A 72,089-nucleotide genomic window follows, 5' to 3' on the forward strand; every position below is an offset into this window, starting at 1 on the left:
CCTTTGTCCCAAGTGAGTCTGGAGTGAGTCTTACGTCTCTGTTCCCACCTACAAAGTGGGAAAAAGTGTCACAGAATATGGCACTTGGGAGTGCTCAGACACTGTGATGATTATGACAACGAGGAAGGGACATTTGGAGCATCTGGATAAATCAGAGCTAGATGCTAAAGGAGGGCAAGCGTGACATTTGAGCCAGGTGCTTTTTGCATAGCAGCTCTTTCCATTTACCACTCCTTCAGGCTGAAACTTTAGTTCAGTAATTTTTGTTCCTCCTATTGACATTCTTTCCAAGTTTAGTACCCTATTTCTGAGGAAATAAATTAGACTGTGGTATAAAAATTTTAACTCAAGGCCACTCAATGTATTGACAGATTTCTTTATGCTGGGTACAAATTAACACCTCTTTCCAAAACACCTTGTATTTCCAGTTACTGCTGGGAACTCCTGTTCAGTTTATTAATTTCTGAGATTCAAGCCAGGTTGGAAGTAGAGACAGCAAGAGGGAGCATATAGATTTTTAACTGAAGTGCCTTGTCTTTTAATCTGGGATGTCTGTTTACAACATTAGCTATTCTGTACAGAACTGGGGGATATATTATCCCAGGTCTTACCATACTTGCAGTCATATTAGGAATGTTCAAGTTTCACACCCCAGAGCACAACTCACTCAGTTGACTCTCTCTTCCAGTGCACAAGCTGAAGTGTGAGCATCATGCCTTGAGCAGAAAGATCATTACAAGCTTTGTGTATGGACCATGTGCCTGAATCCTGCAACTCACCTACAGCTCTACTGGATTTCAGCTTGACCATCTCTCCTAGACAAAACCTCTGTCCTCAGTGCTCATTGCCTGATCTCATCTAGTGTCTGCCTGAGGTTTGCAAAACAAGGGAACCAAGCTGAACGTTTCATGCTGTCTTTGCTTATGCACTGAGGCCTTTGCTGAAGTGTGCTCCTGTATAAAAACAGGAATTCAAAACGAGTGTTGCGAGCCATGTTCCAGCCTGCAAGCCTGGGCCTGCTGATACAGGCTGTTATTTGGCTAGGAGTGCTCATCAATCAGGCTTCAGGAGTGGACAGAAAGCATTTAGAGCCAGCAGCCTGAGCCACAAAATCTAAAACTCAGCAAGAGCTGCTTATAAATAGTATGAAACAAAGTAGTGAAAATTAATCTTGTGTATCTGCAGGGGTTTTTAGGTTAGATCTTTTTTCAAGATGGAAAACAAAGGTCTATTTCTGCAGCAGTCATGAGGGTTTTTTGCTTTGAATTATCAAAGTTATTTCAGAGGAAAAAAGATGAAAGGTTACAAAAAAAAAAAAAATCGCTCCTTCATTTTCTTCTTACTCCTTGCAATGGTCTAGGTTCACCCATGGTAGCAGAAAGCATTGATGTGACATTTAGCACAACCAAGGTGATGAGGAATTTTAGAGACTCATAGAATCATACGATGGCTTTTATTGGAAGGAACATTAAAGATCATTTAGCTCCAGCCCCCTGCCATGGGCAGGGACACCTTACATTAGACCAGGTTTCTCAGAGCCACCTCCAACCTGCCCTTAAACATCACCAGGGATGGGGCAGCAACAGCTTCTCTGGGCAACCTGTTCCAGTGTCTCACCACCCTCACAGTAAAGAATTTATTTCTAATAACTAATCTAAACCTACTCTCCTTCACCTTAAAACCGTTTTTCCTTGTCCTATCCACTCCATGCCTTTGAGAAAAGTCCAATTCTCTTGGAGTCCATTTAGGTACTGGAAAATGCTATAAGCCTCCTGGAGCCTTCTCTTTTCTAGACTGGACAGCCCCAGCAAGGGTAAGTGAGCACTGAGGTGGTGGTGGGTGTGTGAGCTGCATCCTAAAGAAGATCAGTCACTGATGATGCAAATTCTTCTGAGAGTAGCTGATTCAGTTTGGTGCTCCTGACCATTCCTCCTCCCTCCTCTGAAATGTTGGTACCCCCACCTCTGTGCTGGATGCCAACGAGCTCTTTGTGTAGCTGCCATCCAATCATGCCAGTGGAAACCTGGATGGAGAGCAAGACAAGGATCTCCTGATCCAGTGTGGAAAGAGGAATATCTTAAACCCAGAAAAGTGAGCCACCCCTTGATCATTAAAATGTTGATGGACAGTTTGCTTCCCATGCAGCAGCACTACTTATTACTGGGAGGGGCCAGCTAATGAAACTGCCCTTGCTTGCATGAGCAGGGAGCAATGTCAAGACCTGTGATCCATCCACAGGCAGTTTTACAGCTTTTCTGTAGCATGTTCAAAAGTATGAAGACAGGGACATCAACTGTGTAGGAATCTGGCAGACAGACTGGTGATAACAGTGCTCAGGAAACCGAGTGCAGCATGGCAGCACTTGTCTGAGAACCCTCCAGGAATCTCAGCAGGATGGGTCTTCTAGGGAGTGTCAGCAAAAGGAAGATTATGTCCCTCAAAAATAATTGGTGTTTTTGGGGTATCTTCCAAGTGAATTTCAGATGCAGCTCTATGCTATTATTAAACATGAAATAGGTGCTTATGCAAAGGGAGGAGGAAGCAGCTCTATGCACAGGTACTCTGCCAGCATTTTCTAACCTTTTGAAATCTTTTGGGCTCGATGTCTGATGCTGGTAGTGTCCAGGAGAGAAAGAGAATAGGTTAAATAAAAAGGGTAGAGAAAATAATAGCTGTAATGTTTATATTACTCTAAAAAGAAACAGCAATCAAAGAGTAAAGGGGCACATTTGAAAGAAAATAGACTTAGCTAGCTGTTCCAACCCCCTTCCTGTCCTTAGAGGATTTTGATTAGGCTTCTGCCTGACAAGCCTGAAGGAAGGACCTCAGTTGTTCATCTCAGCCTTATGGATTTGTGCCAGATTTCTGGTCACATTTATACAGACTTGTCCCCAGCAGGATAGAAAAATGTCCTATTTTTAGCAAACTCAAAGATCTAGCATATGGCCTGCAGTCTATCATCCTGAGCCCTGGATGCCACGTTGCATAAAAAGAGCAGGGTTATTTGGGATCACTGACTGGATGGGAAGACCTCCAAGGACAATCTCAGTGGTGTCGGTGCTTCAGGAGGTGATATTCTTTCTTCTGAATCCATGAGTCATCTTGCTTAATGTCACTAAATTCTTTCATGTGAAGCAAAAGTCATGAACCTAACTACTTTTGGCCAAGTTTCAAGTTTTACAGCATCTACAGTAATTTTTCAGAGGGGTGACTCTGCCTCCTGAGATAATGGTACATTATGGCTATCCCTCCTAAAAAGCTATCTATGCAGTTCACAAATTTCTTTTGAAAATCTAGACTCTTTCTTTGTATTTTGTTGTGAATTCTTTGGCAAGTCTGACTCTGAAGGATATGAGATGTTGTAGGAAAAACAGTGACATGAACCATAAAATGATCTGGTTTTATAAATGCTTTATCAAGATCTACCCTGGTATCTTTGCCATTCTCTCTTATCTTGAATTCTTTACCCAGAAAACAAGGGCATTGAAAATCCATTGGTTATTACTACCATAAAATTTGAACATTATCATGCAGATCTAAGAGAACACATCCATGACATGGCTATTAGGTAAGGCCTGTTGGTGGCATTGCTGTGGCCTATTCAAGCCCTAGGTAAAGGGTGGTGCATGGATGGACTGAAGGGTTCAGCTCTGATCTAGATGCCTTCTCCTTCAACCTGAAGGTTTTTGTCTGTGCACACCAAAAAGTCCAAGATTCATCAGCTCACAATGGCTGGATGTGAAACAAGGCCAGTAATTTCATCTAGTCCATAATCCATAGACTTTCTGGATTGCATGTGTTTGTTCAGGATAATGTCTGTAGCGTAGATGCAGCTGCAAGTTTAGATATTTGAGGCCTTCTTAGATGTAGGTGAGATGCTGACCCATCTGGGCCCTAAAATTCACCTATTCCTAAGACAGCCATTATGTGAATTTTTCTCTGGGAGTAACCACTGGTTATGAGGATAGTCTGTCATGACTTGTTTGGGTTAAAACATCTTCTAAAAAGGTCTTGATGCCTTCAGTGAAAATTACAAAATTAGATGAGGTAAATATAGTATTTTTTCCATATAAGTCTTTCAACCTCTGAGGTTGGAGGCATGTTGAGGTATTTATGAGCAAAATCTTCCCAAGCATTACCTAATTTGGAGAGAATGATTATGATAAATTGATGTTTTTAAATGTTTGCTTAGAGTTTCTTCTTTCCTAAGAGAAAGGTGAGTGAAGCAGAGTACATTTTTTTCTCTTTCTTTTCTTGTAAGAGAAAAAGCATCCCTCTTTATTCCCAAAAGGTGTCTTAACAAAATTCTTTCAGCTGCATATTATAATACTCTCTAACTACTGGGTGGAGGTGAAATCACCTTAATAAAAATAACAAAAAATTTCACTCTTTCCTCAAGCTGCATAATGGAAGTTCTTTCACCTTTTATTTGGCTTCTCCTGCATAGAAATTCTAGTTTTCTAAAAATGCTGGGTTTTTTTAGTTGGAGGCTTTTTTGCTATTTGTTTTGCTTTAGTTTGTTAGTTAGTTTGTTTGTTTTCATTAGAAGGGGTTTTTTTATTTCTTTGAGGGTTCTGGGAAATTTTGTATTTTACTTCTTCATTTGGTTCACAGACATGTGCAAACCTGTTCCATCTACAATTTTCCTGCTCACACAAACTCACACTAATAGTTTGATCAGTTCAGTTCCTACCAAGTTTATTTCCACACATTCTGAAAAGTTTCTACCTCACCTGTGTCAGTAGTCTTACAACTAAAACACCTAGCACTATGTGTCAAAATAACCCTAATCCAATTTTTACTCTCCTTAACGTACTGAGTTAGGATTTTATGGTGATGCAGGAGCTGTTATTAAAGCAGCTGTGTCACCTCTGCAATACAGATCAAGAGGAAGTCTGGAAGTGGGAAAGTTAGACTTCTTTTATCCTCACCTTTAAGCCAGAGCTCCAAGCTTATGCATTGGCTATGTTTACACTGATAGTGAGACACTGACCTAAATCTTCCACCTGTATTTACAGTACACATTGTGCACCCTGTTTGTGCTACAAATGCACAGCTCAGCTGACTCCAGAGGCTGTCCAGCCCCATCTGGGGAGTTTTGTTGAGGCCTGTCTGTGCCTACATTGTGTTCAGAACATCCTTGAAAACTGTGGGCTGTGGGCAGTTGTTAACAGCAAGCACCAACGCTGCCTCCCCTGCTCCTGATTCTCTTCACTTCTGCACCTGGCATCTTGTCCATGTTGCCCAGTCTTAGAAAGCAGCCCAGAAGATACAAGACCACTTCTGAGAAGGACCTAGCACAATGGAGATTATTGCAACCAAACGTTATGAATGAGGGAAGAATGACTTACGAGTTTGATTTGGGGAAAGGACAGTTCTCAAATTTGGTGTGACACAGGTAGACCAATAGCTCAATAAACCTCCCTGTAAGAAAATCTCCTTAGGCTTTCAAACCTTAACCTCTCTATCAGAGAGGCTTCACTCTCTGCTTAACGTCAGGGGCGCATCTTGAGAATATGTAATCAGAAAAATATGACATTTCTTAAAGATGGAGACACTCCTAAACACCTGAGTTAGCCTCAAGTGAGATGTGCCAAAGTGCAGAAAGAGCTCCAGTCAAAGCACCTCACGGTGACCATGTCTGCTCTGAGCTTTTTTGTTAAGGCCTCCCTGTAATAATCTGGAGCATTTTTTAAACTTCTGCCTTGCAAACTCTACCCTCATTCTCAGTTCGCCTCGTAGCCTGATGCTTTCTTTCAGCAGCAGCAAATGCTGTTTTCTTCCTTCTTTTGTCTGGGTCTTCAGTAAACTCATTATCCCTCTTTGCTTTCCACAAATCTTGAAAAGCAACTGGGTGGTGAGCAGTTATTGTAGATGCCCGTCATGGGGCCCATGGGTTCTGCCAGCTATTCCTGCACCCCTTTGATGTTGCTGAAGTCTAATTCCTCATGCAAGGGGGGTCCACTCCCAGAGCACATTGTGCATCCCAGAGAGAACAGGCTCTGATTGTGCTGCCAGTCAAAGCACAGCAGAGCACTGCTGGGGCTGATAATGGGAGACACAAAGGTGGCTGGGATCACACACTAAGGAGGGGAGGGAGAGAAAGACAGACAAACTTTATTGGAGTTCAGTGGTTGAGAAGAATAACCAGGCTCAATTGGAAGACGGTGGAACAGAAAAGGAATTTCCACAGAGGTGGTGCAAAAGAAAAGGGATGGTGTTTTATCAGTTCAGTAAAGGGCTGGGATTTTTCTTTGAGCACTGACAGACCTTCTGTTTTTTGAGCTGGTTCTTTGGCTTCTAGCCTAATATTTATGGCTGAAGGCAAGCTACTGCTTGCAGTGCTTTTGAGGCAGAGAGAGCATGTTAAAAATACTAGCTTTTTATAATTACCAGATTATTTCACTATGGGTAAAATCTTAAGAATTTTTCTCTTTCTTTTTTCCTTTCTTCCTTCACCTTCCTCTTCTTACGTCCCTCCATTTCTAAGGTAACCAGCTAAAAATCAAACAACTTTTTTTTCCATTTTAGAAAATGTTTCCTGCTGGGGAAAGGCCTTTGAACTGAGGCAAGGCCACCAGCCATTATAGGGACAGAGTGGAATGAGGATTATGAAAAGGCTACTGGTGAGCGGAGAGACTTATATTTAGAAACAAAATGGGAAGAGAAATTTCTTTAAAACTAGATTTTTAAAAATAAATTTAATAGACTTTTCCTAATTTTTTAATTTATTCCATCCTGTATATCCATTACATTATGTATTTTTGTGTAATTTTATGCCACTAGTCAGGTGTGCTCTGAAAAGCTATGCTGACTTTCAGGTCTGTTGAATCCATCCAACAATAAGAATGTGGCAGCACACATCATATTGTGCAATTAATAGAAATCGGAGCTTAAAACAACATTTCAAATTTAAAGCTCTGCTTTTTGGAGGTGACAGGATTTGAGATTCTCTTCTTATTAGCATTCAATAGGACTGCAAATGAGACAGTTACAATCAAGCACATATAAAGAAGATGAGAAAAATTGAGTATAGGCCCTCTTCAATATAAAAAACTTATTTCACTAACATGCTAAAATGAAGCAGAGTTTAAAAGGAAGATGATAAAGAGTTGGAGACAACAACATTCAAAAAAAGGGGAAAAAAAAAAGATAAGTTTCTTATTGTCTAAGTTCTTTCCTTTTCCTATTTTCTTTCCTGTTTTCAGGATGCTCTAATGATCTCCCCACAAATCAGAGCTCTCTAGGTCTTTGGGATAGCATCCTAAGTCTGCCTGCCTGCCCCCTAGGTCTGAACACAAACAGGGGAGATATCAATGTCAATAGGCATCTCTAACAGTGATGTAGAGTATAGAGTTTAAAAGGATGAATAATCAATTGTGTTCCAGTTCTTGCTTTATTATATGTTATATCCCTTTCCCTCCCTTCTCAGGCTGTTCTTTGTAATATGATGGTGCCCTTGTTCTTAAGACTCCCTTCAGCTTGGTGTTTGGAAATCACCTACCACAGTTAAAGGAATGGGGCAATATGAATAATAAATTTTGTAGATATGAAAGGATATGCTGAATAAATGCAAGTACATTTTCTCTCTGCATATACTTTCTTTGCACTATGTGCTTCAGACTGATCAAATATTATAACAGAAATAATTGGATAACATTCCATAAAAAGAGAACATATTAATATATAGAATATTATTCCTTTACCGTACCAATTCACTTTTTAAACTACATTTGAATCACACTATGATTTTTTGTATTGAATTTTCTAGAATTTGCCAGATGAGTAATCAGGTCAAAATCTCTTTATTGCAACAAACTTGTGGTGGAATGATCTGCAATCCCATAGCAGAAGTGATTTGTGACATAAATACATGCATCTTCATTTGCATGCAGCCATTTCAGTTTTGTCATTTGGCACCTCCTTCTGCCAAAGTTAACTCCCCTTATTCCTTTGAATATTGACCTGTGGCCTGTTCAGTATTAAATAAATTTGTAGTTAGATTTCTTGAGACCATACCTTCTTCAAAAATAAGCAAAATTCATCTTCATTGAAATAATACCTTTTGGATCTCTGCCACCTCCTTCTTGATTCTTGCCTTCAAGAGTGCTTTCTTTATGATCTGGTTATTACCAGATATCATGGTTTTAACCAGCGATATATTGGATGAGAAATGTCAGGCCCATTTGAAACAAATAAAAAAAAAAAAACAGCAAAAGAATGTATGAAAGTACATATATGTAAGAAAGCCACCAATTTTGATAATGTCCCATTACTGTTTTACTGTTGTGCTTTCAGTGTAGTGCTTCAATTTGTACCTGCACAGTGTCTGCTCTGACAGGTCAGCCCTCATGAGTTATAGTGAACCCAATCTGAGATCAGTATCCAGTCACCTAATTCTGTGACCAGCAGTAAATATTTCCTGTTAGCTACAGACAAATTAGGGGCACTATGGAACTAATGTGAACTGAGATTTCTGAGGGATGTACTGTTGCACATTATTTTAATTGAATAATACATTAATTTAATACACAGTATTTTAATTCCTTGGGTTTAGCTTGTCAAGCAAGTACTACACCAAGCAGATCTCCTCATGCTGGGGGTGTATCAAAACTTAGGGGAAAATTGTTACTTATGAAAGAGTGACAATATTATGTGATTTTTGTGGTTCTTAGAAGAGATATAATGCAGGTGGTTGCCCCTGATTTTGCCTCCAGCAAGAACTGAAAGCCAAGAAGGCTGCAGTCCCCTTTGCTTCAAGACTTGTTATTGGAAGGGCAAATTCCAGCCTAATACCTTTGGATATTGTTAGGGTGGTTATTTGACGCCAACATAAAACGGTAAATAAATTGTACATTACTTCAACATGGATTCATGCTTTGTTCTAGTTCCAGGAGCTGTTCTTTCTATCCCTTTTAACCGGTTGACTGAAAGTCCTTCTCAAATGTAGCTATCTATGTTCATGCATGTGCTGATTTGGCCTGGGGCAGAGTTAATTTTCTTCATAGTGGCTGGTATGAGTGATATTTTGGATTTGTTCTAGAAATAATTTTGAATTCAAGGATGTTGTCGTTGCTGTCAAGCAGGGCTTACACAGAGGGGCCTGCTCCTCACGGGACCAGTGAGGAGCTGGGGGTGCACAAGGAGCTGGGAGGGGACACAGGCAGGACAGCTGACCCCAACTGACCCAAGGGACATCCCACACCATATGGTGTCATGCTCACCATACAAAATTGAGAAGGAGGAAGGTGGGGGTCATTTTGAGTGATAATATTTGCCTTCCAAGTCAGTGTTACGGGTGATGGAACTTTCCTGGGGGTGGCTGAACACTGTCTGCCCATGAGAAGTGATGAAAGAATTCATTGTTCAGCTTTCCTGGCTTGTGTGGCTTTACCTATTAAACTGTCTTTATATCAACCTACAAATGTTCTCACTTTTATCCTTCTAATTCTCTCCAGCATCCCACTGGGGGAGTCAGTAAGCAACTGGTGGTTGAATTGCCAGCTGAGGTTAAACCACAACAGTAGATGCAGGATGAAAGAGCTCTTCTAATTTTAACCATTTAATCATAACCATAAAAAATCCCACAAAACCTTTAGAGAGCAGGAGACTGCCAGCTGCCATGTCCTAGATAGGGTCTAATTATACACAATATGACTAATTATATTTCATTTAACCAAAACTCTCCATAAAACCTTTGTTTAAAAGTTTTTCTATATTGCTCCTAAAATCTGATTGCATTTGTGAAAGCATAATTTCCACACTACACCCAAAATATACAGTTGTTAAGAAAGCACTTAGAAGACTTATGGGAGGAAAAGCACATTGTGCCACACACACAAACATGGTTGCTGGGTGAAATTATCACAGAACAAGGACAGTAAAGAAGCACTTGGTTGTTACAGGCTTTGTCAATAAGGTTAATATATCTCTGTATTATCACTGTATCTGAACTTTATGTGGCAGGCGGCATTCAAGCATGATATAAACTCTGCTATAATCCCAGTGTGAAATGAAAAGAATTCTTAATTTCTAAAGGAACTTGACTTTTTGATTTGACCATTACTTCAGCTCCTTGAGAATAATAATGTTTTGTCATTTTTTGGCCCAAGTATTGTTCATATTCAAAGATGATCTTGTATTTTGAGAATGGAAGTTATGATCTGCATCTCTCTTTCCTGTAACAGCAAATGGGAAGCTCTTCCTTCCCCTGGGTGAGAGTTGTCATGCATCAGAATCTAGAGAAAAATCCTGTCCTGACAAAGACTTGATCCCATGGAGAGAGATTATCCACACAACAGGTCTGCTGCTGTCAGCTAGACCATTTAAAAAGACCATCTCCAAGGGTTAGTCTCAAAAAATATATCTTCCCACCCATAAAGTGATTTCTGATGTCAGTAGCTTCTGGGCAGAAAATAAGATCAGTAAAAAAAGACTGTTTAAATGAGGGAAGAAAATTCTCTGGACTACTGCATGGCTCCCTTTCCAAGGACAAAATACATTCATGGGAAAAAGTTGTCTCCATCTTCTCTTTCTCAAGTGTTTCCAAATTATCAGTGAGCAAAAGCAGAGGAATGAATAACTAGTAATGAATCGAGAACTATTGATGCAGAAACTATGAATATGTGAAACTCTCACACAGGTTTTTCCCTCCTGATTCTTAAAAAGTCACCCTATTTTAAGCAGGAAATAGGACTTTTTACAGTGTCATAGCCTGTTTTCATCTTGTTATGCCTCATATGTGAAATGAAAACCCTTATCCTTTTGCCTCTCTTTTCTCGCAAATGCTTTCCTCCAAATAATGATTGTCTCCTGAAATTTGGTTAATACTTTCAATTTTTACTCCTTAAGGCGGTGAGTCACAGACTTCTCCCTTGAGGATCTTTGTAATTAACTGAGCTCAGGAAATAGTGTTTTTGGTCAATTTTTTTTTTGTTTTTTTCTGACAATATTGTGTTTGTTAACAACATCACCTTTGTTTAGTAATGCTATTAGCCTTTTCAAGTTCGGTGGCTTTGTTTAGCACTGCCTTGTGATGCCTTTTGACCATGATTCAGGAACTATTTGAGGACATGCCTACAGCTCAGTGACCTCACAGATTCCATATGACCAGACTCATCAGCAGTGCTTATTCATATGAATGAAAGAGTGCAGATCTCTGTGGTTATAATTAGGACTCTGTTGAAGGATTCAGCTGAATGGGCTCTTCAGACTAATATAACTTGAGAAATATTGACTAACCAGCCTTGTCTATAGCTTTTCATGTTATTTTTTCTTTCTACTAAAGGTTAAGCTCAATATTTAATAACTGATTGCAGGAATAAAGAACCATGTAGAGCAATGCATCAAATGAGCCAGCTGGAAAGATAAACTGGTAAACTTCCAGTGAACTGAGTCTTCTTTATCCGAGGTGTAATGCTGACCACGAACATGAAATACTGCAGCCTAAATGGAGTCATTTAAAGAAGAAACATATGCTCAGTTATCATTTAGATATTCAGGCATCTCATTACTTTGCAGCAATTTTTCCTTTGTCATAATTCAGCAGAAAATTCTATTTGCAATAGAAAATTAATTTTCCTACTTATGGTCTGCTACAGACATTATCATGATTTGTTGTCAACATACATTATCATGAGGTGTTACATTGTACAAAATTATTTAACATACAATAATACTTTAGAGAAAATACAGGACCTTCTCATATCCTTTACCTGTGTGTCCCTCTAGGGGAATTTCATTTGGTTGATTTATAGTGGCAGAGGGAAGACACTAACTTTTGTTGTTTTACCTTCAGGTTCACTAATTTGTGCCAGTTAACTCCTTGAATGAAATTCTAATGCTCTTTTTCATTTATTTATGCCTTGCCAGATCATGCCAAATCCTGACCACATTTAGATCTTACCTATTTAAGGATCTAATCTGCTGGTAGTTTTATCTGGTATTATATTCCATTTGCTTTTCTGCTGGTCTTTATAATCTGTTAATAAAATATAATTCAAATACAATTAATGATAATAAAATATAATCCAAATATAATTGATAATTAAAGTTGTCATTTGAAAGGCAAAAACATTTGGGCAAAGGTGACTATACCAGCAATTCAGTTAACTATTTGAATTGTATTTAAGACAGCCTAGGGATGTGATGGAGTCCCCCTTAGTGAGGGCTTTTAAGATTGATTGTTGAATAACCATGTGGGAATGATGACGCTGAAGGAGCTGATTCAAGCTGAAGGCAGGGAGCTTAACTAGATGATCATTTTGTCCAGCTGACATTCTCTACCATTCAGTTTTTTGTGTGAGTAAACTGCAGTGCAGATAAAACAACCAGGCAGTGTCTCAAAGCATTTGAATTAAGTCTGGCTTAGGAAAGCAAAATGAAAAAAAATTGCTACTCTGTGAATAACCATTTTTTGATGGGATGCACCCAGTGTTGAATATGACCTCAAAAGGAGGTAACACCTGAAAATAGTAATCCAGCAAGTGAGATAAAAAGATATTATTAATACCTTCAATTGTTTCTATTAACAAAAAAAAAAGAGGAGAGGGAAAAATGTGTTTCAATCTAATGAGTAGTGTGTTTATTTTTTCACTAATATTTGAAAAGTAGTAAGTCCTGAACAAATGAATGAGTGAAGGGTTCTTGTATAGAAGGTTATAAATCATATGAATTCTAATTTAATAGCAGAATAATAGGAAGCTTTAATAAGGATTGATTCTTGTTTGTTATACCTATTATCCAAACATAAGAGTAAGATACTATCCTCAAGGAGACATCTGGAAAATAGTATGGATCACAATGGAATAGTCATGGATCATGATAACATACAGTTCTGTTTGCTAATTTTTTATAGTGAAAGCAGTAAAGCTATTTAAAAAACAAAGTCACAGCTGATGAGTTTCAATCCTTAATTCAGTTTCTTTTAATTAAAAGCTCAATAGACAAAAGCATACAATAACTTTATCTTCTAGACTAACAGAGCACAGCATTTCATTTGTTATAAGTAACTCAGAGGACCGCACAATAATAATAATTTAAAAGTTACAAAATGAAACAAGTTTGTTTGGAGATGTTTGCATTCAGATCAATCCAAAATGATGAAGCATTTTGTATGTTTTCTATAGACCTTGAACCAAATCCCTAATCACTGCTTAAACATAGCATCAATTTTGTTTTCATGATTTGCAGCTGATTTTGTACTCTCTGCCTTGATCCTGAAAAGCTGTGTGGCATAAATCAGTATGTCCTCTCTACCACTGAAGAATATCCACCCAAAACTGCACAATTTTAACTGAGTGAAAATATGGGCCAGTGAAGAATTTCCAGTCTCCCAGGCAGAGAGCTTTTTTGTCTGTAATTTGTTATAGGTCTCATGCAGAAGGTGAAACTCACATGACAATAAAGAGTCACCATAAAAGACAGGGCCCAAATTTGTTAGTGACTCCACAGACTTCCAACACAAAAAGTAATCAAACCTCAACAGAAAAGAAGTGGATTCAGACAGGACCAGACTGAGGATTGCAATTAATCTTTTTGATTGAGCACTTGTCTAGGTACATACACTGTACAACATTTGTTGTCCTCATCACACATCATTTCCTTCCTTCTCATTCTTACTAGCAATACTAGTCTGGAGTTCCATAAAGTTAGTACTACTATCAATATCCAGGTCTACAGTAGTATAAAGATTTTTTAAAACCTTAATTCTGTGTCTATTTATCTTTATGCCTCCCTCACACACTGAAAATCCTTTATCAAGTGATAGCAGGCTTCAGAAAGGTCACAGGGCACACAGTGTGACAATTTTCGTTGTAAAATCAAATGTTCCAGAAGCTTATTCCTAGATTCATGAACTCTTTTCATAACATCTTGGTGATTTGTGCTGACATCAGTGTCCATATTCAAAAGAAATACAAAAATGTTGCTTTCAGTTAGAGTTTTTGGTAACTTTGCAAACAGATTATATAACTCATTTTGCAAACAGGTTATATAACTATAGAAGGTAGCAATCATGGCATGACAGTGTCCCAAGCTGCATCCACACTGCCTATGGTAGACTCCCAAATGTTATAGGCAGGAATTGGACAATTATTTTTGGATACTTTTTCACCAAAAACTACCCATTTTCAGGGTGATCTAAACAGTTCACAGATAATTTTGGGGGAAGCTAGAATGAAGTGGGGAGGAGATAGAGAAATGTAGAGTATATGTGTTCACACAAATAATTCCCAGGGAACTCTGGTTATCAATAAAAATACATTTTCCCCCTCCAAAACAAGGGTAAATTGCACTTAATCATTACTAAGAAAGGAAATTAAGTAAGGCTTAGCTGTATACTTCTTTTTTTGCCTTATGGAATACATGGAGAAACCTAATTTTAAGAATTTTATAAAATTAACTGGCAAATTTTGAAGACAATTAATTTTTCAAGGGCCAGTCATGAAGACCTTACTGTAAATATATTCACCATGCAAGATGCTTGCAGCTGGGGCTGAGGAACATACTTGAATTGATTCTGTTCAGGATCATCTACATCTCTCTCACCCAGTGATGATTTAATATCCTTCAGCAGACCTTTTCCCCACTGCCTGTGGAGCCACCACTATGTGCCTTGTTAATTATTTCTCTACTTTTAAAGAGTGAAGGGAAGAAAAATGCCCAGATGAGCTGATGCTGGTGAAATCGTCTTACCTGCAGCAGATACAGTTGCTGGAATGTTTACTAAAAGCCTCCATCCTTTCATGCCTGACAGGTTTAATGAGCCCAATGGGTGCAGCTCACTCTGTGGCTTGAATGTCTCAGCAGCTTTTCAGGCAATGCTGCCTCCCTCTGAGTTTCAAGACATGAAAATATTTACTCATTCACAATATGAACAACCTGGTTTTACTTTATTTGTTGCAAATTTACCACCAAATCATTCTTTTTTTGTTGTCTTTTAATTTGTTGGGTTTTATTCTGGCATAGGAAATAGTGGGTGAGCTGGCAGATCTGAAGATGACTCATGAGAACAGAGGATTGCTTTCATTGTTTTTTTTTCTCTGACATAAATATTTGTACCCTGTTCAGAAATCTGCTTCTTGGAAACACCTTCCCAATTTCTCAGTCAGTACTGAAGGCACATACAACACACTCCACATTACAGATAATAATAGAAAGAAGTCTGTGACATTTCATCTACTTATTTTAGTGTCTGTGATGTAAAACTCACTGATGACACCCAAGGTGTCTTGCAGAGATAAGGTGATACTGTTTGCTCATATTTTGAAGAAAAATTTTGCTGTCTTCCATTTAAATATTTACAGTGAGTGCATTCATCAGGACAGCTGCTTTAAATAGAGAAGCACAGCTGGAACTATATGCTTCTTTGGTGGGTAATTTATTTTACATTTTACAGGCCATAATTTAGGAATAGAATGCTAATTTCAGTCTGAATTTTCTGTGGATTATATGCTTGCAGGGCACGTGGTGTCCTTGACCAGCATTAGGCAGATCACCTAGTCAGAAATTTGGCTTTAGGATTTCAAACTAAAAGAAGGAAGATTTTTACTCCTCAAATTTCCTTGAGAGAAAGTTAAGTCAAGGTACTGCAATAACTTCTCTTCAAAGAATAAAGTTATATCCCTGTTCCAGATTTTATCTGCCAAAATTAACCAGTCAGAGCAGGGAGAAGGATTGGGTTAATCCCTTTCACTTGACTACGAATTAGAAAAAATTCTGGGATTTATATGAACAGAGCCTCTCCAGCAATGCATACCTCCTCCTCCTGACCTTGGTTCATCCTGAAGGAAAGGATGTCTTTCTGTCTGCAGACCTGAGCCTGTAACCATGATGAAATGTTCTGCCTCAGAAGCTCTATGGTGCTTCTTGCAAATTTCTGGGCTGCTAAAGGTTGGGATTGTTCTTTAAGCAAATGAGTACATGCTGGGTATCAACTCTGAACTTATCAGAGAAGCTGTACAGTAAAAATGGACAAGCAGAAGTGGAAGATTTGATGTTGATTTCTCCAATCCACCCAGTCCAGCCAAAAAGCATGGACAAGATACAGATGCATCCTAGACTTAAATACATGGCCTGCTGGATGGGTCCTGTCAGGAGGACCTTTATTTTCTTGACTAAAGGGTGGTGGTGTAAGAAGGAAGAATGCATAAAGAACTTGGGAGTAAGTTCCTTTTGTTACAGACTTCTTAGTGAGAAAATATATAAATGAGACTGACATCATTATAGGCCCAAAGTGTGACCCAGATGCTGATAACTAGAAAAAGGTTAAAGGGGAAGAAAAATAATGAGTCAGTCTGCTGAACAGGCGCAAGAAGCACTGAGAATAAACAGGAGAATCTAGGAATCTTAATTGTAATATACTGAACTCAACTGGCAAACCAGAAAGCTGGAGGATGCAAGTGCAAATAACTGAATTATAAGATTATCTGCAGGTGCCTCTTTCTGTAGTGGAATTGCCATTTCCAACATACTGCAAGCATAAAATTGCCCCTCAACCAACAGGTATCCTTTCACCAAATCAGGTGCTATAGAAGAGGCTTTGCACTGGGAAATACCTTTCAAGCATTTTTCTTTGGGGAACAACAAACATTACACAGTACCCTACAAAGCAGTTTCCTGGCACTGCTATGTGTAATGCAGAACCACCACACTTTGAGGCCCACTCAACTAAGAGTTCCTAGCAACCTGATTTATACATTCATGATTTTCCTTCTTTCAGAAAGAATTTTGCACCATTCTTTGTTATGTTTTATAGAAATTAAATAAATATCATTGTTGATATTTGAATTATCTTCATTAGATTTCAGGGAGAACAGGCTCATGAGGTAAAAAAAAGCAACTCAGATCTCACAGAATACTTACCTGTTCATAAACTCAGACTGAACAGCTTGCAGAATTTGCATGGATATATATTTAGAAAATAACCTCTTCAACTATGAATATTAGAGACTGGTATGCAAATTTCAAAACACTGATCTTTAAGCACTTAAATCCAAAAAGTGAGGCTGATCATTTGAGGTTTGTACTGTTTCCACCTATTTGTGTTAAATGAGTTGCCACTTCTGAAAATATGCCTTTTGTGACATGTAGACTCTGGAGTACCAAATACTGCCAGAAACAGACATTATATTATTTTCCCAGTGTGATATGGACTTGCTTTAGCAAGTCTATCAGCTGTGAATCAGTTCATTTCTTTAAAAACACACTTGGAGTGGCGTACAAAAGGTAAGCACTGCTCATAGACAGATTTCTTGAGCTAGCCCAGAGATGCTGTGGCTCATGTACATGCAATATCACTCTTGAATTCAGAATTAAAAACAGCACTCGTATAAACTTGACATAACAAACTCCAGTCTGCAGCAAACTGGAGCAGATAGCAGAAGAATAATGCTAATGGAGAAGTGAGTGTTCTTTAAGACAGCTGATAAAACAGTCATTGAAGCATATATTCTTATCTGTATCACTCTCATCTTTGAAAAGGTATTTCCAGTTGATTCTTAGAGAATTTTTAGATGGTATCTTTGTAAAGAAAATGGTAGTTATTTTTTTCTTCCCATATCTAAGCACTTTTGCAGATGTGTTTCTTCTTTCGCTGTTTATCATTGGCACTAAGGTGACATGTGAGACACGAATCATATGTGATTGAAATATCTATCACTATGCCATATTATTGTGTCCTATCAATAAAGCCATATTTGTCAAGAAAATCAGTCAGTCTTCCATTTTAGCTCTTTATCAACAGCCAAAGCTGCCTTTTGAATTTCTTGTGTGACAGCTCTGTCTGTAGCACAACATCCATCTGCAGCACGCTTTTTAGTCTGGCAGATTAATAAGTTAATAAATGTCTAGATGAAATGAAGTCCAGAACTCATCTTGGGAATAGTCTCTGAATGTTTCAGCTTCAAAGAGCTCACTTGGTTATCACATGATGTGAGGTTCACATTAAACAAATCTAATCACTTACCATTGACCTTGCTTATAATGATACATAAAATCTCAGATACCAGTTTTACAAAGGTTTTTCAAATTCTGCCCCTTTTTTGGGCCTTCAGAGTGAAATTATATTATATTATTTCAATTATATGGATACAGATAGGAACATGTGAGTCAGGATTACAAAAAAATGTTTATTTTTTTAGAGTTTGGTCTAGGTTAGGACTGGGGAGGAATTTGGTTTTATTATTAACATACCCTTTAGGTAGACCTGCCTCAAACTCTGATTTTCATTCAGCCAGAAATTAAAAGTCCTGTGGAGTCTTATGTCTTCTGAAGGAGGCATACAGTAACTTAAATACATACCTGTAGAACTTTTCCTTCTTACTCTTGTTTTGTTTTGTTGAAGTCACTATTATATTTTTAGGTCACTCACAAGCATATGCTCTCAAATTTGGTGTTCATCTGTTTTTCATTTTCATGAACAAAAGATAAAACATCAAATGGATGTTTTCTATTACACAGGGCTTCAATCTGTGGGATTTTTCCCATGCGTGAAACATTCATTATCAGACCAGGAACAAAACAGCCTGATAAAACAATTAATAACTGTTAATTCAACTCATTATTGACCTAACTCAAATCCCACTCATGGTAATGAAAAGATTTCCAGGGATTTGAAGTACATTAGTTGTGAAACTGGGGGTTATGCAAAGCCTTTTACTGTCTTTCTGCAATAAATGTCAAAGACTTGCTTTCTCAGGTCCATATTTTTACTTAGTAAGAAATAAGTCTGATCAACCTGGTATGTTTTTCTCTCCTTTCCCTGTTACCTTCCCAGTACAAATATTGCAACTCACCTTCCTAGAAGGAATTCTGATGTTACTTGTGGGACTGCATTACCTTCCTAAATGCTAAGTGGAGGGTGGTGTTTGGGTGATCACAGAATTGCTGAAGTGAGAGGACCTTCTGAAACTTTAGTTCAATCCTTGATCTAAAGAGGGCAAGGCCCAAGTAGCCCAGGGCCATGAATGATGTTTTTCAGGCAAATAAAGGACATTGTGCTGTGAGGAGCCCTTCACTGTGGATGTGACAATACAGGATGAGATAAATTGCTTCAGATTTTCTTCAAACTTTTGTCAAAAGCAATATCAATACTGCAGATAGGTTTGGGGTGACCACTGAGATCATATCCAGAAATATATTTTGAGGGAGCTCCACATCCCAGTGTTTCCTGACATATATGTATATACACCTGCATAGGCAAATGTGTGTCTTCAGTATATACATGTGTATACATGCATATGCATTTATGTTCATCTATGCATTTACGATTGGATGACTGAGGGCCTACACAAAAAGGTAAAACGCTCCATTAGGCATGCTCTGCAAGCTCTGACCTTGCCTCTATCTCCTTCCTTTATTGCTTGCAGAAGCTCACTCTCAAAGACCACTGAAACAACAGAGTGTATTTCCTGTCTCAATTTACAAAGCTTTGTAGTACTAGAGTTGGTAATGCAGCGATGAATACATTAAAATAAGGTGAACAGTAAATGAAAATACTGTTTCTCAAATAACATATCTCAGTTTATTCAGGGTATTTCTGCTCTCAGAGAATTAAATATGCAAAGCAGCAGACAAATAATATGCTGCTTGATAAAGGAGAAAAAAGATACTTTGTTAAACTCTCATTTTCAAATTCAAATATTATGCAGATATTTTTATAGCAGATATAGATACACCAGTTTGATCTATAGGGTAGCTGCAATAAGAAAACATAATATAGAACTAGAAGTATAAACTGCCTTCCCACTGCTGAACTGTCCATATTCAAATTTAATTTTCACACATTATATTAAAGCAAAATTAGAATTGTATATTACCACTGTGTTACTTCTGACTCACAATTTTTAGTAAGCATTGAAGGATTTAGCAATCAAAATCCCCTTTGAGGAACCCAAGTGTTCTACAACAAGTGCCTCCAGTTGGCTGTAGACACCAATTCTACATAATACCAGTATGCAAAGAAAGTAATCTGCTTTATTTCTTGCTATCTGGTCTCTACTGAATCTTGTTTTCAGGGCACATACTGCTTTCACAGTGCCATTGAATGTGACTAGTGTGCCACTCACTGTGCAGGGCTGTGTCTGCCAAAGGGACTGGGTGACATACTGGGGAGGTGTACACAAGGATGGCAACCACCCTAATGAGGAGAGACAGCACAAAGCTTAATTCCTTAGCAGGGTGGCACAGTGAACATTCTAACCATCATTTTAGATTCTGATTAAGGTGAACTTTAAGTTAGATTGAATTTAAGTGGCAGCTAATTGGGGGGTTTAGTCTTTCTCATCTGTTCTCATAAACACAAATTGGTGTTCAAGTCCTATTTGCTTCAAAATCATCTCATTTTCTTGCTGGGATGAGCCATTCTTCATCGGTGAAGGGAAACATTTCTTGGAAGCTCTTGAAGTACCTTAAGACACTTTCAGTACAAAAAAATATGAGATGCCTGTGGCCTGTGAGAAGTTCAGAGGGTAACAGAGTGGGAGAGAGTTGTTATAAAACATTCTGACTGGAAGGAGAAAAGCTGCTTCCTCAGTGTTCAATCACACCTTTGTGGCACAACCCTTCCATCTTTCATCCAGAGCAATTGAAATTGTGGAGACACTCTCAGCCAGTTATCTTATAGAGATGATGAGTTTTCAGCTCATCTTTCCTCACTGTGTGGCAGATGTGCCTATTGTTCTTTCTATTCCCTATTCTACTTGCCTTTCATTTCTTTACCAGCTTCTCTCCCTTTGTGCATCAGAGACTGACCTCCTAATTGTCTATTCCGACTTCTCATGTAGTCCTGAACTGCTTTTGACCTCCTAGCTTTCTATTCTCTTTTCCTTAGTCCACAAATAACTTCTTTGTGACATACCTGATTTTGTTTTCTGCTATGCTTCTTCTTATGTGTCATACCATTTCCTTTCCCATCTTATATTTTTTTAAGTACTCCCTAAAACAAATACCTGTGTCCAAATACACAGGTGTTAGGAAACCTTATGAGTAAAAATCCCATCACTGATTTTTTTATTGTCATTGACAAATTCTTGGGGAAAAAAATACAGTTTTACAGCTATTTAGGTATTTAGCTACAGCTTTTTAGGTATTGCTTTTCCTATAAGAAAATCTCTGATACAGATATGATACTCTCCTCAGTATCTGTCAACTGTTGAAGGATGGAAAGATGGAATGACCTCAGTCATTCCAGCAGCAGTTAAAAGTGAGATGTTTTGGTTTTTTATGATGATATCCAGAAGACTTTTGCTCTCCTTTTTTTCCTATTATCTTCACAAAGGGGTCTAATCTGTTGTGCTGATGTATCATCTTGGACTGATGATAGCTGAAAACCTGCACTACACTTCACCACATATAATGTATTCCTACCCTATAATGACTGTGAAGTTAGAGTTGGACACAAAATCACAAGAAAGCAAAAGGTTCCTGTGGCTGCCAGCAGGGAAACTGGTGAGGGATATTTGGCTTATTACAGAATTGAAGCCTGAGGATATAACAGTGGCGTATGAACACAGAGTCCACGACAATAAAACTCAGAGTTTTGATTTTTTTGTTTAAAGTTACACAAACATACACACATACAAGGACTTTGTTTTTATAATGAATTGATGTTAGCTGTCTGCAATGTGGCAACCAAACTGCATTGCCGTTCCTCCTCCTCAAAAGGACTGGGTGTGGGGAGGAAATATGCTGAAAAAAATTATGCACTGAGATAAGGACAGGGAGATCACCACTTAGTGCCACAAGCAAAACAGATCTGACCTAAGGAACATTAATGTTAATTATTGCCAATTAACATAGAAGGACAGCAGGAAAAAAAAAACCAGCCCAAAGCTAAAAATAGCTTCCCTCCACATTTCTCTTTCTCCTAGGCTCAGCTTCATTCATGATTCTTCTTCCTTCTCCCTCCATGCAGGGGATGGGGAATGGGGATCACAGTCAGAGATAATACTTCACCACTGCCATTCCTTCCTGCCCTGCTCCGATGTGGGGGGTCTCTCCCATGGGGCATGCTCCTTCATGAGCTGGGGTCTTCCCTAGACTACAGTGCATCAAGAACTGCTCCAGCATGCATTTCCTTCCATGAGGGAAAACAGGAACTTAAACATTCTTAACCTAAATGTTTTTTGGAAATGTTGGTCCAGTGGTCAGTATCAAATTTTGGAAAATCAGATCCAAATTACTATACCAGGGTTTATCTTAAAGTGACTACAATTATTTAAATTGATCATATATCTACACATACAATTTCTTTGATTTCTGAACATTCCCTGTACTATCAGCAGACTGTGGCCCCCCAAAAAATGTGATTATGCATATCTGCCTTTCTTGCTGTGTCCTCTGTTTTGCTCTCCCCAAGAGCAAAGATCTTCAGTGGGTATGTAAGGAAGGTCAAATCTTTTCCTGAGCAGCTAAGTCTTTCAGGAGATCATTTTGTCACCTTTTTGGAAAAGATGCTGTAGACCCTTCTTTCTGTCACGATGAGCTTTATAGCCTGCTTGACATCCCTTGTTCTTCCAGAAGTGCTTGTTTGGGGCTGCCCAAGAACCTGGCTGATACCAAGCCTGTGATGTATTTGTCTGGATGCATTGGAAGAGATTTCTGGACATGGTCACTGGTGCCATGGAATTTCTATGAAGGACATTATCTGTCATCTGTGATTTTTTTCCTCTTTAGTACAGGGAAGCTCGAGGACGCTAGTGAGGAGCTATGGTCAAAGTGTCAACACCTTTCAGAAGCTGGGTATTACTGTGAAAATGGTTTAATTCCACAGACAGATCAGAAAGTTTTGTAAAAAGCTGGTATAAATTCAGAGCTGATACATGAGATTCTGCAGTGCTGATTTTTGCTCTCCTTGTTCATCCCAGGGACCAAGGGGATTAAGGCATATTGCAGCAGAAACCTTTCCTGAGATCTACTTTTCTGCCTAATCTGAAAGATTTTTCTTGTTATGTCATTCTCCTTTGAAAAACAAAAGCACAGTTGCTTGAATCAAAGGTATGCTCTTTTAAAAATGTATTTTTGAACAGTTGAATCTGGCTCCTATGCTACTGTTGATGTGATAGAGTATCACAGTTATTTTGAGTATCAAGAATGTGGGTCTTATGGATTTTTTTGGTAAAGAAGAATTGATATTTGCTTGTGTGGGATGGGAGAAATAGCCTGCTACTACAAATCCTCATGTAATTTCCATTAAGTTAAAAAGACTTGCACTGCACAGTTCAGTAAGGGTATGGGCAGGAGATATTATGTCACTTTTTAGCAGATGGTGTAGCAATTTCATTTGCTGGAGAGTGTTACAACACACTACAAGAATTTAATCCTTCTTAAACTGTAGAGGGCTCATTACATATAAATCTGATACTCATTTCTTGTTTTCCACTCTATGACAGTAATAGTGCTGCATTACTATAATATTTGAGGCTTTTCCCCATGGCTTATGTAAAAGGTATGTCCTCTGAAGTACTGGAATTCAGTTTACAAGTTTCAGCAACAAAGCAAGTAGAACCAGGCTAAATAAAGCAGAAAATTATTTTTAAATGTAAAACAATTGTATAAAGCAATTGATTATGTATTATAGCCATGAGACAAGATTAATTCATCATTCTAGGAAAAAAGTTACGACAATATAATTAAATTTCTTTTCCAAAAAAGATCAGATTTGGAGACTATTCAAGTCAAGCAAGCTCTACCGAAGATAGTAAACTTGATTCTATTTAAACAGAACCAACTTAGCTATGAATCTGTTTATGTGTATGTGAAGAGTGAATGGGAATGTCCAGATGGCTCATTCATCACAATTTATGTAAAAAATAATCTGTGTGAACTCCTTTTGTGTGCTGAAAGGAGATTTATATTCTCTCTCAGTTCCTTCACCTTCTCCAGTCCTTGTTAGAAATGGCCCTTAGCTTTAAAAAAGCAAACAAACCAAGTCTCTAGTTGTCTTGATCACCTGGAGATACAAACCTGATAAAAAAAAGTAAAGCACACAACAATTTCAGATTAAACTACTTGCTTGGGAGCTGTTAAAAATTCAGTTGCTGAGGACACAGAGGAGGGCCTCTGATACACCCCCTGCTGCAGGTCACAGCATTCACAAATTTGTGCTCAATTACCTCAGCCCCGAAAACCAGGCTGTTACATGTGACAAATACATATCCATGATACTCAATTAAGTCAAGTAAATGTTGGTACCTAATTTCCAGAGGTTTCTTTTGTAAGAGGAGTATTTAGAACTCTTTAGCTGCACTGAGTGAGGAAACTGGTAGTAAATGTACTTGAAATGAGAGAAATACATATTATTCCAAAAATATATCAGAAAACTTAGTTATTTTTTTGCTTATCATTTATAAAGTTCCTCACAACATGTCCTGCATTTTCAGAGAGCTAGTTAGCATCTATTACTATTGGAAAATCTGATTTTCTGATGACCAAATGAATCAATTGGGAAGCAGAGTGAGTGTGATTAGCAAAGCAAAGCAGATTCTAGTAGCACATCTTATAAGCTGTTCTGCAGTGTTAATTAAGAAAAGAGCCATGGATTGTTTTCCTGAGGAGGCAAGTGCTATTTTATTTCTCATGTGCACCCACAAGAGCTGCAAAAGCTCCTTATGTAACCGTGCAGGGGTTTTGTTGCAACTGAAACACTCAGGGAAACTGTTCCTGAATGCCAATCTAACCTCTTGAGTAAACAATAAAGAACAACCTAAAACAAGAAGAATGAAAGAAAAAGAATGCTATTATTATTATTGACTTGTGTAAACCAAAACAGCTCTACATTTCTTTGTCAACTCGATGTCATTGTTTTTCATAAAGTTTTTTTGACAAAGATGTACCACAATGTAGAACTGGGAATAAGCTCTGTGTGGTTATGGCAATTACACACCAATCTGACAGCTTTATGCAGAGAGCAGCTCTCTGTGTTTATTTAGGGAGGAGATGGACTACAACTCATCTACCGATTTCAGTGGTGATGTGGGTTGTTTTGTTTTGGTGTTTGTTTTTTCAACACAGCACAGTTAGTCCTTTCTAAGGACTGTGTCTAAGGACTGTTCCTTCAGCCATCAGGTCCTTTCAAACATAGTGAGCTGAGTTCTAACAGCAGTGCATGAAGTGAAATTCTGCAACCATTTTGTGCATATGCAGGGAGCTCACTGCTGCAAGGGCAGTGGTGAAATTGCCCCGAAGTTTTCCCTCCAGTGTTGGGAGTGTCCCTTTCTTGGCTGATCTACAAGATATCTTTTCTGCTAAAAACTAATTCACTAATTATGCTTGCATTAAAGGTAAATTACTGAAGGTCCAGTCTTTCTGATGTTGCCTCTCCTTTGTGAATCCAGCTCTCTCCATATAAATCCTAGTCCACCCTCAGCATTTCTTTACAGACTTTTTTAGAGCAGCTTCTGTGAAAGCAACACACCCTCTTTTATCTCAGTTGCTAACTCGAAAATCCTTTTTTATTTTCTGTAGCTCCTTTCTTCAAGCTCCAGTAAAGCGATAGCTCAGTGCTCAGAAGTTATCCTTTGTTAACAGGTGTACTTATTGTAAACCTGTAGTGTGTATTACCTTGTGGCAAATTCTCTTCCCAAGCTCTGGAAGTCACCAGGCAGCTCTGGCAGCACTCAGAAGCAGCACTGATAGCAAAGGGAGGGGGGAAAGTCCCATTTAAAAAAACCTGTGAAATAGTTAAAGTCATTAAAGGAAAGCTGAGAAGCATTTAAGAAGGTGACACATCAATGAAAAATGTCTGCAATATAAATGGTCTTTCTCTGATGTGTCTTCAGTCATGTAGCATTGAGTAGGAAAGACATATCTTGTTATTCAGGCAAACCTTGACACAAATTAATTTTAATAATAATTTATGGTATAAGACAGTGCTTGTAATGGAAAATAGTCTGATGGTTTAATTTAGGGCAAGACTAATCAAATGGATAGGCTGAGTTTATTTTATAAAATATAATAAATGGAATGCAGCTAGGTAATGTGGAAAATGTTAACAATGTGCTTATTTTTTGAAGTGTATTATTAACTAACCAAACAAAAGTACCACTAAAGGACAATTTTTTTCAAGGAACCTGACCATAAATGTTTATGATGAGACAGAGGTTTTATCTTTCTTTTCCCACCTCATCTGAAATTAACATTCTAACAGATATGGCTCTGACTACAATCAGTGTTGGGGACAAGTCTCTGTTTCAAGTTTCAAGCAATAAAGGCATGGGACATTGGGGAAAAGAAGGAGGTTATTATTACCAAAGCATGTTTTAAGGCAAAATGCTGTTTTCCTTCTTGTTGCCTGCTAAGCAGATTGCAGGGTCGAGTCTCCTCTTCTGTTGAAGTCTCTTTATGATAATTTTTTTTAGGGGTCAGAACCTGATTAGAGCAATTTGGATCCACAGGCCAATTTGCTTTCCCCAGCCCAACCAAATCTCTCCTGCTTTGGATGAAATCTGTATGAATGTTTGGTCTACAGCTCATTATATCTTGGATGTTTGAAATGGAAGGGTCTTGCAGAGGTGTCCTGTCCAGCAGGTACACCCAGATGCTGTATCCATCCCCCATGACTGTAGCAGAGACAGAGTGGTGCAGGAACTGAAAAAGGAGATTAATAGAGTCAGTGGATGAATGGTGTTCAATGTCACCTACATCTACAGCTTTATATTCAAACTTAGAGGGGTTGAGGGGATGACAAGAAATACTTCTTAATTTCATCTGGAGCTGATGGGCTACTGTTTCTGATGGTTTGTCTCCTGTCTGTGTGTTTTTTTTCCCCAGCTTTTATGATTTATTGGATTCAGTGCCAGATCCTGAGAGCTCTTTTTTCTAGGCACAGGCACAGTGGAATAGCAATTTCCTTCAGATCCTTTAGGCATGAGGTCATTCCATGTATCAATGGAGTTTGTTTGGTGGTGTTTTGCCATTGCCTTCCTCTACACGTAATCAGTAATTTGTATGTTTAGCTTATTCAGCGCTGCTGCTGCTACAAAGTTGACTTAAAGGGCTGGCACTTGTGCTGAAAAACTCAGCTCCCCATCTGTCTGCTGGAACAGGCTGTCATGTTTTGTTTGCTGGACACAGCTGTGTAAAATACATGTTCTGGTTGATCTTCTGCAGGTTCTTATTTTAGCCTTGGCACTGCCCTATCTGGGTCCTTTCCACTATTTGCCCAAAGCAAGGGGCTAATCTGGAATCTCTGTGTGAGGCTCAGCCATCCCCTTCATTTATATGCAGCACAGGGCTTTGTTCCAGGAAAAGCACCGTTAAATTTGCATGTTAGGAGCACGTGTGTGTGATCTGCTTTCACATTGTACTGCAGTTTTGACTAATGAGTGTTTTGCTTTTCCTTCAAAGCCCTGTCTGCGTCACAGAGTGCAGTGCACAGGGCAGGTTAGCAGGATGGAGAAGGTCAGTGCAAATCTCCAAGGAATAACATTTCCACTGTAATGAAACACCTGTTTTTTTTTCAGAAGACTCAGAAGCAATTCACACACCAAACACGAGCAGTGAGCTGGGTAACACGGCATTAGAAGTTGTTATGAATGAATGTTTGAGATTGCTTAAAGAATCACCAGCAAAGGTATCAGTAAAAAACAGATTTAATATAAAGCGACAGCATGATAAAGTTCATTGACAAGATTCACTCTACTGCTTACTAAATGGTTAAGGCACACTTAGGAAAAAAGAAACAAACAAAATCCACTCAATCCAAACCAAAATTAATTGAAAACTGTCTACATGTGTGTGTGACAAAAGGCTAAAAATGAATGAGGCCTAAAGTGCTTAACAGCACTCAAACTTAACTTATAACTTAAATTAAATTTAGCAATTTAGCAAAAGAACAGCACTTACCAGTGTTTAACTTAAACTTTTCACTTTAGCAAAGCATTCATATGGCATATATAGCATTCATTTATTATATCACAACAGTAACTTGCTTACAGGCCTAACTTAGAACTTAAACCTCTAAGAGAGTGGCATTTCTCCCATATTTGCCATAACATAAGTTCAAAACACACACACACAGTGTGTCAGTGCAAGGCACCTGTGAAAAATTCCCTTTGAAAGTCAGTGAAGCACTCACTTCAGATGTTTTTGTATTTTCCCAACAGGTGAAAGGTTGTGCTTTGAGGAGTGAAGGGATCAGCCCAGGGTCTATCATCGTTCAGTGATCCCCTGTACAGCAAACCTGAGAGTTCTGTGGCTCTGATAAACCCCACTCAGAGGGATTTTGCTGCCATCCAGGAGACCCCAAAGGGCCTCACTTTGGACCATTGTTCATAGGCCACAAGAGAGAGGGCTTTAGTCATAACGGTGGCTCATCCTGGCTGCACTTTGGATGGGCCACTTTCTTTGAAAGTGTGAAAAAGAGGGTGTTATGCCATTCAGGACAAAAATAAAAGTTTTCAAGGCTGTTCTTAAAACCAAAAAACATGCAGGAGCTCATTAGACAGCACTAGTTCCTGGGAGCATGCAGTGTTTCTGACAAGCTCAAGAGGAGCTGAGCCCAGGTGCTGCTCATCAAGGCAGAGGCCTAACAAGCATTTCTCAGATCACAGTATAACCTAAAATAGGGGGGTGATGCACCACCACAAAAGTGCACAAAAGCAACTAGTCACCAGTTAGTAAATAGAGACAGACCTCTGCTTTTGGGGATGTGTGTGGCAGCAGGAGCACCACATTAACCTCCCTCAGGAGATGTCAGCTGTTATGAGGCCTGCAGAGACATTCCCGGTGTGCTTCAGGATGTGGATCCATGAGTCAGCTCTCTCCTGGTGAATTTTAGGGGAACTTGTCTGCAAATTGATGTAGAAGGTGAGAAAGAGGAAAAGCAAGGACTGTGAAGTGTGTGGAGAACATTGGAGGACTCTTAATGGAGAGCTGTCATAGCCACATCCTGGCTGCAAAATGAGAGGTTATTAGCAGGAGCGACTGTTGAACTTGAGTTCAGTGTATTGCTACACTCAAACTACTCTGTTTTGTGCTAAATAGATGGGAACTAAGAATAAAACCAGGTAAGAGCCTGCATTAGCACTTAAAGAAGTGGGATAGCCTCCAAACAAAAGTTTGTGGAGAGCTGGGATATACTATAACCAAATTGAAAACAGAAGGAACAAACAGGCCAAACAAACCCGACAATAATTGGGTTAAGTTTAAATGGTTTATTTATGCCAAAGGAAATATTCCTTCTCAGGCTATATAACCTGCTTTTGTTTTCCAATACCTTTTCAAATTTTTAACTTTAGATTGCCCAAAAGAAAAAGACATTCAATACAAAATCTTACAATGTTTAAACTGGAAGAGTACTAAAGCAAAGTATATAATTTTTTTCAGAAATGAAACAGTTCCTTTTCAAAATGATTACTTAAGGATAATACTTCTTAAAAGCGTCTTCTGACTCTGTCTGCTGTGAGAGTTGGTGCATGGGACAGAAAATGTGTTTAACAATGCTGGTAGAAATGCATGTGTCTCTATTCTTTTTTTGGCTTGATTAGTATTGCTACACTAATGTACTGTGTCTTGGGCAGCTGTCTAGCATCTCTGATGGCTCTCAGTCTAGAGACAATGTCACTTCCAAATGTCATTTTTGGGATAGATGATCTTACAAGGAATCTGTTAATCAGGAAACTTGTGTTTCATGAGATGACAGTGTCAGACAAAACTGCTTCATGGAAACACTTCAACAGAGAAAGAAAAAATCATTAAAAGTTGAAATAAAAATATAAGAAGGTTTCAAGGGCATGCATCCAAGCATTAAGAAATGCCATATTTTAATTTTGAGAATGCTAAATTCACTCCCCTTGTGCAAATAATCAAATCTTTACTAATGTATTTCAGACATTTTCCACAGAATTTAAGCTCCACTGGACAGTGTGTGCTCTGTTAATGATCAGCTAATCAATATTTTGTATGATCCCACACACTCAGTGGGTGACCTTTTTTGCACGCTTTGCTGTTTAGAAATAATCCAGAGACAAGACACCTGACAAAATACCAAATTCCAGGTGATCAGTACAATGTGAGCCTCTGCATAAGACAACAGGTTCCTGCTGATTCTGGGACAGCTGCTTAAATATACTTTTCTCAGCTCCTTGGAACTTGCTGAATATCTGAGTCAGACCTTGATCTGAAGATGGAATTACTAATTCATCTCTGCATCGGTGTAGTATGTGAATACTGCATAAACATTAATTACTCAGATCATTAATTTCTACAAAATACCTAAAATGTGAAGACAGATTGTTACCCTAGATTTAGAGATACAAGAAAACTTTGAATAAAATTTTCATTAAATAGTATAATTTATATGCTGTTAATGTTTGCTACATGCAAACCCCCCCAGGGGGCTGGACCTCATAACCATCCTCATAATTCTCATTTGCATACCCCTCTTCCTCTGGCTTTTCTTCCCCATCCATTTTCTTCACCTTTGCACTTCATTCTCCACTTGGGGATGTCTCTGATTTCCCATACTCTGAACCAAGTTTGTCTTAGACTTTTCTGAAGACCCTGTTGTCTCCAAGAAACAGAGTCAGAGACTAGAACAGATGAGAGCAAAATGTATTAGATGTGGCTAAATCTATAAATCTATATATCATTTTGTATCAGTGCCATGTGCAATAGAGCTTTCCAGGGTAAATGAAATACTGTCCCTCTCTTCAAAGAGGAAGAGGCAACCCAGAGGAAATGAGCACAGAACAGAATAGCCAGGGTAGTAGAGACTAATACTTAATATATAGTAGCAGTTTCCTGGAGAAAGGGATGAGGTATTTCCATGTGTAGGTGTGGAGAGCTTTCAGAGGATATAAAAGTATAAGTGGAAAATGTCTTTTTTGTAGAAGAATTTGTAAGGCAAATTCCAAGTAAGAATTTGTCATCAAAGCTGGAGATAAGCTTATGAAGATGTTTGTGTAGGAAAAATAGAAGTGGGGCCTTTCTGTAAGACAGTCAGAGGACTCTTGATGAGGATGGTCATCACTGAAAGAATAAAATTGTACTGAACTACTGCTGCTGTGATAGGAAGAAAATGGGAATGACAGGAATTTCTCAAATGTACATGCAAGTGGTGTGTTATTCTGTCTTGGACAGAGTATTTTCTAATGCATATATGGGTTAAATGCCATTATTTCTCTTTGTTTTGCACTGTGCAAATGTTTGTCTTCATAATTCTGCACACACAAGCAGCATTTTTTTTAAATGCCATGTGGTAAAAATTGAGTGATTCAGAGTTAAAGATGACAGCTTATCTGTCTGCCTGGAAATGCAGGGTATGGTCCTGCAAACATTTCCATTCCAGTTTGACACTTGTGAGTCAGCCTTGAATAACTTGCCCAGGGTCACTCAATAACAATACTGCCAGACCATAAGGAATTTTTTCATGTGTATTTGTAGGAATCTGTCTGTCTAGAGTTAGCTGAATTCCACAGGAAATTACTTTCTAAACAGCATGCAGGAAAATATTCATGGTGAGAGATTTACTGTGCATCTGTAGCCTTTTTTCCTCGGGGCAAATTTCTGCTTATGTGGGAATTAGACTTGGGAAGCAGCAGTCATGGTAGCAGTTGTGTAGCAAATGGCCAGAAGTAGACTGCTATTGCTGTAACTCTGCCTGAGCTTTAAATGTACTTCAAATATTCAGAATTTTTCATAAATTTTATTTGATCATCTCTTCAAACACCAGCAGTACATAGTACGCAATGCTTTTTATTAAATCACAAATCTTTCCCTGAGCATGGGTTTCCTCCTACAGAAACATACAGCTTTTTGGATTTGTAAATGACCAAAGACACATAGGAGTCGAATAGTGGAAATCCTATTTTTTCATAAAGCAGGAGATAGAAATTGCTATACCTGAGCAAAATGTAATTTTAATTTTAATTAGTTTTAATTAGGAAGATTAATTGTCTTGAAAGGTAATGCAATCTTCAAAACTCTGTGGCAATAAATAACAGCACAATATATCCTGGCTCACCAGTCCACAGGTTTGTGGGTTTTTTATGGAATTCTTGGCTCAAGAAACACTGTCCTGTTTCTCATTCCAGCTCTGATGCTATGGCTTTCCTTCTCTGGTGCACACGTCTTTCAAACCAGTATCCTAACCCAGGTTCTTGCAGCCAGGGGAATTGCTCTGGTTAGGGCTCCTTGAGCTCTGTCTGCAGCTAAATGTGTTCAGGAGCAGATTCTTTGTCTGTGCCAGTTTCAGCTCAGGAAAGAGTTTAATTGCTTGAATCTGAAAGATGTGCATGGCAAATTCATGAATTCCACTGAGGTCTGTGTTTGTCTGTGGGTCAGCACCCCAAAGAACAGCCTTTAGAATCTTTCTCATAACTATATGGCCAGAAACAAATTTCAGCAATTGAATGAAGATAAATGACCTCATCCATCTGAACTTCTGGAGTCAGCAAACCAGAACTAGGAAAAACATCATGCTGTCACATTTCTGGTTGTTACATCTACTTAGGGCAAAAAGGGTACCTGAAGACAACCCTTTGTATTTGCACACTTCAGAACCCGGCAAACTTTTGGAAAACAGAGGTAAAGGGATAAAACTTCCAAATAGTAAGAGATTAAATGTGTATTCTCTCTTCTAAAGGCACTGTAAAGATTTAAAGAATGGTTATCCTTCTGCAAACTTATGAACATTGTTCTCTCACTTCCTGTCATCCCATCAGCTGAGACGCTGTATGAACTCTGATGCTGTGAATATTTAATTGAACCTATTTCACTTTGCACCATTATCCTCACAGTGTCACTCGGGCTGTGATGTGGTGATGAAGTCCTCCAGTTAGACAGATTAGAAAGTGTGACTAAATATAATTAAGTTGTCATACAGTATGAATTCATGTTGTTGGCTCAAATTTGTGTAAATGGATGTAATTGGGTTGATTTTTTTCAGCACATTTTAGGCCACATAAAGTTTTTTGTCTGCCCCGTTCCCAGTTGTATCTGTGCCTATCTTTACCATGCTGGATTCTGTGTTGTCTGCTTCCACGGTTTGTATGGTTGCATGGCACTGGCAGATTCAGATTAAATAGGTCTGATATTAATTATTGTTATCAAAGTATTAGCTTTCATTTTACAAACCACAAAGTAAATTATATAGAGGCTGAAAACCTGTGCTTTGTGTTGCTGTGGTTGAAGAGCACTGGAGAGAATTCAAGCACCTCCCTGAGTATTATTCTCTAGTTATAACGCTTGAGAGCTTGGATTATGGATATGAGCAAATATAGGTGATAAGTGTAATTAAAATAACTTCCTAATCAATGCAGGCCACATTCAATAAATTACCACTGGTCGATGTACTGGGAGGTAAGGGCACTAATCCCAATTTGTAGTTTTAAGCCATGTTTTCTCTTTCCATTATAAATACATCACTCACTTTACCTCTATATCTGAGGTGCAGTATGATTACTGGTGTCACTTTTGGTCTAACAACAAAAGAAATATTCTTGGCTATGTTGAGTCTTCTACTTTTACTACAACACTCTTTAAAATTTTCTCATCTGGGGATGTTCACTTGCGCTGGTCCAGCACAGCAGTAACAGACTAAGGCACATTAGAATAATTGTCTTTGTTGCCTTAAAAAAAAGATTTTGTATTTCCATCTAGAAAAGGTCCCCTTTAAAATGTTTGTATGTTTAGCTTCAAGAGCAGAGATATTCAGTTTTGTCTTCTCTATTCCTGCCTATGTGAAATTTCAGTCATTTAGCTTCTTTGACAGAAGTGCAAAATGACATTTTACATTCTTTGCTGCAGTGTATCCTTTTGCCTTTTGCAGAAGTATGGAGCTGGTTGACTCTGTGGTACCAGTACTGACACACAGCTGCTTTAATTCAACTACAGAATTGACTAGATACTGAATGTATTACATTATGAGAATGGTTTGTCACCAAGAAGAGCCTCTCCTTATTGACAGTTTTTTTCTTTAACAATAAGATTGAATGTCTGACAGAGAGACACTGAGCTGCCAACTTCGAGTCTCAATTACTTAGTGCAGTGTAGCCCCACTATTTTAGTGGGAATGAGATTAGAGGATTACCACGTATTTACATTGTCACTAATGACCATAAAAAGTTTTGGGGCTAGTGTTCAAGGCAGAATTTTTGACTTCAATCTCTACTTTCCTATTCCATCTGGAAGATTGCTGTAGTCCGCAACTGCAGGATCATGTCCAGGGAAGCCACAGGTTCTGGGGACCAGTATGGAACACCAATGAGACAGACTTCTGTTCATGAAACTATTTATTCAGCACGGGAACAAACTCAGATCCAGAGACAGAGAGCCCCGAACAAAGGCAGGGTGAGGGGTTTTGAGGAACGGAACTCTTGAGGGTCTCCACCCTTGAGGGTGGAGTTCAGGGTCAGGGACCCCTAGAAACCAAGGACCAAGGAGAAACCTCCAGGGACTCAAACCCAATCAGAACTCCTGGGCTGCCCTTCACAAGGGGTTTGGGGTGGGGTAACTTCATCCAGGGCTCACATGTCCATCCCCCAACACAGGGGGTCAAAATTCACACACATGTCTTACAGCCGTTCCTGTCCTTTCACAATGCTTGTCTGAAACGAACCCTTTGCCTCCCTGAGGCACCTCACAACAGAAGATATCTATAAAGGCACCTGAATACCTTACCTTTTTGCATCTTGAAGTCTTCTGATCTCCATTTGTGCATTCATACATAGAAAATCAAGATCAACAATCCTGCCAGAGTTATGGAGGTTTAAATACACAAAGGAATCCAAATTTTTAGTAGGAAATAACATCTTCTGTTAGAGACATTAATATCATTTGAACACATAGACTAGCTTTTGGGTGTAGAAGCCCTTCAGGAAAGGAAATTTAGGTCTGTAAGACCTGCTGATCCATATCAGCAGTGGTTATGGGATATGTTACAGAGAGCAAAAGAACTTTATCAGGCTCTTCAGTTCTTTTCAGGCTTTTAAACACTTTTCCAAACCAGAGCTGGTAAGGGTGTCTTTCCTTAAAAATCAGAATGTATGGGCACACAGACAGCATGTGGGATTCCCACAACCAAAATACCTCCTTTATCTGAAAAAGTATTAGCACATATCCTCCTCCTCCTTTGTGAATACCTAAACACTTCAGCTGCTTGGAGACTGTTATGCAGTGGGCCTTTAATCAGTTTCTTCTTTATATGCTTTTCCACTTCCCATTAGACAGCAAGCTCATATTGTGAAGCAGGTGTTCACTACTCATAGTGAACAGATGATAGAATTTTTTTTTCCTGTTTTTTCAATTTAGGAAACACCCCCAAATGTAGCTATCAATCCTGGCTGCAATTGCTGCAATATCTATAACCAGCCTACCAGAGATTTGGTCTAATGATGGTATGGATATTCTGCTACTTCACATGTTTGGACTAAAGATGTATTTCTTAATAAGTGGATGATACCTGAAGAAATACACTATGTAGGCCTCTACCAGAAAACACAATGAACTCTAGGCGAAGAGCTACAATTTGCTGAAGTCCAGATAAAAAACTTTCTGCTCTCATCCAAGACAGTCTTGTCCTTGATGTCTGTAGCTGTCTCAGAGCATCCAGGAGCTGGGCCTGAGAAATAAGGAAGGTAAATGATCTTACACTCAATTCCCCTTCTAGCTCTTTGATATCAGAAGGGTTGGGCAGATTTGACAGAGAAATTTTTGGCCCTCCTTAATAGAGAAAGAAAATGTTGTGAAGCCAGGACTCTTGAGAACACATGGTTGCATGCAGGGAATGTAAAGGAAAAACAACATGGATTTTTTCCAGTTTTTCTAATTTAGAACTACATTATGGAGTGCAATACTAAGCACCCAGTTGTGGTTACAGTGCAGGAGGTAAATTGGAGTCTTGACAGGAAGGGATGGGAATGGCTAATACAATTTTAAAACTGCTTACTCAGAAATAAATATTTTTTCCTTGTCCTTTTCCTGCTGTTATTACCAAATCCCAGAAAGGTGTTTTTTAAGAAGAAAGACTGCACTGCGTTTCCTGTATGTTAATAGTATCCCAGAGGGTAGTGAGATGTTGCTGTGGTCCAAGTAATAAGACACATATTGGGATGAAGAGAGATGTAATTACTTAAGCAAAGAGTGCTGCAGCTGGAACATTCTTCTGTCATCTACTCCATCACTGAGCCTTATCCCCAGCCCAAGGTAAAGTTGCATATTCCTGTTTATTACAGTGCAATAATTCTGATTCCAACTGTTGGCATGGCCTTTTACCCAAAGGCAAGGTTCTTTTCTGGCTCTAATTCTGGTTCCAAAAGTCAACAAGGCCTTTTACTAGACTGTCAGATGCTAGTAGAAGGGAGTATTGAATGGAAGGAAGAGCATGGAAAGTTAACAGGGACAAGTTTTACCAAATATATTTAGAATGAAAAATCATCTTTTTACTAAGTTAAGCATAAAATGCATGGATCTTGCAGCAGCTCTTAGGAATAGATCTGTAAATCTCCTTCTCTCTGAGTTTCAAGAAATGCAGTATCTGATCAATAGACTGACCAAACACTGATTACTTGCTGTGGAAAATTGCCTCCCTGGCTACTAAAATTGTGGAGCAAAGGCTCTTTCCAATTTGAGAAGGTACTTCATTATATGAGTAGTCCAAAGAAACAGATCAATCTCCTATCCTTAAAGTGAAGGAGCTTCATCTGGCCTAAAAACAGTGAGACATGCTACTAGGTCTGTCCTCACAAGACCTGTATTTATTTGGTCACAATAAGAAATATTCCTTAAAGCTTGATGAGAGTTGTCTGCCCAGCAGTTGAACACAATTGAATTCTACATGTGGGCAGAATATTTTTATTCAGTGCACAAATTCCTCTAATGAGTCCCTGTCCAAAAAAAAAAAAAAAAAGGCAATATATAAAGTACTTACAGGTGTCTTCTTTATAATTTTAATGGTCATGATGATGGTAATGTTGATGATGGTATATTTCTTGAAGTTCATTTGTCTGGTTTCAAAGAGGAAATTGGATCTAGGATCATTCGAAACTTCATCAAATGGAGAAGCTGTAAAATAAAAATTACTTCCTGCCACAGTTCTAATAAACCTCCCCTTCCTGCATCTCCTTCCCTCCATGTACAGCATTCCCCCCGTAGGTTCATAATGATGATTTAATCTTCTTCGCTCTTGCTTTATGGGAGCCAGTAGCTGGAACTCTATTTAGATTGATTGTTCTTCACTTGTTATTAACAAGTGGCAAATTAATGGAGATGAACAAAAATGAAAGAGGAGATTTAAATCCAGCTTCTTTTGCACCACAGGGTTTTGATTTCAGACAGTTTATTCCTAATTTGAAGACAATGACAGTGAACTGATACATTCTGGGGTGTGTTAAGATTCAGTGTAAAAGCTGATAAAGTATTTTGTGGCCTTTTTTATTCAGCTTTAGCTATCACCCAAATCAGGTCTTAATTCTTCCCTGCTGGTGCTCTATCTGGTGTCTTTCCCCTTCACTAGGAAAATTTCACACAGGCTGGCTAGATTACAATGACTAGTGCTATTATATCCCTTATATGGTCCTTGTAACTTTTGTAATTGCTTCATAACTGGTGCTCCAGACAATTTCTCTGCTGTTCTCAGTATAAAACATTGAACATATCAGTTTATACAAAATTTTAAAATGTTTATTTCACCTCCAGGTGAAAATTACCTGTAGCAGGTTTCTGTTGGAGAGCAGGGTGTTATGGGAGCTCTGTTCTCAACCCATATTGTTGATGCAATGAAAGAAGACAAGAAACCTGCATATGAATATAATTAATGTTATTGTCATCATCATCATCATCATCATCATCATCATCATCATCACTAATGTTGTTGCTACTGTTATTGCTATTTAATAATAATTATTATAACAATAATAACCATGATATCGCTGTAACCAAAATACTAGGCAATTTGTACCACATTTTAAAATGTGACTTATGTCCAAATCAGCACTATTTCAATTTTTGGCTTGACAACCTGCTTAGAAAAAAGCTCAGTGAGCAGCTGCAGGTCTCCAATTCCAAATTATTCATGAAAGGAATACTACAATTTTGAACATAAGGAGTTAGCAAAGTACTGCACCTTCCAAAGTGGTGGTGTGCTTCAAATTAGATGGATTTCAGCCTCCCATTCATATGACTTTTCAGTGGTAATTTCCCCATTGTTCCAGTCACTTCTTTAACTCCTTTTCTATGGGGAAATAACTTTTGTGGAGGTTTTTGTAATATGCACTCCACTTGTAGGTCAGCCTCTCTTGCAAAGTGTTTGATCTCAGGTGCAGGCAAAGAGGAAAAATTGTTCTTGAAAGAAGACTTTTTCAGATCTAGGAAAAGAATGTGGAAGTGATCAGAAGCAGATAATTTTTTTCCCAGCTCACATTAAATATAAACATGGGATTTACAAAGTCTTCTTATAGGTGCTGTAATCATGTCATGGACCCTGATACTCTATCTGTAAATCTATGAAAGATTTCCATTGAAAGATATGAAAGATTGGCCATTTCCATGGTCTTTCTAGTTCAGTAGCCATTAAATCAGTTAGGATCATGACCATGGCAGAAAGCATTAGATGAAGAAGACAAGATAAAATTCCAGTAAAAACCAAATAATACTATATTGTGTACAGCAAACAAAGGTGAGTCCACAGTAAGAAAAATGTTTGAGAATCCTGAAAAATTTGGAAAAACCTACAATTCAGTTCTGTTGTGGGAGCAAGATACTAACATAGAAGCTTCAAGCCAAAAATGTTCTCTGAGATTTTGCAGGAGTGATTGAAATGGATGTCTCCCTCAATTTCACTTTTCCATCTCTCACAGTTGTGAGATTATAATGGATGATATGAGTACTCTTTAACTGGAAAGTAAGAAAAACTAAATTGTTTATTGATGAAATGGAATTAACAGTAATAGTTGAAACTGAAGATGAGTGCAAGGAATTCATTAGATCCCCAAGATGCTATAAAAGGCAGATGCAATTCAGTGCTGATAGATATAAGATAAAGCACGTGGGAATACACATATATACCATCATGAGCTCTAAATTAGCTATTGCTATCAAGGAGACCTTGGAGTCACTTTTTATAGTTCTCTGGTGGTCAACATGCAAACAGAAGTCAGGAATTTTTTGGAAAGGAATAAAGAATAAAGCAGGAAACATGTCATTTCATAGCTAATCATATCACAAGTTGCTATATGACACAAAGAAAAATTATAAGGAGGTTTTATAGAATAAACAAAATACACATGAGAAAAATTATCATTGTGGGTTTGCACTTGCCTTAAGCTTTCATTATGTGTCTGCTCCTGGCTATTTCAAAAGGAAGGCTGGGTGAGTGGTTGATCTCAGGTTAGAGACCATAATAGACCATTCTTATATTCATTCATTTCTTGCATTCATGCTTTTCCAGTAGGTGAGTTTCTCAATATATCCAACAGGTATTTAACATATGGTTTTAATGCACTTCAGCAGTTACATTCCTTTAAGAATTTTGATTACCACATAAATATAGTAACAGGTCCTAACTAGTCTTTAAATATAATGTCCAATCATAAGCTGGTTTATCTTGATTTAGTGAAAAAAACCCACAAAATGCCAGATGAGATTACTGCTCACACATTGTACATGCACCTGGCTAGAAGCGATGCCAGATATATGTCTCAACAGACTTCATGTTAAAATTTGATGAAAGAATATATCAAATTCACTCTAATGTACTTCCTTCTGCAATAAAAACAACAATAATAAAAAAGATCCTATATACAATGAAATAATATGTATACTGGTTCTTTTGCCCCATGAGATATGCTGGAGATATTAAATATTTTACATAAAATGTATGCATAAATTATATAGTATATCTATTGCATAGATCTTTGTTCTGAACTCTGAAATTATTTGCTTGCATTCTTTGAAAATCCCATTGTTCAGCTTCAATATATTTTTCTTTTTTTCTTTTTTTCTTTTTTTTTTAATCCTTATTCTTTTTGTTATGTTTGGTGGTTAGCATCTCTAGTGCCCTTGATATGACACTTTAAAAACAATGTCTGAACTAGAAAAGTACACTGTAATTGAGTGTTAATGGGAAAAATATACATGAGCTTTATGACAGACCCTTCCAGAAAGCTGTGACAAGCTTTCCTATCCTGGCATTTTGATATCAGATTTTCAGTGCTTAATTCATTTTCCTTTTCTTAATATGAGACTAAATTTTATGTATGATCAATTCAGTTCTTCTGCCAACACTGCTATGGATGACACGCACACAGCAGCAGGTAGATCATATGCTCTGTGCTTGAAGCAGTGAACACATTGTGCTGTGGGCAGGAAAACCCTCAGCAGCTAGGAGCAAGAGATCCTTGGCTGGATTTGCTTGAGCAGAGACTCAGTCTTTGCAAGGGTCCTTTTTGGGAAGAGCTGCATCTGCTTCCTTAAGGGCTTTAGCAGAAGGGCAGATTCTAAAGCTTGGTGAAGCTGTGCCCCCACCCAGCACAGCTGTTTGGAAAGGGACTCTCTATCGATTTCTTTCACATCATTTCCCCTTAAAAAGCACCCACTTTGCATCAGCCTATGCAAAAGAGCTTACCAAAGCCATGTTTTCACAGGATACCCACTCTGGAGGCAAAGCCAGCTGAAGGACCTGCCCTCCCCTCCTCAGCTCTCTCCTCTGCCTGCTTATTCCTGTCCCTGATTCCTGTCTCAGCTGAGCTAGCTCAAGTGCGCCAGGGCTGTTCTGAAGCCCAGATTAAAAAACAAAAAAAAAAAAAAAAAAAAAAAAAAAAAAAAAAAAAAAAAAAAAAAAACCCCAAAAAAAAAAAAAAAACCAAAAAAAACCCAAAAAACCCAAAAAAAACAACAAAAAAACCAACAAAAAAAACCAGCTCTGTTTAGAGTAAATCCTTTCCAGATTTAGTTCTGGAAAACACTGAATGCAATTTTTAAGTAATTGTCCCAGCACAGCTAAGGTGCCAGCCAACTGGGAAGCAAGGGGAAGACGTGGGATAGCTGGAGGTAGTGAGGGGAAAAGACAGGAAAATTTTAAAGCTGTCCCAGAAATAAAACTACTATCTGTCTGCACTGCACTTGACTGTTGCAGGAATAACCCAGCAGCAAATTACTGTTCTCTGAAGCCAGAGAGAGTCACAAAGATAATTATACTTACAAAAAATAATCTTTCCTTTGGCTGCTGCTATTTGTGCTGGGCTCTTTTGGAGGCAGTGGCCATCCCTTATATTTCCCACATGCATGTAGAAATTGAGTGTAAGGGCTAATTTTTCTGTGGGAGCACCCTGGTAGCTTTGGTGTGTGGGCAGGCAGAGCATCACAGTGCTGCTGCCTGCAGTGCCATTACCTGTGCCAGTGGCTGAGGGGACTTGCTGCTGGGACTGCTGTCACTGAGGCACAGGTCAAGATGAGTTCTGACACGTCCTCTTCTGTGGCTTCTCACATCTTCTGCACCAGCCCAGAATGGCAAATGTCTCCTAGACATAAACCCTTCTCCCCTTCTCCTAGCTTTTCCTCTCCATTCTCTCCATCCCTCTATTCTTTCTCTGTTGGTTTTCTGCTCCCCACCTTTCCTATAAGATCTGGGATGGGATTGTCCCACCCGGTGCAGCACTGATAGCTCCTCAGCCAGAGTGCCACATCAGTTATTTGGCATCTCTGCCTTGGTGCCACGTGTTTTATTTTCTTTCATTTCAGCAGTTATATCATGGGGTCCTAGCCCCATTCAGCCATCCTCTTCTATCCTCTCTGGATGAGAGTTTAAGCCAGGCACTCTTGGCCACCTCTGAAGGCCAAATTTAACAACAACAGAGAAATCACCCTAGCAAAATGCATACACAGCTCCCTACACTAAATCACAGATGCTAAATCACACGTTCTGCCAGTCATGCTCAGGATGAGAATTCACTACATGAACACTCCCCTTGATTTAAATAGAGGGGTATGCCAGCTATTTTTAATTTATGAGTCTACCACACTGCTGCTGCTGGTGGCCACTGTTTGTGTTATACTGCTGTGGTGCACTAAGCATATACTAAAATTTCCCAACACATCCTGTCACATAAATTTGCTGTGTCTGTACTGTGATACTTTGACAGTCATCACTTGTGTGGGGTCTGAAACTTGTCGTTCTTCATCTTTTCATCAGATGAAACTTCAGAAAATTTATATTTGTCTAGGAGGTTGTAATCTTAATTTATTTTTTCAGGGTATGAGCATGATGGCATGAGCAGCATTTATGACAGAATAACTACACTAACAATTTAATCATGTTCTCTGCTATGAAAGATAGAAGGTAAGTTTGCATCTCAGACAAGTATGGCAAATTTTTTCCCACTTCAGCTGTGTCTATATAGTGGTGTTCTTAACAAATGTTTGCTAGTTAAGGACTGCATCTCAATTAACCTGAATGCTTTTCAAATTGAAACAGAAAAAGAAATTCATGAAAATGCCACTTATAAGCAATTTGGAGTCAATTGCTGCAATTTATTGTCAGCTTGAAAGTCTGAGATGGACCAAAGGTAAATCACTGCATTCTAAAACTAAACAAAATGATCCACAAATTTTTCCCTCCCTGTTGAATTTGAAGAGAAAACAAACTGGCTCCTGAAGACATAGGAGTGTGTTGTTCTACCACCACAGAACATTTTTAGCTTTTCTAAGACATGCTTTTGTCCTTATGCTGATAGGCCTTCCCATCTTGAATGAAGAGGTGAGTCTCTTCAGAGATTCTTTATAGCATCTTAGCTATTGCTGAGCTGAAGACCCAGTATGTTCCCTCATCAAAGCAGCAGGAGCTCCTTCTGCCAGGTTTTTTCACAGCTGCCTGGCTTCAGCACTAGGTAAAATTCACTCCAGCAGAAGAGACCAAAGTTCCTCTTATGAAAGGAGTCTAACCAGGGAAATCTGACACTTAAAAAAATGATGCAAGGGGCATTAAACTGAAATAATTTGGTCCCCACAGGGTCCCTTCAGCCATAACACAGAATTTATTCTGAAAGTCTTACTGTGTTTTCAGATCTCACCATGTGCTGACAAGCAGTTTCCTGTCTGTGTAAAAGCCACAACTGCAGGGCAACCAAGATCATCAGAGCAGGGCAGCCCCTACTGAAGGGAAGCTGGGGGGAGAAACTGATTCAGTATCTCTATTCCAATAAACAAAGTGTGATCAAAACATGCAAAAAATTTTGCTTTCTTTTTTCAGTTTGAAGATGAGGATATTAATAAAACTGTTGCACTGCTTTCATTATTGATAAATTAGGAGAAGCAAGTGGAATCAGAAAAGTAAAGTTATGATGTCTAAACCAAAACTACACTAAATATGTTAAAAGATCTCAAAGGAAAATCTTTTAATCTAAAAATCTTATCTGGAAGACTATGAGTTTAAGTTTTTTCCAACATCCTAAATATGGGAGAACTGGATGAGAATCAAATATTTTTAAAATGTGTATAACTTATTCAATGTACAGCACACTACCCTGCCTGCATGCAGTGGAGTTCTCCTGGTAGGGTCAAAGAGGAATTTCCTGGCTTTGTTAAGAAGTGCTAAGCCATGAAACTTTGCTGATAACTTGTATACTTTCAAGAACAATTTGCTAAAGGGAAAAATCACTTTCCTTGAACAGTAGCAGCATATTTGCTCTGTGGGTCTTTTTTCACCATAGAATCGTGTTCACTAAAATCTTCCAGTTATCTGTTGGGTAAAATCCAACTTTGTTATCTGGGATCCTACAGAACAACATTTTTTTGTACGTCAGTTCCCTGCTGTTTATCATAAGTTATTTCCAGACTTCCTTCTTTGCTTTCCTGAAAGGTTCTTGCACTGAACAGGAGCTGTGACTGCACTGCAGTCTACTCCGTGTTTACTCCAGTGTGCAGGCAAAGGAGACAGTGAGGCGGCATGAGCAGGAAATGAGACAATAACAAAGATGGAATATGACTTGAGGAAATTCCAGAAGTCCTCAAGAAAACAATGAGAAAATATTAATTAAAGAATGTCTGTTTGTCTGGCTCTAGTCAGATTAGCAAATAAATCCCAAACCTTGATGTTCTGATCTAGAGAGGCAAAAGGAGAGAGTGCAGATGGCAATTGCTAGAAATGAATGTCTGGTAATGAGAGGAACATAGGTGGAATTGGATGGGATGAGATTTCAAAAGAACTCAGAGTGAGAGAGTTTACCTAAGGTGATAAGTTACTGGAATATACATTTTTTGCTGCTGGGATTTATTTTTTTATTTTTTTTTGGTGTATTTAAAGGAGTAGGCAATGCCTTCATAAGTGGTTTTTAGCCTTAATCTCATCCACTGTTCAGACACTCTTGAGAACAAGTGCTTGGTAGGGATGGGAGCTGAAGAAACAATTATGCTTCCACAGCTGGAACTGTCTGCTGGGTGGCACTGAGGGCATTTGAACCTTGAAATTGCAATTGAGCACAGACACAGTGATGAATGAGGCTGTATTTGACACAAGGGAAATGCACTTGAATCATCCTCAAAACTATTCCTCAGTGCTGGTTCTGAAGACCCTCCAATCATACTTCTTCTGCAAACATCATACCATACTTTAGCTTCTATACTCACCATCTTTCTCTTTGATTTCAACTGGAATAAAGGAAGTGCCATCCATGGGATTTAGTGTGTAATCTTAAACTGCATAGCATGGAAACAGTGTCTAGGAATGTCTAGGAAAAACACAACATTTCTAGGTAATCACCTATGGGCACAAGAGAAACTTGGATCATTGAGGGGCGGTTTCTGATTCTACAGCTGCTATTTCCCTGCACTCATGTTCCTGCTTTTATCAAAGTCTTGAGAGAGAGTTAAGCCTGATGAATGCTCTAAGTTTCTGCACAAAAAGAAAATAACTTCAACTCAAATCTTATACTTGCTAGAGCTGATCACACTGGAAATGTCTGGCCTCAGAGCATTACTGGTAACTCTTGTCCCAACCAGTGACATATCTGTTTGTATTGTTTTTTGAGGTTTGGGCAAATTACTTACTGGGTTTTGTGCATCTTATGAAATTCTCTATCTGTGTATTTTCCCATTAAACATATTTTACAAGACATTGGCAAATGTGGACACAGCTGTGCCTCCTACTATGTGATGGCACATAATAACATGTAGCCACTTCTAATTTTTATTAAAACACTACACTGAAAACCACATAAAAGGCACTACCCAACAAGACAGAGAGGAATACTAATCATGCTTTGTCTAAGCTTGTTTTTCATGCTCATTGTTCTTCCCCTCTGTGTTGCCCACTACTAACATTTTCAGCAGCAGTTGGAGAATGAGATTCCTCCTCCCACTTTGCTTTCCCTTTCCCCTCGTATTCTTACTTTTGTCCTCTCAAATAATATATCTAGTCACCTTAAAAAACGTAACTTCTTTCTATCAATGTCCAAAGTGCAGAAACTGAGAGCTTTCTACTTTATTGCAGAAGTAAACTCTGTTACTGTTGATGAGTGAGGCTTTGCAGCAACCAGACCCTGGAAAGCCATGGCAGGGAGTGGGTTCTTCCCTCTTTCTCACTGTTACAAACTGGGGAGATCCTTCACTGCTTGTGCTGAAGTGAGGGAAAAATCAACACCACATTCACTGTTCTGCACGGATCATCCACTGTCTATTATGAGCTGAAAATACCATCATAGGAAGCATTAAGAAAGCACAGCTACTAGTAATGAGCATATGTGTACCTCTATTATGCTGGTTTTAAGATAACAAGGTGTAGTGAATGCAAAGGGCCTCACCCATTCCAGAAAAAAAAAAAAAAGTAGAGAAGAGAAAGGAAACCCTGCCTTAAGTAGTTATTTTTCTTCTTGAAGGCTGTTAATGAAAAGGAAAAAAAAATAACACTTGAAATGAAAGACATTGAGGACCTGCTTGTCCTCGAACACATTCACTGTGTGCTGAAGCCTGTAACAATGAAGGGAAATGATAGCAGAGCAGCATTTCCCTCCCTCAGACTGAGAAACTTTCACTGCAAAAGCATTTTAAAATAATAACCCAGAGTACAGTAATTAAAGCTGATTTGGTTTCTCAAAAGACAGCTTCAAGCTTTTGTGCTGAACCTTCACAAATTCCACAGGGCTTTATTATTAATTGTGTTCCCCCTGCACACTGCTCTCTTTGGGATGTTCCTGCTGTCACAGGCTCAGTATTTCTCACAGGCTTTCTGTACATAACTGAGACTTGTCAGGAGAGGGAAATGTTTTTCCAAGCATTTTTCCCCTTTGTCCTGCCTCTCTTGTGCCTTGTTCCCTTGGTAATTTTTTGTTTGCTTGCTTTTTAATTTTCTTCAACATTTTCTTTCAGAAAGTCTCTGGTGGAAAGAAATGACATTGGGGCTGGATGCTTTTCTTTCACCACTCTTAGATCATATGTCAAACCCACCTGGGATCATTGCTCCTGAATGTCTGAACAACTGGTCTCTTGCAGGGGCTGCTTGACTCACTGCAGGGCAGGCAGCCATGAATGCACACCTGGCCTTGGATCCAGATTCCACCAGATATCAGGAGAGACAGAAACAAAATTCAAAGGTTGCTGCTCGGCAAGAGAATCTGGGCTGGGAAGCAATCAGTTCTAGAGGGAAGAATCAGCCCTTCAGGGTGTATTTCTCTCACAGATATTTTTTTTATGTTTCTCTGTGTTCCTTTTGATTGGTTTTGTGTTTTGTTGCTTTTTTTAACATTGAGAAGTGAAAGGCTGAATTATGTAGAATTTGGAAGACAGGCTATGTATCCTGGAATAAAAAGTGAAAGGTAGCACTCTTTATTGTAGTCAAAGTGACTATAACATGAAAGGTAGTGATCCACAGTCATTTAAAGGATACCCCCTAAGTATCCAAAGACACTGTTGCTACTTTCCAAGTAAAACTCCACTGCTAATATTTTTTGTTTCTTTCCGTGATCTCTCATAATAGATAAAAAATGTGGGAAAAGAAACAATTTCCAATTTGACTGGTGCTTGTGCTACTTTAACACATGACTTTTATTGCTTGATGGAAGCCAGCAGATCACCTTGCAAGGCTAGCCAATCTGACACAGCACTTCATGGGTTTCAGCAAAACAGGGTAGATTAGAAGGGAACCTGACTGTGGACTGCAGTTCTTTCTCTCTGAAGAAGAATTGATCAAATGGAAAAAAATAGAAAGTCCCTTTGCCATCAAATATATTGTTTCATCCACCTAACTGTCCTGACTAGTGTATGACTCTGCTGCAGGGGAAGACTTCTGTTTGTGGGGAAAAATGAACTTTATTATCATCACCTACTTGTCCTTGATGGCAAAGTCGAGGTCCTTTAAGTTCTTTGGATTTATTGAGCCAGATGTAGGTGTGTACATATAGGCATCCACTTGTGACCTGGCCATCTGCCCTTCCTTTACAGTCAAAAGAAGAAGAAAGTTCTCTTTCATCTTTCTTGATTTTAATTAAGAAAATATCAAATGAACCTGTGCTTTGTAATGCCCTAGAAGTGTTAGTGCCCTAGAGTTCCTATTAACTCCTCAGAGAGGTAGAATGATCAGTTTAGATATACTAAGAAATAAATGTCACTTCATATATTCACTAGGAAGTGAAAGGGGGATCTGAGAATCTCTGAGCTGGTTATCCCCACTCTGATCCCTGGAAAGGTGTTGGAACAAATAACCCTGGAAAGCATTCCCAAACCTACCAGTGACAGGAAGGTTACTGGGAGTGGTCAGCATAAATTTGTGAAGGGGAAATCAAGTCTGACCAAACTGATATTATTCTATGCTGATACTCACAGATAAACTGGTGAAGTATGGACCAAATAACTGGGCAGTAAAGAAGACAGGGTCAGTTTCTTCTCAGTTACGTTTATCAAAAGGGCAACAGGCAAAAGGCATGAGCTGATATGTGGGAAATTGCTTTTAAACATAACCATATTTTTTATTATGACATTGGTCAAACACTCAAACTGATTGCCCAGAGTTATTGAGCTTCAGTCCTTGGAGATGGTTAAAACCCACAGGGATGGATGCAGTCCTGGGCAATCTGTTATAGCTGACTTCAAAAGATATCAAATATATTAAAATATTGTTTGTTTGTTTGTTTGTTCATCCAAACCCAATATACTACCAGAGGACAAAAAATTCCAGAGTAGGCTTCTGAGTCTTTAGCCAGGTTATTTGTTTCAGCTCCACCGTAGGGGAACCAAATGAATGCTCCCATTTACTGAAAGCTCTGCACCCAGGAATGCCTAAAAAAACCCCAAACATTAACAAGGTGTGTGGCAATGCCTTGGATTCTTCTTGGCTGTGAACACAAGCAATAAAGTGTTGTTTCTTTTTTAAAGAGTAACTTCTGAAGTATCAGGTAAAGATCATGAGATCTGGAGAGGTTATCAGTGTAATAAGTGTTGCCCAGGAAGACACTGAGATATATTAGCACCATGTAGACATGACTAGGTTTGCTCATAGCATCATTGACTAGGTCCAAGAGCAGTAAAAAAGCACATAAAGTGTGGGGTGAAAGAGTTTGTCCATGCCTGAAGTCAATATAAAATTTTCTCCCTTCTTTCTAGAAGAGACCATTAAGCAGGGGAGTTGAACTAGTTTTTAATTTACCAAAGCGGTTTTTTTTCTTCTCAAGGCCCAGAGGAAAACCAGAATTCTGTAAAGTAAAAAGAACTAGAAGAATTTCTTCTATTTCTTCCAGTCTCTAGGGAATCTGGCCCCATCTCTCATAGCCTACCTCATTTTGAGACCGGGGGTTATAGAATACTCAGAGAGATGCACCAAGAAAAATAATAATTCCCATTGTGCTTGAGCAGAAAATAACATGCTGTGTTCTCAGTAGCAGACCTGGCCATGTGGTCCAACCTCTGCAACCTCCAGGCTTCAGCACTGAGAGTCACAACCGTGATGAAACGCTGCCTGCCAGGGTTTCAGCTGGTACAGACTGCAGGAGCATGTCTCTCTTTGTCTCATGGGTCACTTCCTCTACACAAGTTTCTGCCCCTTTCCCAGCTCCCCAGTGGCTGTGGGGTTCATTTCAATGCCTCCAGAGTGGAGTTTGTGCCTGACATTCCAGCAGGGCTTGTTGCTTCTGAGCAGTCACTTAAGCTAAAACAAAAATGAGTTATGAAGTGACAAGATAGCTCTAGACACACCAGTGAACTAGAAATAAGTGGAAAGGCCAGTAAAATAATCTTCTGCTGAATTAGAATGTGTGTTATTCAAGAATACGTGAAAATGGAGCAATAGTTAATGCTTTGCTATTGCACAACATATTCTTTATATATTACTTATCTCATTAACACACTAAATACACATTTGAGGAAGGGATGCACCCAAAAGCCCATTCTTTGCAAAAAAAAGAAAAGGATATGTGCAAATAATAACATCACAACACCCAGACACAGAATTTTCTTAAAAATACCTTTATTTCTCTTTTTTAACTTCTGATCATGATCTTAAGAGCAACATTTTTCAAATTTCCTCTGTCCTAGGAGCATTATTAATGGAACACTGAAATGTTCTTTGAACATGCACCAGGTGCAAGACTTTTAAAATCAGATCATTTTCAATTACTGCTGCATTTTCCCCTTTTTCTTACTGCAGCATAGGCATCATTTGAACAGATGATATTTTATGAACTGACCCACTTAGAGACAATGCCATGAAATGTTTGAAGCTGGTATTCTGATCTGGCACATGCTTGCAAATGTTGGTGTCTCTTCTAATAGCCCTTTACCTCTACTGAAATCCAATTGCAATGGAAATGCGCAGAAAAGGCAATGCTGAATGTGATAAAATGCCTCTGAAAGCACAATACATAACTCAATGTATTGTGCTCCATCCCTTAACCCAGAAGTTAATGACAATGGTTCCAGATGCTGTGAAAATAATTGGGAACAACAGGACTGAAATGGTTTATTAAGAAAATTTACCTAATGAGAAGGTCACTAAATCAGGACTTGGGTTTACTCTCCCCTCCCTAGTAGGTCTCTTCCTAGAGGCACCCCTTCTCTGTGACTGACTTCCCTACACAGAACATGCGGATCCCAGTACTGTCCTACCCTCTGGAGTGATGATGGTGGAGTTTTCAAAAATGGTGGTAATGATAAGACTGGGAGAATTCCTATAACAATTAGGAAGGGGTCAGGGAGAAGGATGTAGCAGGTATAGTGTATTTATTCGATGTTTTCAACCTTGCGGGAAGCAAGGCATTCTTCTAGGAATTTTTTGCCTGGTGGAAGCACAACTTCTCTGATGTTCATCTGAGGGTGGCAGTCTGGCTAGCTCCTGTCAGAAGCTCTGCTGGTAGCTTAGACAGCACTTGAGATATGGAGGATGCCCAAGCACTGAATCATGGTACAATTATAACAAGCTGCTGAACTGTTCCAGAAAACATCTCAGTTTCAAACCATCAGGTTTCACATATTTAGAGTAAATTTTACTCTAACGAGCTTATTTGTCTAACAGGCTGGAAAATCTGGTAGGAACTGCCAATTTGTACACATTTGCCACTAATAGGCTTCTCAAGCACTGTGGAGGTTTCTATAGCTGTGAAGCCATTCATGTGGCCTCACAGTCACTCTCTGGGGATGGATGTTAGATCCATCACAGCCAGCCTCAGAGTTATGATTTGTGTTATGGGTTGTAGTGGCTAGCAAAATTGTCAGTATCCAGAACTGCATTGTGCTTTGGGTGTCCAAAACCAGCTAGAAAATCATCCCCACTCCCAAAAACCTGCACTCTTCATGTACAAAATGCAGAATCACCATCTGGTGTGCATCTGGCAGCAGACAGGAGGTGGAGTAACAGAGTCAGAGCCAGTGGATGAGTTCACCAGTGAAAGAGCAGAATGGGCACAGCCTCCAAGGCACATCACACTGGGATGGATGAAAAGTGTCAGCAGACTAAGATTATTAATTAATTATTAATCTCTATTATAGGTTCAAAAGAAAGTGCAGCTCTCTTTGCATTCTCTATACTTGCAGTGTGGTTGTGTCTGCAAATGAGGATCTGTCCAGTAGAGCGAGACCTTTCAGACTACAAGGTAGCTGCAGTACGCAGCTTAGCTGTGTGAGCTTCTCAGTATGGACCCTGGTGGGTTAGGGACATTTCCTTCCTTGAACCCAGGGCAAAGGTGTTACAAGTTAGACAAAAACATTTTTTTTCTCTGTGTTCCTCCTTTGCTGACAGAGAACAATTTGCTCAATGACTTGATGCTTCCTGACTGTTTAGTTACTTTGTAGACTTAAATAGAATGAAGTTTTCTTTTGAAAGGCAATATTCTCTCAGTTTTGGTCAGTTTCTGTTCCAAGCCAAAGGGCCTCAGGAACAGATGCCAGCTATCCCTGAAAAATCCTCTGCTGCAGATGGGAAGCAAAAATTAAGGATGTTGCTGCATTCTGCCTGCTGGCAGGATTATTTACCTAATTGTGTCTTCTCAATGGCAGGAAAAAGGCCAGGAGGATGAGGGTCACAAGACCTTCATCATGGTAGACTGTGAATAGAAGCACAATGTTTAACATCAGAAGGTTAACCCAAGGGCAGCAACCAGTTTATCAGTATGTAGCTACTTATTGAATGTAGGATCAATCTGATAATCCCAGATCCTGTCCTAGGATCTAGTTTTGGTAGTTTGATTAAACTTAAATATGACAAGAGTGGAAATGAATAAAGCTGGTGCTCCAGGGGGCACTCTCTAGTACTATATCAATTTTCAACACAGTAACAAAAGTGCTTGTAATCTATCCTTAAAGTCAATTAAAGCTAAATGCAAGGTGTTCAATTCTTTCTATGCAGTTTGTTTCTCTAAACTGGGTTTTGTTTGGTTTTTTTTTTTTGTTTTGTTTGTGGTTCTGTTTATGTTTTTGGGTTTTCTCATTTGTTTTCTTTTGGGTTTTTTTGCTTTGTAGCATCGTGTTTTTTCTTAGTTTATTAACCAATATGCTCAGACCCCAAAGACTAAATAATGAAATTCCTCAGATAGATTAAAAATAATGAGGGTTTTAAATGTACATTTTTTTAATTGCTCTTTGCTGCTATAATTTAGGATTTTGATCTTTTTGGATTAGCATTTCCTTTTTCCTTTCCCAAGCAAGGAGTATCATTCTCAAGAATTCCAGGAGATAGGGCTTCTGCTATCAAGCACTATATAAAGTGAGAATACAAATGGTATCCAGACTGTGGTGGGCAAATCCTTCTACCAGTGGAGGATTCCTGACTGTAAGCTGAAAATTGCAGTAAAGAAATTTCTGGTGTCCCATGAGGCAGAAAAAGAAAATTTTACAGGATTCTGACCATTTAAAGGAAGTAATTCACATATTCAAAAGTAGTCTTATTCATCTTCATCACCATTATTTGCTTTATTTCTGTATGAGTATGACTGCTTATAGTGAAGACCTATGCATTATATCTATGTGCGTGTATTTGAGGAGATTTAGAAATTGCAGTTGAGTGAATCTTACAGGCATTAGGCCTTAGCTCTAAAGAGATGCTCAGAAGTAGCTTAAAGCCTTACTTTTATTAGGACTCTGAATTTTTTCATTAGAGCTATGCATTAAAGGCAGCAGCTTTAATAGAAATTTGGGAGTAAATTGCTGTGCTGCTTCAAAGCTACTGAAGTGTAATCTCCTGTATCTGCAAGGACTGCTTGCCCAGTCCAACAGCTCTCAATACTTCTCACATTGCTTTCAACTTGTCCATTTTCTCTCTTGCTCAGCATCATTGCACCCCTGACAGCCCCTTGGCTGTGCAGCTGTCATCATTCTGTCACTTCTCTAGACAGACAGCAAGAGGTAGCATCAGTCTCTACTGAAGGACTGATAATGTGGCACCTTATTTTAGCTTTGAGGAGAATACTGTGTATAGAGGTTGTGTTTCTGTATCATCTTGGTGGTTTTCTGAGTGATTTCTATAGTAGGAAAAGAGGTTTGATCCTCCTTTAGGATCTTCTAAGGTCTGATAGACTCCTACAGCCTGTATTAAGATCATGAAACTCCACTTGGACTGGAGAATCATAGACTCATAGAATCATTTAGTTTGCAAAATTCCTTTAAGATCATTGTATCCAACCATTCACCCAGCATTGCCAACTCCACCAAAGAAACATGTCCCCAAGTGCCCCAAATCCATAGGTTTTTTAATACTTCCAGTTATGGTTACTCCACCCCTTTCCTGGGCAGCCTGTTCCAATGCTCAATACCCTTTTGAAGAAGAAATTTTTCCTAACACTTAATATAAGCCTTCCCTGGAGCAACTTTAGGCCATCTCCTCTCATGCTGTCACTCATTACCTGGGAGATGAGACCAACCCTCACCTCACAACAACCTCCTTTCAGGCAGCTGTAGAGAGCAATAAGGGCCCTCCTGAGCCTTCTTTTCTTCAGGCTAAACATCCCCACCTCACTCAGCTGCTTCTCATCAGATCTGTGGTCCAGACCCTTTGGTAGGTTCAGGGAAGCTTGGATCAGGAGAAGTGATGCAGGGAAAATTCCCAATTCTTTCACTGTTCTTCTCTTGGGAAGAATGCATTCTCCAACTTATTAGCCCAGATGGCAATAATCATCTAATTTCTATTACATGTAATAATTTTCTTAATATTTTTTATTCTTGATTTCAACAGTCTTGTCCAGAAATATTTTTCACTACTGCATTCTGAAAGGGCCTAATTTGGAAGTTTTCACATATATGTATTTTTTGCCTTTGCCAAATTTGCATCACAGGCAAATGTCGTGTTCTGTAAAGTCATCTAAGAAACAATTCTTTCAATAAAGCACCTGGTAGTGTGCATCTAAAAATACTGTTGGTTTAGTTCCTGCTCTAATGTTGTGATAGAATATTCTCCCAAGACACTGGAAAAACACCCCTCTTTCCTTAAATTACATTAACAGGTCTAGTAAAAACAGCAAAAGTTTGAAAACCTGAGATTTTCAGATAAGTTTTTTAACTAAATAGCTTTTAGATGGCTAATGTATATTTAAAAAAGAATTGTTGGAAAGATCTGTTGGGCATAAGAGGCAGTGGGGGATATTTCTTGCCAGTTCCCTGTGCTGGTTATAATCCCATTAGAGGTTTGCATCATGAGAGGAGCCATATCCTGGTTTGTTCTGGTTCAAAAGAGCTAGCAAAAAATGGTGCCAAAAGATGGTCCAGTCCAGAAGGAGACACTGTGTCTTGTTCTTTGGCAGGTCTTTCAAGGAGCTTTGAAGTAATATTAACAAACTGGCTTGAATTTAAAGATTTTTTTGTTGGTTTGTTACATGTTTTTCAAAGAGAATACTTTAAACAGACAGCATTTACCTTGCTAAGTTATCACAGGTTTAGTGCTGCTCTTTTTCCTGAGGAGAGGTGCTGCATCGGGGCTTGAAGTAAACCCAAGGAATGGCAATAAATTGTGACACCTGGAATCAAGGGATTAATACTAGAGGAAAATACCACTTAGGAATAATTCAGAAAAGGGTCTGCAAGCCCTGTGTCCTGCATGGGCTCTCAGTGGGGCCAGACACTGGTGCCCTGTGATGAACATAGTGGAACTCTGGAGAGAGGTCCAGCACCACTCTGGGCTTCAGAGGAGCAACCTCTGCTCCAAGAAGTCAAGTTTTACAAAATCAGGACTTAAGTTTGTAAGGCAGCTATTGCAGTCTTTATTCAAGGAAAAGATTTGAACATAGGCTGGGCTGTAAGGGTACATTTAGTCCACCAATTTCAGTGAACTGCATATACTTCAGTTTTGCATACTAAGGAAAGTAATTTATCAAACAATTGTATTTCCACATTGTCATTCTGTTTTCCAGTTCAGTGAGAAGAAGCACCCAGAGTTAACAGAGACTTCCCCTTGACAAGCAACTCATCAAAGCAATACAAGGCTATATTATGCATGGAAAATTATATTCTTTCATGTTGTACCTTGGCTTTCTCTCTTAAATGATGATTGGTAGGGATTTTATTGATGTTCAACAGCTATATATCAAAGACAGCAGCTCAAAAGATCAGAGAGAAATTATGATTGTGTATTAGTGGCTTGTTATTATTTAAAAACAAAGCCTGCATTGGCTACCCCACCATCAGACACACTCTTGTGGATATTCTTTTATGATTATTCCATTTTCTGAGTCTCACAAAACAATTTAAAGCTAAGCATAGTAGAGCTTATTCTGCTTAAGATATCAAGGGAATTTACATAATGATGAATTTAAACACAAATGCACAAATTAAATAAATTAACATGTAAAGGAATACGGTTCAAAAGTTAGCACATTTTTGCTGGCTGGGATTCAGAGGATAATTAAAACTCTCAACCTTCTTGCTGATCATCAATCCAGAGAACATGTAAGTAGGTTTATAGAACAAAAGGCGAATGCCCTGCTCTTGGCATCCTGTCTAGAGAATGAGTTGACCTTATTTAAACTGGTGCTCTGGGGGGCATCTTCCAGGACTTGAATTCCATGACAGTGAAGGAGCTTATTTCTGGAGATCAAATCATAGTGTCCAATAGAAAAAGTGTCTTAAATGTATATTTGGGAATATTTTCAAAGGGAAAAAATGAGCCAAAGAACCCGGGAAGGAAGGCTGCTTTAACTACCATCTGCAATTTCTGTCTGTTGCTTGAGCCTTCTTGTTCTGTGCTAAAGTGGATCTTTGCACAGTTGTGCTGTGAGCCATTTTGAGGATGTCCAGCTGAATGCTGAAACTAATTTTCCTTGGTTTGTTTTCCAGACAGATCAGTTCCTCAGTGTGATTCACTCATGAACCAAAATGTCTTGTATAGGCACAGCCTGAGGAATGATGCTAGGGCAGGAAGGAACAGCAAAGAAGCTGAAATGTGATTATCCCTTTACTGACCACTGAATGCATTATTCATCTACTACCATGCTGAGAAATATGTTTATTTAGCTATTTGATGTCTTCTTTACAAGGGCATATAGTGACAGGACAAGGGGGAATGGCTTCAAACTAAGAGCAAGTAAGTTTAGATTAGATATTAGAAAAAAAATCTTCGCTGTAAGGGTGGTGAGACACTGGAAGAGGTTGCTCAGAGAAGCTGTGGCTGCTCCATTCCTAGAATTGTCCAAGGCCAACCTGTGGAGCTTTGAGACTGATCTAGTGGAAGACATCTGTGACCATAGCAGGGGGCTGGAACAAGATGATCTTTAAAGTCCCTTCCAACCCAAACCATTCTATGATTCTGTGATTCTTGATGTTCAGACTGACAGGTAATTGTTGTAATAAACTGTGATATAGCTTATCAGCCCTTCTTTCTCTTTAGCCCAAACATTAGAACCAAAATGTTCAGCACAGTGCCGGGAACAGGTGAGAGACTGAAAAATTCTGTAAGTTACAGCATACCTCAATAGTTACCTAATTAACCTGCTTAATTTGATGACACTAAAACCATGTTCAAATTGGCTGCCATCTAGTTATGCTCTGTTCACTAATATTTCTATAATATTTCTTATTTGCATGGCATAAGTAATTTTGTGTGAATTATGGTGTTTTTTAAAAAAAAGCTGTAATTGAGGGAATGTGTGAAATGTTCATTTATTCTTTTTCTCTGTATCTTACAGTCTGTGTTTCAAAATCAGCTATAGAATATGACTTTAAAAAATGAAGTGTTTATCACAAGGACTTGGGCTTCTTATGATTATTGTCTACTGGATTTTGAGGTAGTGCTCACCTCTTGATGAAAGCATGAATCTTAGCATGATCTTATATAGTATCTCTGTGAAGATTAAGGATCAATAGCAATGATCAGACTTTTGACTTAAAGAGGGTCTAGATGTTTTGACTCAGCAGAAAGTGCAGTACACAATTTGAAAATAAGGTACATTTTAATATCCTGAGAAGTAATTTATTGCAAAATATGAGCACTAAAGAAGTGTATGGGTAGATATATGGATATGAAAATACTCTTGTCTTGAAGTTATTTCAGATTCAGGCTTGGAAAAATCTGTGTGATTGTTTTAATTAGTGTTTCTTGAGACAACATAGTTCTCTGTGGGTTAAGTAATAAAAGGAAAATTCTGAAAACATGAAGATTTTTATTTCAGGCTACTGAGCCTTGAGTTTGTGCCATAAATTCCATTAGTGTGGGATAGTTGATAGATTTAAATTTGTGAGGAACTGCTTGTTCTAGATTTGCGAGTTTTAGATTCTTTTGGAGATGGCATCATCTGAGTTGGCATCCTCAGTAATATTCTTTCTTAAAACCATTTCTTTGAAAGCCTGATCTTTAGAATCATAGAATCATTTAGGGTGGAAAAAACCCTTTAAGGTCATGAAGTCCAACTGTTATCTTAGCACTGCCAGGTCCATCATTAAACTGCCCTTAAGTGTCCTTAAGTGTGCTTAAGTGCCACATTTTAACATCTTGTTAACACCTTCAGGAATGGTGACTCAACCACTACCTTAGGCAACCTGTTGCAGTGCTTGATAACCCTTTCCACTAAGAAATTTTTCCTAATATCCAATCTAAACTTCCCCTGGTGCAACTTGAGGCTCTTTCCTCCTGCCTTATCCGTTGTTACTTTGGAGAATGGAGAGATTCCCAACCTGGCCACACCCTCTTTTCAGGGGATTGTAGAAGTGATAAAGTCCCCCTAGAGCCTCTTTTTCTAAACATCCCCAGCTCCCTCAGCTGCACCTCACAGGACTTGTGCTCTCTTTCCCACCTCCTTTCCCTTCCCTGCACATGCTCCAGAACCTCCTTCTTGTAGTGAGGGGGCCAAAACTTTATCTTTGTGGTACCTTTTTCCAGGTATATGGGCTTCTTACGAAGGAGACTGTTTCCTTCATAAGCAAAAGGTATTAGGATTAATGCCCACACTCTGAGAAGTGAGACAGATTTCCCTGACTTCAGAGAATTCAGTTCAATTATATGCTCTGTCACAGACAGTGGGACCTTTTCCATCTGAGGTATTAAGGTACTTCCCTAGCCACTAAAAAGGGATTATAATATAATTTTAAAAATCCACCCAGACCTCTGTTCAGGTTTTAGTTAGCTAATTGAATAGGATGTAGATTTTTTCTGGAACCAGAGAGCAGGAAACTCACCTTTGCTTGCCTTGACATACAAACAAGGGCCTGTTAGTGACAAAACACCTTTAATTCAAGCACTCTTTCTTGCAATGGGGCACAGAGCAGCAGTGACTCATGAAACCATGCCAGGTCTTTTACCTGCTGGGATCACTGCCTCGGTTCTCCCACCTCCATTGTGTTTTTTCCTCTGCTCTGGCTGCTGTTTTGGTTGTGCATGCTCTGGGGAAAGGTTGTTTCATACCTCCTTGTATCATTTACACTGTTGCCGGACCCTTACAGTAGTTCAGGTCCTCGGGGGATCTTTGCTTCATGACACAAAACAACTAGCTGTGATGTTTAAATTTGAAAGCTTTTTCCTCTTCTCTGTGTGAGCAATCAGGGGAGGAAGAGGAGCTCTTGCCTTGCCTTCCCAGGCTTATTTAGGAACGTAAATTGAGTGCTTGACTGAATTGCTCTCTCTGTTCATTGACCACATAGGGAGCCTCCTGAGACTTATGTCCTGCCTAAGGCATCCAACATCAGATGACTACAAATTGGCTGTGTGTTATCATGATTACAATTATTTTCCTCTCTAGCTTTATTTATAGCTTTAATTGCTTCAGCTATTGTTTGTGTAGTTTCCATAACCTCTTTTTTAACTGCAAGATGCAATTTTTGCTTTTTTACCTTGACCATCTAGGCTGGTTTTCTTATTCTAATAATAATTCACTTCAGAGAGCCTTCATCCGGTTTTCAATCCACTTTGCAAGCTGCTCTTATTTGCATCCTCCAAAGTCCATATGAATCACAGAACCACAGAATCATTTGGTTTGAAAGAAACCTACAAGATAATCTTGTTCTACCATCTACCCAGCACCACCATAATCACCCCTAACCCCATGTGTCATACCCAGACTCTTCTGTCACTTCCAGAGACAGAGACTCCAACCACCTTCCTGAGTCCTTTCATTTTTTTAAGGTCCAACCAAAATAATGAGCTGCTTTTTTGCAAAATAAGATCCTACATACTTATTCCAATGTCTGACCACTCTTTCAGTGAAAAAAAAAAATCTAAAATGCAATGTGAACCTCCCCTGGTGCAACTGAAGGCTATTTTCTCTTGTCCTTTCACTTGAGACATGGCAGAAGACACTGACCCCCAGCTGGACACAAACTCCTTTCAGGAAGTTGTAGAGAGTGGTAAGATCCTCCCAAGCCTTCTCTCATCCAGACTAAACAGCCTCAGTTCCCTCAGCAACTTCTCATTAAAATTATTTTCTAGACCCTTCACCAGCATTATTGTCCTTCTTTGGACAACCTCCAGTTTCTCCATGAGGTAGGAAAGGAACCCATAAGACTGACACCAAGAAGATGCCACTGAAATTAACTACATCCAAGATGAAAAACATTGTTTGTTAAATGAAAACACCGTGAAAACACTTTCACCTAAGTTCTGCCAATTTAAAAACATCAGTGGAATGAGAACTGGATTTTAGCTGAGATTCCTGAGAAAATGAAACCATAGTTAAAATTAATTTGGGGGAATAGAATTACCCATCTCAGTTCATAAAAATGCTGTGAGAGCTTCACTGACTGGAGAGCCAAGATATCCCAATTCTTGATTGCTGGCTCTACACCAAATTGTCTGCAGACAGAATTTTATATGATTTGCTGAAGCTGTCCCCAGTTTCTGGTCTGTTTGACTTTTCAAGGCTGTTTCAACCTAAGAAACTTGAGGAGATAAAAACAAATCTCCTCAAGTTTCTTAGGAAAAATATCTAGTTTTATACACTAGCCATTTTTAATAAGTCTTGTTTTCTAGACAAAACCCTGTATTTGTTTCCCTAGGCTAAGCAGGCAGGTTGCACACAGTGAAGCTATGCTGGTGTCATGTATTGCTCCCAAAATTAGTGACTGACTATGGACACAGCCCACTGCCAGAAAACCCAAGGAGCAGAAAATGCCTAAAATGCTTGACACCAAAAAGGTGCTTGTAGCTACAGCGATTGACTGAATTTTATTTACTGGGGATTGTACTTTACAGGAGGAACTGCCTGCTCCCTTTGTGCTAGTTACTTCCCTGGTAAATGAAACAAGAAAATAGTGTTGCTTGAACTCATTTATTTTATCATCTGTGAGACTCAAGAGGAGATTTGATCTGCTAAAAGTGATATGTGATTCGTATAATTATATTCTAGATAGAATGCACTCAAATATTTTTATTTAAGGTCCAACCAAAATAATGAGCTGCTTTTTTGCAAAATAAGATCCTACATCCTTTATACTTTTGCATTCTTTAAATTATGCTTGCAGAATATTTTCTAAAAGCACCCACAGCTTTCAGTTTATTTGAAAAAATATAATTTTCACATATATTTGATCAAAATTTGAAGAAATTTAAATGGTGGCATGAAGCAGATTTCAGCTGGAATAGAATGTAAGAAAAAACACCCCCTAAGGTGCACCAGAATTTTTTTTATGCTCCTACTGTTCATACCTTGTCATTAATTTTCTATTATTTTTAAAGAGTGTTCTCTGGTATGTATTTTCTTATTCAGTAATTATTAGAAGTACAGATCTGTTCATATAGAACTTCAAATAAAGAAATTAACCACCTTATTCTGATCACTGTCAGCACTGTGGACAGCATAGACCCTCCACCACAAATTGTTCTTTTGCTCCACAAAACCCCAAATTCTGAATATTTTGTATGCTATTAACTGGTCATATTAAAATACTACAGCTTGACTTTACTTCTAGTTTAAAAATTGTGCTGAAATAAGAGTTAGAAATGAAACCTAAGCATGACAGACCTGCTCTGTTTCTTCAGTATCAAATCTGTTGATTGCAATGACTACAGCAGATTTTATCTTCCTTCACATTTGGAGAATTAAAGTATCAACATGAATAAGTGATGGATCTTTTTTTTTTATATTAATTTTTTTCTTTGCTAAGTGTTACTGCCAGCATGAGGTAGCTTATAATGACCACTAATTTCATAATCATCTGCAAATTCTTAATTTGTGATAGCAATAGGATAACTTTTAACAGCCAGATCTGTTTGTAGGTCCCTTGACAGATTTTCTGAAGCCCACAAATCCGTGTATTTTTCAAAAGAGAGGGTCATTTTTAAATAGTGTTCTGCCTCAAAAGTGTAGTTTAAAACTGCCAAAATGATACTTAATATTTCAATATTTAAATTTAAATTTTTCCCTTTTTTTTTAATGGTACAGCTAACATTTTATGGTTTTAGTGTAATGAGGGTGAAGTTGAAACAAGACATATGATTGAGGTTTGCTGTTGACCTTTCTAACACTTTTAATTTGCAGAAATTCTACTATCTAGAATTTTATTACCAACAAGTGATGGGAAGAAATACCAGAATTTCAACAATCATTTACAAGATAGGAAAAGCATCTAACCTGGCAGACTGTGCATTGAGCTGACAAGGTTAAATGCTAAGAAAATTTGCCTGAGTGGTGGTTGCTGATTAAATATGAAAGGACAATAAATAGGTATATTATCATGGTGGTTTTATATACTCCATTTTAAAAGAGAACTGTAATATAATGAAACTTTAATTTAAACAACAAGGAATTAATTCCATGTCTTTTTCTTCCTTTCCTAAACTTACAGAAGCCAGAGCCTTTATTTGAACATTTTAGAGATTTTACTACTTTTGGACTGCCTGGATACTTGCTTGTATTAATATTTTATCCTGCCTCTTCCCTTGAATTACATTTTTTGTGGCAATGCTTTAATTAAAGGGAGCTGAGAAGCAGAAGAATTGTTCTTCAGATCTTCAATTGAAACAAAATGGGGTTTGGTGCTGTCAATATGAGACTGAATGGTTTACTCTTGAGGTTTAATTTATATCAACTATAATGACCATCCTGTGAGTATAATATGGATAAATGTTAAGAAAAATGTATCTGCTATGATTTTTTATACCCAGGGCTGTGTAGTTTGCAGTCTTAATGTTGTGTAGCTAAATAGGTACTAATATGGTGTGATAACAACCTCCTACCCAACTCAGGTTGCAACATGCCATCCTTGCTAACTCCTGTATGTCCTTCTTGCAGGAGAGTAAAATGAAGGGAACATAAATATATCTGACAAAGTCATCAGGGATTAGAAAACAGAATCCAGCAATAAATATGGTAATTAGGCAATTTGAGACTTAAAGCACAGGGTTCTTTGAAAATGCAATTTTGGGACTGAGAACCAGCACTGAAATTTTTACCATTAAGGAGAATTATGATAGAACTGAAACTTTTTAATGACATTTAAACATTTTTTATTGGGAATTTAATAACTTTTCTGCTCATGCTAGGGAAATTTTAATGATGAAGCTACATACAGAGAGCTTTCTGTGCACACCCGTCCTCCCTACTCTGTCTAATCTCCAGCAGCTGAATTTAGACTCCTCCAACATTCTTTCTACTGCAGTATGATGATGGGAGACTGCTTAGCTAGCAATGAGAATGTGGAGTTCCTTGATTAACAGTAATTTTGGACAGATAACACTAACTATTTTCATGTATTTGATAAGTAAGCTTTGCCATTTTTCAGTATTATGTTCCTCATTAATATCTACATACATTTTTGTGGTTGGTGTTTTCCATTATGATAACAGGATAACAAAGTTAGTAGCTCGAAGCTTTGTAAGTAGGTGATTCCTGTTAAACAATATTAAAGGATGACTTTTTAAAGTGGAATTTGAATAAGCAAGCCACATCTAAATGCATGATAACAGTAAAAGTTTCTTTACATCCACGAGATTTTTCTGCCATGTCACTTTACTCCTCCCCACTCTCTAGTCTGCTGTCAGCTGCTTAACTGCTCCTCAGCCCATAGGGAAATCTCTTGGTCTTTCAAGCAATGGCAAAACTCAAATAAGAAATCTGTGCATGGCACCTTTGGGGAATGTATGATGTTAATCCAGTCTTGGTGATGAACCGTAAATTCTGTGTCACACTTGTGGGGACCAAACCAAGAAAATTGCAGGCTTGCACTCTTTCAGTACTCCAGAGTGTGACGGGATGGTAAAGCCTTTCTTAACTGTATCTGCAGCAGTGTTATGTTTAATTAGGGACCATTACAAATCACTAATAAAAGCATAATGAAGCAAGTCTTAGTGTAACTTGAAAAATTATTAAAACTAGCCTTGAAAGCTGAGGCAGATGGAGGCAGCTGAGGCAGAGGTGGATAATGATCTATGCTGAGCATCCAATGCATTTCCCCTGGGATTGGCTAAGCAGAATGTGAGGTGCTCCAGCCTGAGGAGCCCTCACTCTCAGCATGGCAGGGCAGTTGTAGTGCCACAACATTATCTTATTTTTGCAGGAGCAGTAAATGCAGGTGCGATGGTATAAAATCTGTATGTGCAGGTGAGATGTGCTGTGCTGCTTTTGAAACTGTGCAAATAAAGATGAACCCTATGAACTGCTTCCTAGAGCCTAAATCTATGCAGAGAAAGTATACAGGTACTCAAACAAAAAGGTCAGGAAGTTTTGAACCCTTTTGCCAATTGCCCCAAAATATTTCCCATATGGTTGCAGTGCAGGAGACAGGATGGAGAGAATTACGTGCTGATAAAAGTTAATGAATACTTTGTGTATGCCTCAGAGAACAAGCCCCCTTGATTTTTAAATCTCTTCTGTGTCACTTCAGCTCCCCAGACTGATCAGTATCTCTCAGACAAGGCTTTGTCATTGGATTGCAGCCAAAGCATATTTTGGCATAGGCAATACTAACAATCTGCCACTCTGTGGATAAATAAACATTTGGATCATTGTGTGTTTAAAAACTAATCCTGAAAGGCATTAACTTGCATTTGCAAATGTCCTCAGTGTCAGTCTGGGTATTCCTGATGCCCTCAAGAGTATTTTCCAATGAGCTCCCTGTCCTGCATCATGCAGTTTCCATCTGAGCACTGGTGGATACTCATCTTCTTTAGCTATTTTTTTTTAATGTAAAAATTCCCAAATTGAGCCATGTCAGTGTCACTCAGTTATCTTTGCTGTCACTGCTTTTGTGCAAAGTTCACAACAAGCTAACAATGATCTGAACTAGATGGCAAATCTACAGTTCATCTGATATTTTTGGATTGCCTTTTCACATGAGCAGTGCGTCCCAAAGCAGATGGAACAATAGAGTGATGAGAGGAAATACTCTTGTTGTGTGTGTATTGCACTATTACAGTGTCCAAAGGGGCGGACCAGGCTTTTCCATTAAAAGGGACCATTGACCTTAACACCTCAAAACATTTCAAAGCCCTAAGTAAACCCTATCCATTTCTATCCTGAGTTCATGTACTGCCTTGAAATCATGGTGCCTTTTTTGATGTTTGATGTTTATAGGTAAATGTTTTACAGTAAGAATAACAAACCCAGAAAGAAGTGAAACAACATCAATCTCAGAGCACATTTGGTTTCCTGGAATAAATCCTTGTAAGCTGGTACACTCTGATCTTATGCTGCATTTTGTCCCTCAGTTTTAGCAGCATTGAAGTTTGGATAGCTATATCCTACTGTCTCTGTGGGGCTTCAGGTTCATAAACCAGTGAATGAATTATATTCATCAATTTGTTTAGTTTTATCATCTGTGGCAGATAGGATAAGGAAAATAACTTTGCGTAATAAGGAATCTGTGACTGATACAGTGTAAGTTTGAAATATATAAGTCATGGTTGTCCCTGTCTATGCAACTGAGCCAAATTTGGTGTAAAGAAATAGAAATGCACTGATTTGTGGCATTTCTGCAGTCTGTAACTATGGCCACACTTTAGGACTGTTTCCTTCTTCTCAGTACTTCCTAATCTTCCCCCTCTCCCTGATGTTGTTGGTTCCCACATCTGCAGCCACACACCTGCACCTCCTTTCTGTCTGCAGAAGCTGCTTCAGGACCCAAATACACAGGTCCCCAGCCACCTGTCTCTTGTCCCAGCTTTCCCATGCAGCTGGATCCAGGTGCAAAAGCCTTTTCCATGAGCAGCTGCACTCCTCCCCAGCTTGAGAAAAGGTCCTGTGTGGCTTGGAGTACAGCAGGAATGGACACAACTGGTCCCTAGAGAGACCCTTGAGCCCAGAGAGGAACCCATGCCATAGCAGGAGGATATTTCCTGCAGGAACTGTGGTCATGGAGAGTCCTGGCAGGAGCAGCTGTCTCTGAAGAGCTGCAGCCTGGGGAAGGGCTTGCACTGGAGCTCTCTTCCCTTCTGCATGCCACAGATTAATTCTGTGTGTTCAGTGCCATGACAATAATCAGTGGTGACAGGTTACTGTAGGGACTGTGATGTCTCCCGTGAGAACCCCAGTGGCATTTGGGAAAAGTCTAAGGGATATTTTGAAGTTTAAATTTGGAGCATTTTCATTCTACTTAATATTACTTAATTACCTAATAACAGCTTTTCCATCATGGAGACCAGCTGAGCTAGAGCAATAGCAGAAAATGCACAAAGGTCTCAAAGTGATGTTGGGGTTTGGCTATGAGGCATTGAGAATTGTAAATGCATTGGGAACATTTGGACTGGCTTGTTAACACAGTTTTGACTCCCTGAATAAGAATTAATGTGAAGAGAAGGTGAGATGTTCCCATTTGACTCTAAATACTGGACCTGGCAGGAGGTTGTTTATTTCTCTTTTGATTCCAGTCTATAGTTCTATGATTCTGTGACATTGTGCCATGACTTTGCTATTGAAGGCTGGCTCATTGCTGGAAAGTCAAAACCTCAAACTCAAAAAGTCTAGCTCTAAAGAACTGAAAAATGTATGTGCTAATGCAATGTATTTTATAGCAATTCCTGGAATATGAGAGCTTGGAAGCACTATAGTCTGTCTGCCTGGAGGCCAATATCCCTTTCAGTTCATATAGCACAATTAATCCTGTGCATTTTACTTGATCTCTAGGCATTACTCCAGCTATTTGTCATGAGGAGAGTAACACAATCCCTTGTGACCAAGCCCAAATCATCCAAGATTTTATAGGCTGAGACCAACACCTTGGTTGCTAACTGGAAGGTAAATGGCAAGCAGCAAGGACTATGGGTTTCTTACTTTACCATGTCTCCAACGAACCACTTCATTTAATAACCAAGCTGCATCCTGCCTTTGCTCCAGTGCCCGAGCAGACCCAGAGCAGGGTTCCCTGTGGAGCAGATTTCAGCAGCCTCACTAATTTAGTTAAACTGGAGGAGGAGCTGGTCAGTTTAAATTTTTTAAAAAACAACACCCACATCACATATTGCTGTGTATGACTTAGATGTTAAGGATGGGATTAAAATTTGCAAGAGCTAAGACTCTTCAATATATTTGCATATATTATGTAAATGTCCTTGAAAATATATTGACATATATTAAACATGTGAACTCTGTAATTTGTGGTACAATCTCTTACACTGAGAGAGTTTCTGTATGGAAACTAGTGAAGTTTAGCTTGAAAATATGCATGGTAAATGTTTATATAATTAGCCAGACACACAAAGTGTAAGGCTAATTATTTTAATTGATTAATTTCAGTTGTGAAGACCAATTCTTAGAGTAATTACTTGACAAATCTTAATTGATTAGTTTACTTTTTTTTTTTTTTGGAAGGCATTATTATAGCTATCATTCCCTGGGGGGGAATCTTCATTTCCAAGAGAAATATATATCACGTATAGCTAATGTCCTGGACAATGGCACAGCCCTTGCTGTTCAGGGACAAAACACTGCCAGCCCCAGAGGTTTTCTCACCAGCCAGTATTAAAGTTGTTCAGATGAACAATGTGGAAAACAGCTGCCCCTGCAGAGAGTAATCCTCTAACATCCAAGTGCTTGTCTGAGCCTGGAAATGGCTGAGGAAAGAGCAGGAGCTGCTGCTGCAGTGGCATGTGTGCAGAGGATGTGGAAGCGTGGAAAGCAAAAGCTGTGTTTTCTGTGTAGGAGCAGTCTGAGCTGCATAACTTTACTTAAAAATGTAAGGTTTCAGGGAGCTTCACCAAGGAAACAACAATTTTCCCAGCAAAGTCATCAGGAAAATATTCCAAGTATTTTGGTGGTGGCAAATTTTTGCCTAAAATCTTTGGGTCATGGCTGCATATCTTCAAAAATAAGGTTATGATCTGCTCCCTGGATATTTGTATGTGTGACTATATACTAGCTAAAGAGGCAGGATAATAAAGTCTCTGGTTTGTTTTTGCTGTGATTGTATTAACTCCAAGTTTTTTTATGTCATTAAACTAATGTTTCTAAAAACACAGAGTTCAAAACCCAGTTCAACACAGGAAGGTTCATACTTTGTTCACAGTGGTTTCATTGTTAGTGAGATTAACTCATGGATTAGAAATAGTGAACCTGCTAATTTAATTCTCTCCACAACAATATTTCTACCAAAATGCAACACCCTTGTCCAAATACAAAGATATTACAAGAAAGAAATTAATTTAGGAAATGTACTTATTTCAAGGTGGGGGGGGGGGAGGAGAAGTGTCTTTTTTTTTTTTTTAATTTTTTGTGGGTTTTTCATTTTCAGATGTAACAAAATAATGTACTGAGAAGCAGGGAGGAAAAATCAATCCAAGGCAAGAAGCAAGCATGAAACACTGTAGCCCAAGTGGATAAAATGAGATATAAGCAACTGAAAACAGAGACTTAGCATGGGAAACGTTAAGCAACCTTATCTCTCTGTGTTGCTAGCAGCTCCATCTGTTACACACAGTAAAAATACTGAAAAGAGAAAAGCAAACACAGCAATGATCAACTTTATTTATTGAAATAAAGATGCATAAAACAACACTCCTATATCAAAATGTCCTAGAGGAAGAAAACCAATCTCACCAACATGGTTTCCCAGTACTGGAAGAACTATGCAGGAAATTGCTGGAGGCAGAGAGCTGCTTTTTGGTAGGTAGTGATACACCCTGAGATACAGAGGACAGAAGGGTTTCTAACACAATAGAGGCTTTATATAAATTTTTCCAGTCTGCATTTTCTATAGCTATATTAAAGACCCTGGCTATTCTGTTCTCTTTGTTTGAAATTAATTGTTCTGAAAGTATACTGGTCAAAGCGATTTACCGTTTCCCTAGGAGATTATAAAGAGGGAATCTGTTTTGATGGTTAATCATTACATGGAGTCCTTTCCATTTCCAGGAACAGAACAGCTCCTAAAAGAAACAGTGACTGAAGTGAAATGCTCTGTATTCATGCAGCCTTGGCTTGTAAATAAGCTGAAAGTCATGCAAGCATGGCACATGTGAGTCAGATACTCTCTGAATAAGCAACTGGAACCATTCTGTTTGCAAACAGTGAATTGGTCTAAATGGCACCTAAGGAAACAGGATGTTATCATCTGAGTGATTTAAAATATGTTTTCTGCTATGCTTGCTGCAGATGACAACATTTTTTGTTCTGTGCATTCCTAGATAATTTACCTAAATTGAAAATTCACTTAAGATGTCAATAATCATACAAAAGTATAATTTTGTGGGTTTTTTTCTGTAAAGAAGGAGTCAACTGCAGTTAACCAGACTGATCCAGCTCCTTTCTCCAGCAGTGTTGAAATGAGGCTGCAGAAACTGTAATAAGCATTGATACTTCCATTTGCAGCATCTATTGCAGATTCCCTCAATCAAGGATTTAAATCAAATTAAATCTTTGCCCAAAGCAAAAAATAACTCCTACAGAGACAAATATATCATTGCATTTGATTCAGGTAACTGCACCATCTTCTGAGCAAACAACAAAAAAAAAATTTTTCTTTTTAACCAGTTCCTTTCTCACCCAAATATTGTCAGTGTTTGTATAAAATACCATATATAGTTATGCTAAATTTTATGGCATCTGCTTAGCTGAAGCAAATTTTGTAATTATTTTGCAGATATATGCAGTCAAGAAAATGTATGTGACTTCAGTGTTTGCAGGACTAATGCTTGTGTGTTGATGTATGTATCCTTGTGCAGAGAGTTTTTAAACAGAGCCTCTGAAAAGGCCTCTGAGTTCCAGTATAACACCTGAATATGCTGAATTACTTAACTGCATCACCAAGCATGGCAAGTGTGTGTGAATATGTATGTTTGTGTAATTTCTATCAAATTAAAAACAGGAAGTAAAAGGAGAATAAAAGGCTCTGCTACACCAAACAGATGCCTAACTTTGATAACCCTGCTGACCACTTTATTGAGCTTTCAATGCAGAACCCAGGTGTAGTCTTGCAATGAGTGCCAGCTCTCCACGCCTGTGATGTTGCTCTGAAGGCACTCTGTGCTCCTTACAGTCTTCTGGCACTGGCTCCTATTCATCACAAAAAAGGCTCAGATCCTGTGCTTCGAATGAGCCCCAGCCTGATTTCCCTGGAATGTGTTCACAGCCTGAAGGGGCTCTGAAGCTGCCTGGATGCTCCCAGACAGAGCAGCACGGCACAGAGGCCCCTTCTGTTCCATGAAGAGAACAACCCTTGGCCCACACCAGAGAGTGGTTGCCCACAGATTGCCCTGGCAATGGTTTGGGGCCAGCACAGAGCAGCTGCTGTGGGCTTGAACATCTTATGCTGAGAACAGGGGCTTGGAGATGGGGAACTAGGTGTGTGAATACAAAATCCATGTTAGCACTTTGCTTACTAGGACAAGAAGAATGGTCTCTAGGAGGTTTTATTTAGAGACATGATCTGAAAGATATGAGCCCAGATCTTTTTTACATGCAGCTTCTGCATCATTAAACTACAAAGCCCACTTAAACAAGAAAGTTGGGACTTCTCTTCCATAGTATTTTCCCTTCTCAGCAGCATGAATAAATACAAATTAAGTTTTACTTTCTATTACATCATCAACACTCGGGCTATGCTTGCTCCTGTCATAATTCCTTCTCTGTATTTTGGAAGGAACACATCTAATGAATGAGCTTTGATGACAAGGTTTCACTTATCATTTCCTGCTCTAGGAAGCTGCTGGGAAATGTGAATCTGCCATATTGCTCAGGAAGTCTTTATGCTCAAATACTGCTTGTGTCAAGTACTGTGGTTGACCTTCAGCAGCAAAGATCTCACTTAGCTTGCGTGCGTTGTGGAGGTTGCTAAAACTATCACCTTTTCTCCCCATTTTAAATATGAAGGCATATTTTTCTCATGTCTGCCCATTGTGCCTTAGCTCTACAGATAACTCTGCTTCCCTGGTTTTAAGATTTTGTGCTATTTGTTTGATGGGGTTTTGTTTTCTTTTCCCAGATATCAGTGATGCCTGGTCAATATCAAAGTGTGAACCAATTTTTTTCTGAGATTGGAGTTCCTATAAATTTTCCAGGTATTCTTTTAATAGAATAATTTACATAATTTCCTGCACTCACCTATGTATAGCTTGCTCCAGTTTTGTAGGGATTGGTTTAAACTTGCCTCGTGCATCCATATCAGAGAAAATATTCCTGTAGATGCTGATTAATCTATGGTGATAATTTAAGTAGCTTTGATGTGATAGGAGTGAGGCAGGCAGAGAAGTGATGCCTGTGACTTTGGCCCCCGGCTGAACCTGTGGTGCCCAAGGGGAGACATCTCCAGTGCTGAGAAGTGCACAGGATCCTGTTTGTCTGAGGTCAGTCTCAACCCAAGTAAAATTTCAATGAATCTTTCCTGGTTTACTGCAAAATTTCAGGGTGCATGAACCCCACTTAGCATTTGCACAGGCAGGTTCCTCCTCCTCATTTATCACATACACCACACTACATTTACAGAACATTTGGCATTTACCTTCCATTTCCAGGAAACCTTCAATCTGGGGACTGCCATGCTTATCAAACTTGTGGACTTCTACCTTTATAATTCTCAGAGAGGTGAAGGGTCTTGAGTTGCTCTATTCATGAACTTGACAGGCTGGGTGCATGGAAAAGGTTTGCAAATTGACTCCTTTCTTCTCCACTGAGTTTGTTTTCCTGAGGACACCATTAACAGACACAGTATAATTTTGTCTTTTCTGTTGTGGTGGATGGATTGGGATGGATACCAATGCATTCACATGGATAACAACCACCTGGGTAGGAGCAAGCCCATTTCTATAGATGCCTGGTTCAGCCTGGTGCTGCTGGTATTAGTGGTTACTGATGAGTGAAATGCAGAACTTTTAGAGCCTTCATTAGAACTAAGTAGTTTCACCACTGCTTTGTTGGTTGTGGTTTCTTTTATATACAATATAGGGTACATTGCCTCCTCTGCCTTTCTTTCTCAAAACAAAAATTTACCTTTTCTCCTTCCCTGTGTTACCTGAAGGTAGGGGTCACCCTCAGGACAGATGCCAGTTGATGTCTAACACCTAAGGTCCTGCCCTTGACGTTGATGTGACACTTGTAGATAATGTACAAGTATTCACATGTACAAGTTCATATCAAATGAACCCTTATACAAGAGACAGAATAACCTGGGGCATGACTCATGATCTTCAGAGCTGGTTTTATGTTTTACTTTGTTTATTGAGTCACTTTGTGTGTCCCTGAATTCTGACTGCTGCTTTTGGCATTACATACAGCATCTTTTGGTCAAGTTCTGTTTCCTTTTGTCACATAAAGCCTTTGAAGTCTTTCATCACTAACACAGTACAGCTGCACTGAAGCATGGTATCCAAATAATTTCAAAGTACTTATTCATGTTGATTTTTTTTTGCCATGGTATTAATCTTCTGTTTAACTTCCTTGTTCTATTACAAAATTTGAAGATGTCGTCAATGCTGCCCAGCTTTGGGCATACAGTGCTCTGCTGGGAACTTTTACAGGTCTTGTGGACAGATGGTTCCTGGTTTCTGAGATTGCAACAAGGCACTTCATAGGGCGTTAACATTTATTGTCACAGATAGTGAGAAAATTGCTTTCTGTTTATCTTTATCTATAATCTTATTTGTGAGAAAATAGTGGCTCAACCTTTTTAACCTTCTGAACTTCTGTATGCTTTCAGACAGCTGCTGTGTTTCACTGTCTTTCTTTTTTATAATCAACATGTCCGTGAAGTGTTATCTTCTGTTCCCAAACAGGATTTCATTCCTCAAACTACTGTGACTGAATTCAAAATAGATAATATTTAATCTCTGCATGTATGAGTAACAAACAGAGTATTCATTTATCACTGATCACAGTGAGTGCTGGATATACAATATGAGGATTTCT

Source organism: Parus major, chromosome 2 (genome assembly GCF_001522545.3).
Source record: "Parus major isolate Abel chromosome 2, Parus_major1.1, whole genome shotgun sequence".
Taxonomy (NCBI): Eukaryota; Metazoa; Chordata; class Aves; order Passeriformes; family Paridae; genus Parus; species Parus major.